This window comes from Anolis sagrei, chromosome 6, assembly GCF_037176765.1.
Source record: "Anolis sagrei isolate rAnoSag1 chromosome 6, rAnoSag1.mat, whole genome shotgun sequence".
In the NCBI taxonomy this organism is placed as follows: Eukaryota; Metazoa; Chordata; class Lepidosauria; order Squamata; family Dactyloidae; genus Anolis; species Anolis sagrei.
In genome coordinates this window covers 21,288,269-21,359,666 of record NC_090026.1, presented here as the reverse complement: position 1 = coordinate 21,359,666, position 71,398 = coordinate 21,288,269, and the positions used below count along the sequence as shown (strand labels likewise).

The 71,398-nt window shown below is 41.1% G+C and overlaps 4 protein-coding genes across 6 annotated transcripts in view; all 4 read left to right on the top strand.

Annotated features, from left to right (window-relative positions):
• LOC132779500 (17-beta-hydroxysteroid dehydrogenase 14-like) overlaps positions 1-12,092 on the top strand; it is a 49,168-nt gene extending 37,076 nt beyond the window's left edge. The window contains exons 2-9 of one of the 3 annotated variants that reach the window (XM_060783186.2): positions 563-607; positions 3,186-3,286; positions 3,815-3,881; positions 4,530-4,621; positions 7,102-7,206; positions 8,944-9,011; positions 10,917-11,013; positions 11,270-12,092. In XM_060783186.2, the coding sequence (XP_060639169.2) occupies positions 563-607; positions 3,186-3,286; positions 3,815-3,881; positions 4,530-4,621; positions 7,102-7,206; positions 8,944-9,011; positions 10,917-11,013; positions 11,270-11,434 (740 nt within the window). In that variant the 3' untranslated portion in view covers positions 11,435-12,092. The remainder of the gene's footprint in view (positions 1-562; positions 608-3,185; positions 3,287-3,814; positions 3,882-4,529; positions 4,622-7,101; positions 7,207-8,943; positions 9,012-10,916; positions 11,014-11,269) is intronic. The other 2 variants (XM_067469886.1, XM_067469887.1) reach the window with 2 other exon arrangements.
• A 5,175-nt stretch (positions 12,093-17,267) lies between these two features.
• On the top strand, positions 17,268-37,406 carry LOC132777922 (17-beta-hydroxysteroid dehydrogenase 14-like). The gene is made up of 9 exons (XM_067469891.1): positions 17,268-17,374; positions 20,400-20,444; positions 21,865-21,965; positions 22,584-22,650; positions 25,810-25,901; positions 29,542-29,646; positions 31,557-31,624; positions 34,789-34,885; positions 36,349-37,406. Exons 1-9 carry the CDS (start codon positions 17,287-17,289, stop codon positions 36,511-36,513), a joined length of 828 nt encoding a protein of 275 aa, XP_067325992.1. The 5' UTR covers positions 17,268-17,286; the 3' UTR covers positions 36,514-37,406.
• A 6,360-nt stretch (positions 37,407-43,766) lies between these two features.
• LOC132777918 (17-beta-hydroxysteroid dehydrogenase 14-like) lies at positions 43,767-57,075 on the top strand. The gene is made up of 9 exons (XM_060780469.2): positions 43,767-43,861; positions 47,134-47,178; positions 48,716-48,816; positions 49,394-49,460; positions 51,402-51,493; positions 52,444-52,548; positions 54,115-54,182; positions 54,929-55,025; positions 55,715-57,075. Exons 1-9 carry the CDS (start codon positions 43,774-43,776, stop codon positions 55,877-55,879), a joined length of 828 nt encoding a protein of 275 aa, XP_060636452.2. The 5' UTR covers positions 43,767-43,773; the 3' UTR covers positions 55,880-57,075.
• Positions 57,076-59,217: 2,142 nt separating this feature from the next.
• Positions 59,218-70,453, top strand: LOC132779499 (17-beta-hydroxysteroid dehydrogenase 14-like). The gene is made up of 9 exons (XM_067470499.1): positions 59,218-59,305; positions 59,511-59,555; positions 60,737-60,837; positions 63,881-63,947; positions 65,340-65,431; positions 67,026-67,130; positions 67,609-67,676; positions 69,426-69,522; positions 70,018-70,453. The coding sequence occupies exons 1-9, from the start codon at positions 59,218-59,220 to the stop codon at positions 70,180-70,182; spliced, it is 828 nt and encodes a 275-aa protein (XP_067326600.1). The 3' UTR covers positions 70,183-70,453.
• The last annotated feature ends 945 nt before the right edge of the window (positions 70,454-71,398 follow it).

The window sequence follows — 71,398 nt, the reverse complement described above, 5'->3', positions numbered from 1 at the left end:
ATCCGAACGTATCTCAGCCTATCAGCCCACCAGGACCCTAAGATCTTCTGGAGAGTCCCTGCTCTCTATCCCGCCGGCTTCACAAGTGCGGCTGGCTGGAACGAGAGACAGGGCCTTTTCTGTGGTGGCCCCTCGGCTTTGGAACACCCTCCCTATAGAGGTACGATCAGCATCCACGCTGATGGTGTTTCGGAAGAGATTGAAGACATGGATGTTTAAACAAGCATTCGGTTAATCCGTTGCAACGAATTTTGATGACTAAAGGACTGGTAATCATGGACGACGAATTTTGGGTTGTGATTTTAGTTACGAGATGCATGGGATTATTATTGGTGGCCCAATAATTTGTATTGTATATGTGTTTTATGTTTTAAATTGAATACTGTTTTTTAATTGTTGTAAACCGCAATGAGTCGCCGACTTAGGCTGAGATATTAGCGGTATACAAGCGTATAAATAAATAAATAAATAAATAAATAAATAAATTAATTAATGTGCATGTGCAAACAGATTTGTTAGATTTTGTCTGGCATTCGTTTACCCTGCTTCTTTTCCTTCCTAGTCCACCAAGGAGCCAAAGTTGTGTTCTGTGCCCGAGAAAGTGAAGGTGAGAATTATTTTTTCATACCTACACATTATGAGAGAGTCCATTGTTTCTATATTTGCATGTTTAAACTACAGGGATGTGAGCATGGAGTTGTAACTATCCCTTCTCTGATCATTGGACATGAATGGGAAGACTGATAGGACCTGGAGTCCAAGAATAGCAAGTCACCAAGCATCATGTAAACAAATGAAAGAATTGGTGCTTTTTCCCTTACATTTCTGCTAAGGGGAGAAATGCAAGAATGGAGAAGGCTGTCCTTTGTATCTGCTTGGCTTTGGTTCAAGAACCCTCAATGGAAGCCAAAATCTGTGAATGCTCATTATATACTATGACATATAAAATAGTGTCCCTTATATAAAATGGGTCCTCCAACACAACTTTATAGTGGAAATTAACCATAGTGTTTCACCGGAGAACCTAGATACTTCTAGAGAGGTGTTTGTCACACAAAAGCGCTGGAAAGGCACCTTTAAACCAATCTCACACTCCAGAGTTTGGTTATAACAAAAGCAGTTTATTAAAATATAAATGTAGCTTCAGCAAAAAATGGTAGAAAGATAAAATGTCAATGCAAAATATAATCCATGTAGAACAAGGCACTTGGAAACAATAATCCATGAGACCAGAATGCAAGGAAGATCTTTAAACTGGAATCTTGACTGAACACAGCAATCCAGAAGATCAAAAATACATGGTAGCAATAACAAAGATTCAAAAATACATGAGTCCATGAAACCACTTGATTCTTGAAGCAATACAGAAAACCAGGAAAACACTTGATACTTAGAACAATGTGCATGAATCCCATACCATGAGAGAAACGAAAGAGAGAGGAACGTAGAACATGTTACTTCTATCCAGATGTTGATTTCTCTAATGGATAGCCCAAGTCAAATCTGCTTTATACCTAAAAAACGATGTCTCTTCCCTTCAGAACTCTCAAGAGGGCCTTTTCTCATTAAGAGGCACTGTGACCAGCGCCTCCCTTCAGCTGCCTGTCTTTGCTCTTCTCCTGTCTAACTCATGGGAGTCAGAAGAATCTACATCTCCAGTAACCACATTCCAATCAGAGTCTGACCTTGGTTCTCTTGAGAAAGCTAACTCAGGCCTGTCAGCCTCTGAGTCTGTCTCCAACTGGAAATCTACTGCTGGCCTAACATTCCCAGAATCCCCAGCCCCATCAGGTACAGAATCAGACTCCTGTGAATCCCGAATCCCATCAGGTACAGAACTAGACTCCTGGGAGCCTACAGTGGCTTGCTCACTGTCCTCTGAAACCTCAGGCAGTGAAACAATCACAGGCTGAACCACAACAGTATTCTCACTTTATTAAAACACTGTTTTTATTCAGTTTCCCACTTTGGCAGGCGTCCAGAGCCCCTAACTCCAGCAAATATAGAAGGTCTCTGTAATTTGAGAATCAGGGGTTCTCAAATTGTGCTCCATGTAGCCCTTGAGGTTCCGCGAATCATAGTGGAGGACTCTGTGGCACCATACCGCTTCAAATCTCCTCTTTCCCCCTCCTCCAAAACAGAAGCAGCATTCTCTTGGGGCAAAGACCCCCTCACCTTACCCTCGCTGTCCAGGCTATTTTTCTCACCATCCAGATATTCCCCCTCTTCCCGCCTTCTTTCCTTCCAAAACCTAATTTCCCTTCCACTGCTCAGGGGATGCTTTAATTGTACTTTTCCTGCATGGCAGAAGGGAATTGAGCTAGATAGACCCTGGGGTTTCTATTACTAATACTACTTCTACTAGTAGTAGTATATAATATATAATATAATATATGTATAATAGAAGATGTAAACATTTCTTGGGGCTCCATGGCTGAAAATGATTAAGAAGCCTTGCTTTAAAGGCCTTTTATTCCTCCTTTGTTCTAATCCAAACCAGTGCTAAAACTCAACACTAGTGGAACTGCTTTCCTGTATTTTTCTGCCCTATAGAGTCTTTTGTTTTGCAGTTGGGAAGGATCTGACAGAAAGTGCCAGTTTGTTTACAGTATAGTACTAGAACTCTCTAGTACAGAATTCTACGTACAATATTTCACCAACTTACAAGTCCCAACATTCCATAGTATAGAGCTATGGTAGTTAAAGTAGTACAAAACTGCCATGACTGTGCAGTGTGGACAAATCTTAGGAGAGAAGTAGGAAGCATGTAGTTCTCTAGTTGTTTTTGAACCAAAACTCCTGACCAGTGGATTTGCAATCAAAGAACAACTGTGATTTCTGCTTCACCCTTGCCTGGCGTGATTCCTGAAAAGTCATCGTAACAATAGGAATATGGGACACTGGATTAATCTTAGCATGAAGAGTAGATATCAATGACTGTTGAATCTATGACCAGCTGAATCTCTGTGCTTCAAAGCCTCATTGGACACCAAGTATGGGCTCAGATAGAGACTTGCATCCTGTTGGTAAGTCTCAACTAAAGGAGACCCATTGGCTCATGGTTGAATAGTAAGTCAACCCAGAAATAAAGCCCAAGGAGGCAGTATTATCTTACTCTTTCATCAACTGGAGCTAGAACTACTCTCCAAACTCTTCATGAACTTTGTTTGCGACTTTCTTTGCAGAAGAACAGGGGAAGAAAATTGTGCAGGAACTGGAGTTTTGTGGGGGTCCTGGGGAAATTTACTTCCAGATCTGCGATGTTCGCTGTGAAAAAGCTATTCAGGTAGGCCTATGGGGAAAGATGTTGGTTTGGGGGAACCTCTTTGTTGCTATGTACCTTTATGTTACCTCTGACTTATGACAATCCCAAAGTGATGCTATCATAGGGCTTTCTGGGGCTGAGAATGTGTGACTCACCCAATGGGTTTCCATGACCAAGATGGAATTGAACCCTGGTCTCCAGAGTCATTATCCAGTGCTACTACACTATGCTTCTTTAATGGCTTCAAAATCAGTTTTCCTTTGCCACAAATCCATTCTTAAAGTCCGGACTTGAACATGTAGTTCTTTACATAACATACCAAGATCCTCCAATGATTGTGGATGGATTTTGGAAGATGAAGTCTAAAATTGTGGGAATGATGACTATCCCAGTTTAGTTGTAGCGCCTTCCCCATTACACCTCTTCCCTGATTATACCTATCTTGGTTGGGGATGGTGGGAGTTGTAATTAGCATATGTGTTTTATCTTTTGCTAACCACCTCCCATACTCCATTTCTTCCCTTTTGCTAACCATGTCCCTTTCCATAGAATTTGGTTGCTGTGACCATTGAACTTTATGGAAAACTTGACTGCCTGGTAAACAATGCTGGAATTGGTAAGTCAATCCTGAAAACCTGCCCAGGAAACAGGCATGTAGCCGGGGGGGGGGGGGGGGGGGGCTTGAGGGGTTTCAGCCCCCCCCCCCAATATTCTCATGGTGGTCCACGAGAAGGCCTTACTGGTACATTATTTAAACTATTATGTTTATTCATATCATGATCTGATCACCATGCTCAATATATCCCATATGCATGGGGTTAGTGGGTTAACGATACAAAAAGCAACCCCCCCCCCCGGAATCAAACTCAGCCCCCCCCCCCCCCCGAATCAAAATGGCTACGGGTCTGCTGGGAAATATCTGGGTTCCTTTGTTTTTTGTGCCTGGGGCTTTTCAGTATGTGTACAAGGACAGGTCTAGTGGTCGTGGATGAAATGCGACTTTGCGGTCTGATGTTCACCGGCATACATAGCCATCATTTATATTTATTAGACAATTTGTTAACATTTTCCTGTATAGCATCAGCTATAGGGGTGAGTGAAATTATTTGCACTCTGACTGTCAAATTTATTTCAATCATCTTTCAGAAAAGACAAATACAACACAATCACCCTGCTTTTTTCCATACCACCCTGCTTGTCTTCTTGTCTTCTTTGGTATTTTATGGTGTACATGAAGTTCTTTTTTATATCTACCTTCCCACAGCTTCCAAACTCAAACCAATCGATAATATCACTATGGAAGAATTCCACAATGTCATGGACACCAATGCTGTCGGCTCCTTCTTAACATCTAAGGTGAGTATCCATTTATCCATTTATGTAGGATAAGCAAGACTCTACTATATTGCCAGAATGAATAAATCATATCCACTACCACTGGTTAACCACCCATATAGATTGTTGTTTGCCTTGAGACAATTCTTTAGCCGACTATTTGTAGAATCCCTATACAACCATTGCCACATGACTTGTAGTCCAGCAAACCACTTACTAGCTTTTTCCAGAGATGTAAGGCAAGGGATAGGATGGGAAATTAAATGTTCAGCCTGGAGTTTGGAGGTGGCAATATTTTTACCAGTAACTACCAATTCTCTGTTTAATAAGGAGAATTGGCATTCCATAAAGTGCCATTTTAACCCCCCAATGCTTTTTAACATTTGAAGTCACTTGGAGAGATCATCTGGAGGCGTAGGGCTGGGTGCTATCAGAATGTCTCAGACACCCAAATGTGTTTTCTTATGCTTTCAAAACAGCCTTAACTAAGGACATTGTGCCTTTTTGAATAAATACCTCGAGAATCTAATGGGCTGGATGAATGAAAACAATTTGAAGCTGAATTCAGACAAGACACATGCTTATAATTAATGGTCCTAAAATGGGATTGGAGGTATGACAGTCAGTTCTGGAGAGGATTACGCTCACCCTGAAAGATTTTCATCTCAGTTTAGGAATGCTTCTGGATCTGTCTTTCAAAATGTTTGTCTAGGTCAGTGGTTCCCAACCTGTGGTCCACAAAAACGAAAATATGGTCCGTGACCTCACCATTACTACACCGTTGCCTTGAAACCACACGGCAACAGGAGTGACTGGTCTCTTAAAACCTCTCATAGAGTCGAGGCAATGGGGATGTTGGGAGGGGAGAGGCTGACTACCCACAAAAGATTACTGCTACCACAGCAGCTCTAGATTATTAAATATGGTTTTCTGTGGGTGAACAGATGGTGACTACTGGATGGCATATGTTCTGTATCAGAAACTAGAGTTGATGTGGTCTATCCAATGCAATTTTCTCAATCAGCACCCCAAATAACCAAACCAAAACTAAAGTTGACCAAAAACTGATTTGTAAGCCTTTTGGTACTAATGTTGGAGAATGGTCCCTGGTCAAAGTGGTCCTTGGTCAAGTGGTCCCTGATCAAGTGGTCACTGGTCAAAAAAGGTTGAGAACTCCTGATCTAGACATCTAAAAAAGTGCAGCTAAACATCCCTGCACTTTTTAAAGCTGTTGCATCCCATTGTTGGCTCATGTTCAACTTGTTGTCAATTAAGATTCCAAGATCTCTTTCGTATGTACTGTTGACATTTCACTGTTGTCGAAATAGGTGTCATCCATCCTATATCTGTGTCTTTTTTTTTCTGCCTTACTATCTAACATTTCTCCTTGTTGAAATTCATTTTGTTAGTTTTAGGTCAATCCTAATCTGTTAAAGTCATTTTGGATTCTGATCCTGTCTTCTGGAGTATTAGCTATCCACTCATTTGGTGTCATCTGCATGCCCTCTAAACCTTCATTCAAGTCATTAAATAGAGATGTTGAACAGCACTAGACTTAGGACAAAACCTCACTGCAGCACCCCACTAGTCACTTCTTTCCAGGATGAAGAGGAACCATTGGTGAGCACCCTTTGGGTTTGGTTGCTTAACCAATTACAAATCCACCTAACAGTAGTATTGTCCAGCTATTCTCAAAGTGTGTTCAGTGGAGCCCTTGGGGCTCCATGAAACATACTGAGTGGCTCCACAGATGATGATGATAATGATGATGATGACGACGATAATCTTTATGTCCTCCTCCTCCTCCTCCTCCTCCTCCTCCTCCTCCTCCTCCTCCTCCTTTAGTATTGTCTATACCAGCTGTTCTCAAAGTGTGCTCCGTGGAGCCCTTGGGGTTCCACTAAACATACTGAGTGGCTCCACAGAAAATGACGATGTAGATGAAGATGAAGATGATGATGATGATGATGATGATGATGATGATCTTTACTTATTATCCTTCTCCCCTCCAAGCTCTCCCTCTTTTCTTTTCCTCCTCCTCCTCTCCCCATCTTCCTTGCTCCCAGAAGCCTTTTTTTCCTCACATCCCTCACTCTCTAAAGCCTTTTCCCTTAATGTCCTTGCTTCCAAAACCAAACTCTATTTCTCTCCCACTGATCAAGTGGTGCTTTGATTGAGATTTTCCTGCATGGCTCCATATTGCTCAAGTTGAACACTGATTTCCTTTTGGGAGAAGACTGAGGCATAGAAGGCAAACCGTTGTTCTATGTTTTAATATATGTATGTAATGGTCTTGTGGTTTATCTGTATATTTTAATTGTGTTGTACTCAGTCTGGAATCACACAGAGAGGCAAAAAACAAACACAATTGATGTTCTTGTTGTTATTGTTGTTGTTACCTGGGTGATTTCCCCCCTCCTCAAATACAATGATAGAGGTTACTTAGTTATATGTTGGTATATTCTTCTTCCATCTCAACTTATTACTCTTCTTAATTGCAGTATGCTCTGCCTTATCTCCGAAAAACAAAAGGGAACATCATCAATATCTCCAGTGTTTCACATATCATTGGAGCCAAGCACGCAGTGCCCTACATCTCAAGCAAGGTAGGCTGGAGCAATAGGACCTGAAATTATCCCCACCTCCCCTATTGTTCTAATGCAAGGGTTACCAACATTTCTTAAAAGCTACTGCTGCAGTGACTTTTAGCAGTAAGGAATGAGGCTTATCTCCAAGCCTCTGTTAAAGAGCACAAGAACAGGCCAGGTTGTTATTATTTCCTTCTAGTCAAAGTTTATCCAGTAGTCAGAAAAGTTACTTTTGGAGACTACACATGTTATCCCTTGTACTACATTTGGAACAGCCAAAGAATGAGGAAAGCAGGGCTTCCCTTTGGTAGCCCCATCCTTATTTAAAAAAACGGTTTTCTTCACTCCCTTGGCATGTGTCCCAGTGTGGAACACATCTCACCACGCTAAAACAGTGGATGTGGCTCTTAATGAGACATGCCGCATTATCACGGGGTGTCTGTGCCCTAAACCACTGGAGAAATTGTTTAGCCGGTATTGCACCACCTGACATCCGCTGGAAAGTAGCAACCAATAGTGAAAGGACCAGGGCAGTGACAACTCCAGCTCATCCCCTGTTTGGATATCAGCCATCACACCAATGACTTAAATCAAGAAACAGTCTTCTAAGGTCTACAGAGACACTCGCTGGAACACCTCAGCAAGTGTCCGAACGCATCCACCCCTATCCCCCACCTTGAAACCTATGATCATCCAGGGAGGCCCTGCTCTCGCTCCTGTCAACAGCACAAATGCACAAATGTGGTGGTCCCCCGCCTATGGAACACACTCCCAACTGAGGTAAGATCAGCCACCTCCCTCCTAGTTTTTCGAAAGAAATTAAAGGCATGGTTTTGGGACCAGGCTTTTGGGTAATAGATGAAAGCAGCACTTTAAGGAAATGTGACTGGAATGACGATATGGCTGATGAGACTGTTTTACTGTTTTAACGATGGCTTATGTATTGTTAATTATGCTTTTATGTCTAACTGTGGTTTTAATTTTGTAATTTGTTATGTAATGGCTTCGGAATGGGGCCCATTGTAAGCCATCCTGAGTCCCCCTTCGGGGGCTGAGAAGGATGGGATAGAAATGCGAGAAATAAATAAATAAATAATAAAAGTGTCAGACTCAAACCCAGAACCTCAATCAATGGCTGATACCAACTGAGAGACTCCCCCCTGGGCACACAGAAAACTGGGTGACTGGGAAGGCACTGAACAGACTGCGCTTTGGCACCACGAGATGCAAAGCCAACCTTAAGAAATGGGGCTACAAAGTGGAATCCATGACATGCGAGTGTGGAGAAGAGCAAACCACCGACCACCTACTACAATGCAACCCGAGCCCTGCCACATACACAATGGAGGATCTCCTTATAGCAACACCAGAGGCACTCCAAGTGGCCAGCTACTGGTTAAAGGACATTTAATAGAATGCTAAGTTTGCAAACTTTGTTTTGTTTTGTTTTTTGTTTTGTTGTTTTTGGTTCGCTCCTGACACAATAAATAAATTCACTCCCTTCTTGATTATGGTCAGGGGCCAAATGGTTTTTCAATTCACTTTGACTGAACTGTAGGCCTTTGTTTTACATTGTGATTTTTAGTGTTTTGGCTGTTTTTAATTTTTTTTATGTAGCCTTTCATCAACAGAATTTCATATTGCATTGTTTCAATGCTTTGCCTAATTGACTGCTTCATATGAGGTTCTGCCTCCAAAGATCGTATAGAAAAAATTCAAATCTAAGTATAATAAAATAAATCTTTCAACTTGTAGGGTGCTATTAGTGCGATGACAAAAGCCCTGGCCATCGATGAGAGCAAATATTGTGTCCGGGTCAACAGGTAAGACTGTTGTTAGCAGAGGGTTATCAACAATCAAGTATTCAGTTTTTGGGATCAATGAGGTTTTGAAAACCGAAACAAATAGGTCATTTTCTTTTCTCTGAAAATTACCAGGACACTGTAATAGCTCACACATTTTGGTCTTCCACATGTTTTGATCATCTGCTCCCAGTGTCCCTCCCTATTGTCCACACTAGCTGGTCCTTTGCTGGTTGGGGTGACCACTCCTATTGGCCACATTATAATTCAAAATATCCAGAGTGACAAGTGCGTCCAAGAAATCCTGGCAGCAAATCTGAAGTATTTCAGAAAACATGATTGGGAATTTATTATATTGGAATGTTGGGGGAGGGTTAAAAAAATTAAAAACAAGCAGCAGCAACAATAAGCAGTTTAGCAGGACAGAAGCTTCCGAGAATGGCAGGAAAGCAAATGAGCTTCATCAGTTAAGGGAATTGAGTCAGGCTTTAAAAGTTACAAAAACTTTACTGGAAAAAACTACATTTCTGTATTGTCAAAGGTTTACATGGCCAGAATAACTGGGTTATTGTAGGTTTTTCGGTCTGTGTGGCTATGTTCTAGAAGCATTATCTCCAGATGTTTCGCCTGCATCTATGGCTGGCATCCTCAGAGGTTGTGAATCTGTTGGAAACTAGGAAAACTGGGCTTATATCTCTGTGGAAAGTCCAGGGTGGGAGAAAGAATTCTTGTCTGTTGGAGCTGGGTGAGAACCTTTCAATTGGCCACCTTGATTAGCATTTGATGCTAAATGCAAATCGTTGCCCAACTTTCCTACTTAGAAATGTAGTTGGGTTATTGTAAGTTTTTTGGGCTGTATGGCCATGTTCTACAAGCATTTTCTCCTGATGTTTTGCCCAAATCTAACGGTTTTTAGGTGCACCTTGTTACTGCCTGAGGGAATTCTTTGTTGAGAGGTGATTAGCTGTTCCTGATTGTTTCTTTTCTGGAGTTTGCCTGTGTTTGAGTTTTGTTCTTTGCTGTTATAATTTATAAACTCTAAAATTATAACAGTAAATAAAAAACAAAACTAAAAACAAAACTTATTTGTTCAACAATAAATGTGAATATTCTCCTTCATGGAAAAATAAGACATCCCCTGAAAATAAGACCTAGCACATCTTTGGGAGCAAAAATTAATATTATTTATTTATTTACAGTATTTATATTCTGCCTTACTCACCCCGCAGAGGACTCAGGGCGGATTACAATGTACATATCCATGGCAAACATTCAATGCCATAGACACACAACATATATAGACAGACATGCAGAGACCATTTAACATTCCAGCTTCATGAGGGTATTCTGGCCAACAGGGGAGCTGTTGCTTCACTGTCCATTTGTGACACTGATGGAGTGCTTCCTCATTCTTTGCAGGCTTGCTGGAGATTTTATGGCATTGTAAATTAGTTAAATTAGCCTCCCTGCATAAGCAGTGCCTACATTTCCTACTTCACAGTTGCAACTGTCCTTTGGGCTGCAAAGGTCAACAGCAAGCTACACAATAGTCAGAAGCTCACTCCGACCCGGGCTGGCTTCAGACTCATGACCTTTTGATCAGTAGTGATCTAATGAAGCTGACTCCCAGCCAGCTGCGCCACAGTCCCAGCGCTGCCTTATTTTTGGGGAAACAGGGTATTTCCTTGTTGAAGACTATAAATATGCGCAGGATATGGTTGACTGAAATGTAGAAGTAAAATACACAGGTAACATATGGAAACTCTGGTGTGTGTGTGTGGGGTGGGGGGTGGGGGAGGCACTATTATACTTCTAGGAATATTAACATAGCTCACCATGTGGGAACTGATTTGCTTACCTTTCTGTCCTGCACATTCCAAGCCTGCCTTCCCTCCTTTAAAAAAATCCAAACAATTTGAATTCTAGCATTTCGCCTGGCATTATCTGGACTCCACTGCAAGAAGAGATTGTGAATCAACAACCTGATCCAAAGGCAGCAATCCAGGAAAGCAAAGATTCTCAGGCAAGTGAAGGGAAAAAGTATTTCAGATGGAAATATAACTACTGAAAGCCTTTGGAGTTTGTCTTTCTAATGCTTGAGACCTCTTATAGGCTTAAAGACCAGAAACCTTTGATTTATTTTGACAGAAGACAATGACTCTTATTTTGACAGAAGACAATGACAATGGAATAGAGATGTGTGTATGTTTGTGTCTACCCATGAGATTATCCTTAAGCACTAATTTTGCACTACCCTTTTTTCTCCATTGGGTCTATAGCTTTTGGGACGGATGGGGACCCCTGCAGAGATTGCGAAGGCTGCCCTGTTCCTTGCTGCCGATGCCACATTCTGCACAGGATTTGACCTTGTGGCCAGCGGTGGAGCAGAGCTTGGATTTGCCCATAAGAGTCAAGTTACTTCTGGATGTGGCTCTAAAGACTAGTGGAGTCAACCAATATGGGAGGATTGCAGTGGTTACAAAGTAGAATGCCAATCTATTTGATTTCCATTTAGGTCGAGGACTATCTCACAAGGTAGTTGTATCTGCATTACCCATATAAGAAAAGACCAAAAAGCTTTTAGAATTCTAGATCTGTGGTTTCCAGCATTTGGTCCTCCAGTTGTTTTGGTGCCCCATTCCAACCACATCCTCCAACCCAGAGCTCTGTCAAGGAATAGGTCCCTTTCCATATTATTCCCAGATGTGAACTCAGAAATTGCCCCCAAATTTGGACTGTAAAATCCACTTCCAAAAGACCTGCCTCCCAGATGAAAAAAGGTCAAGAGACCCAGAGTGGTGCAGATTGGATGAACTAGCCCTGTTGGAACATCTGCCTGCATGGCAAAGGGAAATGCTGCTTTATATTGGGGGCATCACAAAAATGTGGGGGCTGTTCAATCCCTGGATGAATACTTTTTCCCACCCAAGGAAATGATGGCAATCTCCCTTTGATATTGTAACACTAACCACAAACATGTCTCATATATGAACATTTCTAATTTTTGGGTTTTCATAGGTTTTTTGGGCTACATGACCATGTTCTAGAAGCATTCTCTCCTGATGTTTTGCCTGCATCTATGGTAGGCATCCTCGGAGGTTGTAAGGACCTTACAACCTCAGAGGATGCCTGCCATAGATGCAGGCGAAACGTCAAGAGGGAATGCTTCTAGAACATGGCCATATATAGTCCAAAAAACCTACAAGTGACCCCAGCCACGAAAACCTTTGACAATACAATTCTAATTTGTATACTCAATAAACATTTGATGCTATACATCTCAAAGAGTTTGGGCTGTTTTATTTCAGAGCCCTTTTTTGTTTCTGCTTTTTTCTTTTGCATTTCTTGGATCTCAATTAGGCTTCATACCTCAGAGTAAATGGAACGGGAAGAAAAGAGCAGTTGTAAGGCTTAATTCTTATCTTTTAAAATTTGTGTTTAAAGGACTTAGAGTGACATACACTATTATTGTCCTTCTCACCCACCTTGCCTCTTTACACACTATGAGGAATGTTGAGGCTGAAGGAAACTAGCCAAAGTCATCCAAGGCGCTCTATAGCTGAAGAAGAGTTTGAAACTACATCTCTCAAACCATAGGCCAACAGTATTTTTCTGTCCATATGTTCTGGAATTCAATCCCTATCACTTTTAGACACCATAACTATGCTCTTGGGCCTTTCCACACAGCCATATAACCCAGAATATCAAGGCTGAAAATCCCATAATATCTGCTTTGAACTGGGTTATCTAAGTCCACACTGCCATATATTCCAGTTCAAAGCAGATAATGTGGGATTTTATTCAGTGGCATGGAAGGGGCCTCCATATACCATAGTAGGTAGGTCTTGTTATGTGTCTTCAAGTTGTTTCTGATTTATGGAGATCCTACGATGATCCTAGGCTGGGATTTTCTGAATAGGATTGGCTCAGACACAGTTTGTAATTGCCAACTACAAGGCTGAAAGAGTGTGACTTGCTCAAGGTCACTATGAAGATTTCCGTGATCAAGTAGATTCAAACCTTGGTTTCCTGGAATACTAGTCCAACCTCAAAGCACTACATCATGCTGGCTGTCAGCGGTGCCAAAATTTGAAAATGTATGCAAACTCCTGAAAGAGTGTTAAGATCTTTTTATAATTATTCTTTTATTAGTTTTATTGCAGGCAATCTAATATACATTGAAAAGAAAAAGAGGTACCAGAAACAAAGGGGGTGGGGTCAGAGTGGAAGCAAAGTCGACAACTAAGCACTAAGTAAAGCCCCATCTACACTGCCATATAAAATCCAGTGTAGATTCATATAATCCAGTTCAAAGCAGATAATCTAGATAAAATATAAACAAATAAGGCAAATGACCTTTTCCATCTTACACTCAGCAATGGTGAGACCGTTACTCTTCATCCCCTCTTCCTCCTCTATAAACCTATAGAAAGCATCACACAAACTCTCTTATATCTTTTTAGATTATTATTTGAAACACAAGAATAGTCCACAGCAAACAAGATCACTATGCTGATTGTTGTATTGGATCACATGTCAGACACTTCTCAAGTGTCTAGGACTATGTGATATATTGGCAAATAATGAGTGCAGATCCCAGTAGGGTGGCCTTTTGCAGCTGGCAGATGGTAATTTTGTCAGCGCCAATTGTGTTTAAATGCAGGCCAAGGTCTTTAGGCACTGCACCCAGTGTGCTAATCACTACTGGGACCACCTTGACTGGCTTGTGCCAGGGTCATCATCATCATCATCATCATCATCATCATCATCATCTATAAAATGAAGGTAAATGTACATGAACATATGAACTCCATTAACTTCTCTTGAGCAATTCTAGATACCCATTCCACTCCCTGTGTGAGAACCAGAGATGGGACATAAGCTATGGGACAAAGGACCTTCCTGGATCTCAGTGGGAACCCATCTGCCCGTTGCCCAGAACTTCCTATTCGGAGATCTCAGCTATCCGTGGAACAAAGATCCAGGATGTAACCTTGATTGCAATCGCATCAATAATATACATCTTTATATGTCTCCCCAGAATGGAAAGATGTCTGGGACAACAACCCTTGTTGTCTTCTCTGGCAGGGTCCACTATCTGCATAATTCTGGCAAATCATATTTTGGACTTTTCTTTATCTCCAGCTAGACACCTAGGGGTTGATTTGACCCCTAAGGACCTCACTGCCCCCAAGACCACCTCTGCCAGCCCATTGGAAGCCCCGGAGTCTCCCTGCCCAGCTGGGAGGAGATCCCCAGCTATGTCATCACCATCTCCTCCAATCATGGCACTTACTGTCTAAGACTCGCTTCCTGACCAATCAGAGGCCTGGGGGACACAGGCCGGCTTCTTGCTGCTAGCTAATCAGGAGAAAGGGAGGGAGTTTCAAAACATAGCAATGTTAATGCAAGAGAATTCTTGTGTATAAAAATGTCTGCTTATGATTATGCTTTTGCACTTGTACCCTTTGAGTATCCATGCTATATAAGTGTCCCTTTTGCATACATTGAATAAAGCCTTCAACCTGGTGAGATTCCTGATTCCTGATTCGTGACATCCAGAGTTAGCGAAGCTTGCCAGGCATCCCTAGGTATCCATGGGACTTATAAAAACTCCAAATTTCTGGCACCATAAGGACACTTCTAGTACTGCAACATAAAGAAAAATGAATATTGAGCATTTGGACATAAATACTGCTTTTCTTCATGGAGTTCTAACAGAAGGTAATTGAGCAACTCTCAGGATTTGAAGACAATAACAAAAATATTGCATGTAAACTGCAAAAGAGCATCTATAGACTAAAGAAAGGAGCTAGGGAATGGAATGAAAAATTGAATGAAAAGTGGTTTATTCAAGGAAAGACTCCCAATACAAAGGTAACAAGTGAACATATATTCTGGCTTGCTGATGATGTAATGATTAGTTATGACGTTATGAGGAAAATGGCAAGGGATGTTGTTTTAGAAGATGTTTCTGATCTTAGTGAAACTTCCCAGGTGCAGGTGGCTCCGTCTGAGAGCTCTCTCCCTGCCGATTCTCAGGCTGCTGATTCTCAGTCCCAGGATAATGAGTTATTTGATCTTGAAGACTCTGCAGATTTAGATAGTTAGGATCGCTTGCAATTCAGGGTACACCACAGTGCTCGGCTTGCTAACAAGCGAGAGTTTAGAGGTCAACTGAATGCTTTCATGCTAGGAAAGTATATTTAACGAACTGATTGAAGTCAACCCTTTGTCAGTGCAACTTTTGCGAACACCCTGTTAACTTCTCTGGATTGCCTCAGCTCATGCTGCCATGGACTCTTGTTTGATCAATGCCTATGGATTATGCTTCATGTTATTTGCCTTTGGACTTTGGGAACTCTGCCTTTGCATTTAGGACTCTGTTTTGCTATTGAACTTTTACAAACTTACCTTTGTGTTTATGACTTTGCTTTTTCTTCAATAAACTACAAAACCTACAACCTTGGTGTGGTGTGGTGTTCTGATCAAGGTGAATCTATCCTGAGTTGCGACAGTTCCCTCTCTATGAGACAGAAAACTGGTTTCCTGCAGCGCTAGTCCAACACTCAAACCACTACAATATTCTGATGTCAGTTGAGTCTAAGCTGTGCTGAAGCTTCAAGATTTCTGCATATGTCTGAGTATTAAGAACTTCTTTTAATAACTATTCTTTAATGTAGACAATTCAATCAACATTCAAAAACAAAAAAATGAGAGAAACAAAGAAAGGGCAAAAATAAACAATGACTATGGCTAAATTAAGCCAAAAACTCTAAAAAAAAAAAAAAATTTAAACCGCTAGTACTAAAAACGTAAATCTTTGTATAAAATATAAGTAAAACTATGGATGGATGTATCCATTTTCTAGGATGTCTCCCATTTCCAGAAAACCATGTCAATCCCATGGACAATGGATCTGAACCAAACTTGGCACACATGCCCATCAGGACCTGCTGAAAATACTTGCAACATGTCTTTTTGAGGGGGGCGGGGAGGGTTCACAGAGTATAATGTTAGATGTAGCCAATCCGTATCCAAAGACTTATGTGTTTCCTAGAATCAGAGAACCATTTGTATTTCCAATGGGACCATTAATAAAAATCAAAACCATCATCATACATCACAGATGGTCACTCATGGTCGAGAGTGATTGTCATCCAGAGGTCTCTTCACAGTGGGTCTGTAAGTGACTGGGGAGACCTGTTTTGCATCCGCATGGTCTGTCACAGTGAGAACATAGGTTTCAGGTGGACAAGGGTTCAATTGACATGCCTTCCCCTTGGCACATTTCTCCCTTTCACCCTCCTCTTCATGCCTCTTCAAAATCCATAGCACTGTTGGTAACAGCTGACCTCTAGTACGTTCATATTATTCAATGTCTTATCCTTCAGACTCAGAAAAACATTTCTGGTCTCACTGCAAAATCTACCTTTAAAATGTGCTGAATGTCCATACGCATTGTCTTACAAATTCACCTATTGCTCTGTATTTGTGACTCTTCAAAATCCACAGCACTGTTGGTAACAGCTGACCTCCAGTTAGAAGGCTTGAGTGCCAGGGCTTCCCAGTTCTTGGTGTTTATTCCACATTTTTGTTAGCTTTAAACTCATCTTCAAATCTCTTTTGCTGTCCACCAACATTTTGTTTTCCATTCTTGAACTGAGAATAAAGTGCTTCCATTTATTTCCAAGTTTGAGGAAACAGAATTAACATGAATCAAAGAACTGGTCCATATTTATTATCCAATGCCATATCCTTTATGCTCAGCAAAACATTTCTGGTAACCCTGCAAAACCTACCTTTCAAATGTGCTGAATTACAATATGCATTTTTCTTACACCCACTAGATCCCTCTGATCCTGATTAAACCTCTCTCTTTAATCTCAAGCAGTTTTGAGATCTTCTCCATTTCTGAAGCAAAGTTTTTAGAGGCATTTGGACAAAACCGCTTATTCAGATGCTTGGATTGTGGGTTTGCTGACTGGAAGAGATCTTGATCTTTGTGTGCTTTGGAGTGGCTTCCTCAGGCAGTTCTGTGTACAAGGTGTAAACACAACATAAACTAATTTCTTGTGCATACTCGAGATATTACAAGATATTTTATTCTGTACGTGCAAATATATCCAAAGCCAAAACGCATCTATTCCCAAGAATTCCAGATAAGGGATGCTCATCCTCTCAGGGCATCTTGTGGGGTGTGCATGCTCAGTGGAAGAAACCACATGGTGCTGTGTGTATTTAAAAGGTTGGCTGGGTGCGGGCAACATCGGGCAGAACTGTAAGAGGAGCTGCGATGGCAACTGGGCTGCGGTATCCCAACAAGGTGGTGATAGTAACCGGGGGCACCCGGGGCATCGGTGAAGCCATTGTCAGAGAATTTGGTAAGTTGAGAGAGAGAGAAAGAGAGAGAAACTGGGGTGGGAATTAAAATAATATATTATACGTATATTATATTTGAAAAAACCAAGCAGAAAGGTTTGAGGGTTTAGCTACTCTGCAGAATTAATGCAGTTTGGCCCGACTTTAACTGCCATGGCTTAATGCTATGGAATCCTGGGGTTTGCAGTTTAGTAAGTCACTAGCTGTCTTTGATTCACAGTAGTTAAAGCAGTTTCAAACTGCGCCAATTCTACAGTATAATTATTATGAGAAGGTAAATACTGTATTTAATTGCATATTAGGCACACTTTTAATCCCATTTTTTTCAGTGAAAAAAGGAGGGGTGAAGCTATCATGAGTTGGCGACAGGCATGTAGCCGGGGGGGGGGGGGGGGGGGGGGCTTGAGAGGCTTCAGCCCCCCCCCCCCAATTCTCATGGTAGTTCGCGAAAAGGCCTTACTGGTGCATTATTTAAACTGTTATGTTTATTCATATCATGATCTGATCACCATGCTCAATATATCCCATATGCATGGGGGTATTGGGGTAATGATACAAAAGGTTTGCTAGGGTAGACCCTCTTTCACTCAGACTCAGCCCCCCCCCCCCGAAACTCAGCCCCCCCCCGAAAAAAACTCAGCCCCCCCCCCCCCCCAAATCGAAATCCTGGCTACGGGCCTGGTCGGCGACTAGTATGGAATGAAATACAATATTACTAGATAACTTATAGTTATAACCTGGCAAGTGTGAAATCATTCATACACACATACACACACAGAGTAATTTTAACTTAATTATAATCTATATAAATAAAAATGTAATGTTCGTTTGTGGGATTATCATAACTCAAAAACCACTGGACGAATTGACAGCATATTTGGGCACAATACACCCATCAGGCCAACGAGTGACCACCACTCATAAAAACACAGCAGAAGGGACTTAAAAATGACCTCTACCTCTGAGGATGCTTGCCATAGATGTAGGCGAAACGTCAGGAGAAAATGCCTCTAGAACATGGCCATATAGCCCGAAAAAAACCTACAACAACCCATTGATTCCGACCATGAAAGCCTTCGACAATACATTGGGACTTAAAAAGCCTAAAAAGCACAAAGATGCTACAGCGCATGCACAAAAACGACTCCCCCAACAAACTGACTACAGCTCCCAGCATCCCCTAGACCAAATTGGGAGGGATAGCCAATACTCAAGAAGATAGCAGCAGAATTCAAAATGATCCTAATAGATTAGAGAGATGGGCCAAAACTAATAAAATGAAGTTCAACAGAGACAAATACAAGATACTACACTTAGGCAGAAAAAATGAAATGCAAAGATACAGAATGGGGGGTGATGCCTTGCTCAACAGCAGTACACGTGAAAAAGATCTTGGAGTACTTGTGGACAACAAATTAAACATGAGCCAACAATGTGATGCTGCAGCTAAAAAAGCCAATGGGATTTTGGCCTGCATCAATAGGAGTATAGTGCCTAGATCCAGGGAAGTCATGCTACCCCTCTATTCTGCTTTGGTCAGACCACACCTGGAATACTCTGCCCAATTCTGGGCACCACAATTGAATGGAGATGTTGACAAGGTGGAATGTGTCCAGAGGAGGGCAACTAAAATGATCAAGGGTCTGGAGAACAAGCCCTATGAGGAGCGGCTTAAAGAGCTGGGCATGTTTAGCCTGCAGAAGAGAAGACTGAGAGGAAACATGACAAGAGCCATGTATAAATATGTGAAAAGAAGTCACAGGGAGGAGGGAGCAAGCTTGTTTTCTGCTGCTCTTGAGACTAGGACGCGGAACAATGGCTTGAAACTACATGAAAGGAGATTCCACCTGAACATTAGGAAGAACTTCCTGACTGTGAGAGCCGTTCAGCAGTGGAACTCTCTACCTTGAAGTGTGGTGGAGGCTCCTTCTATGGAGACTTTTAAACAGAGGCTGGATGGCCATCTGTTGGGGGTGCTTTGAACGTGATTGTCTTGCTCTTGGCAGGGGGTTGCACTGGATGTCCCACGAGGTCTCTCTCTTCCAACTCTATGATTCTATAAATCTATAATTCTATGAAAATAGATCGGGCTGGAGAGGAATTCAATTCTCCCTGTGGGACCTTAAGGGAGTCAAGCTATCCCCTCCCTTCACTAAACCACCCCAATATTTAAGCAAAAATGCCCTTTCACAGCCCCCTTACCAAAATGCACCCCCCCCCCACACACACACACACTTCCCTAGTGAAATAGTAAAAAGAAGGACTGAAAGATATGAAACTAAGAAAATTTAATTGGAATTGGGTCCAACAGCAGGCGATCTCAAGAGCAGCGATGGCACTGAGATAGAACACAAAGCTAGCTAGCACACAATCTCTGTATCTCAGAAGCCAGGAGGCCACAGGAAGATGGAGCTGCTCGTCCTGATATATATAGACCAGTTTGGCAAAAATACACATGATCCACTTTCTTGCTCTGATAGGCTCAGGCAAGGTTAAGGGGGGAAATCCCTGTTCCTGGTTGGGGCTATGGCACAGCTAAAAGTAGCTGTTTTTGGTGCCCACATGATCCATTTTGGCCAAGTAAATTTGGGCCCCACCATCTGGACATTCAGTTGCTGGATCTGCCAAATGTACCAAATCCCGTTTTGAAAAACAGTACCGTGCACAGCCCTAATAAGTAGTTTGGATTTCCCCCCAAGTTTTTGGAATACCAGCATTTACTGCTGCAGCAGCTGCTGCTGATCATCATCATCGTCATTTTGTACAATATTTTAAATAATTTTGATATTGGAATGTGTACACTGAACCACAAGAAAGTAAAGATGTCAATGTCTCATCCACTTATGTAGACGGTTTTGGATTTTTGAGTATTTCAGATTTTCAAATAAGGGATGCTTTATCAGTAATGGAATAGTAAGTGTGTGTGTGTGTGTGTGTGTGTGTATAATTTTATTCCATTAATGTGCATGTGTGAACAGAGATGATAGATTTTGTCTGGCATTCATTTATCCCCTTCTACCTTCCCAGTCCACCAAGGAGCCAAAGTGGTGTTCTGTGCCCCAGAATGTGAAGGTGAGATTTCCTCCCACCCCTCATACTTAAACATTATGAGAAAGTCTATTGTTTCCATATTAGTGTGTTTAAACTACAGGGATGTGAGCATGGAGCTGTAACCATCCCTTCTCTGATCATTGGTCATGAATGGGAAGGCTGATAGGACCTGGAGTCCAGGAATAGCAAGTCACCAATCATCATGTAGACAAATAAAAGACAGAATCAGTGTTTTTTAAAATCCTATTTTTATCCTATTTGAGGCAGAAAGAGGTTCTGCTAAGGGGAAGAAATGCAAGAATGAGAACAATGTCATTTGTATCTGCTTGGATTTGGTACAAGAATTTTCCATGGAGATCAAAATATGTGGATGCAGAAGTGACAATCCAATTCTTTGCAAATGTACCAACTGCAAGTATGTTTGGTCCACATTAAAACATGACCTGGTATTGAGTCATTGAAGGTCATACCATGTGTACTTCATAATTGATTAATATGATGTCTTAGGTGATCTCTAGGTCCACCAACACAACTTTATACATAGAGTTTCACTGGAGGACCTAGATACTTAAAGAGAGGTGATCCCACTTTTTTAAAAAAACCCAATGTTTTTTAATCCACAGTTTCCCCACTTCTGCAGGGGCCCAGAGCCCCTTACTCCAGCAAATGTAGAAGGTCTACTGCAATTCCTTACAGACATTTTTCTCCTTTGCTCCAGTCTAGACCAATGCTAATTTCCAGCACTAGGCGGAACTGCTTCCCTGTATTTTCTGCCCTATAGAATATTGTTATTTGCAGTTGGGAAAGATAGTGTTCTCTGATAGAAAGTGTCTGTTTGTTCACTATAGAACTCTCTAGTACAGAATTCTACGTACAATATTTCACCAACTTACAAATCCCAACATTCCACATTATAGAACTATGGTAGTTAAAGTGGTTCAAAACTGCTATGATTGTTCTGTGTGTACAAATAGTAGGGGGGAAGTAGGAAGCATGTGGTTCTCTAGTTGTTGCTTAACTGAGACTCCCAGCTTTCCTGACCAGTGGCTATACTGGCTAGGGATGCTGGGATTTGCAATCAAAGAACAACTGTGTGATTTCTGCTTCGTGCTTGCCTGGTGTGTTTTCTGAAAACCCACTGTAACAGTAGGAATGTGGGACCTTGGATTAATCTTAGTACGAAGAGTAGATATCAGTGACCGTTGGATCTGTGTCCAGTTGAGTCTCTGTGTCTCAAATTCTCATTGGACACCAAGTATGGGTTCCGATAGAGGCTTGCATTCTGTTGGTTAGTCTCAACTAAAGGTGACCCATTGTCTCATGGCTGAATGGCAAGTCAATCCAGAGACAAGGAGGCAGTATTGTCTTACTCCTTCATCAACTGGAACTGGAACTGCCCTCCAAACTCCTCATGGACTCTTGTTTGCAACTGTCTTTGCAGAAGAACAAGGGAAGAAGATTGTGCAGGAATCGGAGTTTTGTGGGGGCCCTGGGGAAGTTTACTTTCAGATCTGCGATGTTCGTTGTGAGAAAGCTATTCAGGTAGGCCTATGGGGAAAGATGTTGGTTTGGGAGAGCCTCTTTGTTGTTATGTGCCTTTATGCTATCTCTGACTTATGACAACCCCAAAGCGACGCTATCATAGAGCTTTCTGGGACTGAAAATATGTGACTCGCCCAAGGTCACCCACTGGGTTTCCATGAGCAAGGGGGAATTGAAACCTGGTCTTTAGTGTCATTGTCCAGTGCTACCACACTATGCTTCATTAGTGGCTTCGAAACCAGTTTTCCCTTAGCACAAATCCATTCTTAAACCTGGACTTGAAAATGTAGTTATTTAGATAACATCCCAGGATCCTCCAATGATTGTGGATGGATTTTGGAAGATGAAGTCTAAAATGGTGGGAATGATGACTGTCCCAGTTTAGTTGTAGCGCCTTCCCCAATACAATGTTTTTCATATGGGTTGCATCTTACCTCTTTCCTGATTATACCTATCTTGGCTGGGGATGGTGGGAGTTGTAATCAGCATATGTGAAATTATGGAAGGCTGCCTGGGGCAGCTTTCAAATGTAAACATAAAAGAATTGTGTTTCATCTTTTGCTAACCACCTCCCATGCTTCATTTCTTCACTTTTGCTAACCTTGTCCATTTCCATAGAATCTGGTTGCTGTGACTATTGAACTTTATGGACAACTTGACTGCCTGGTGAACAATGCTGCAGTGTGTAAGTCAATCCCCAATGCCTGCCCGGGAAAAATTGGGGTGGTCCCTTTTTTTGTGCCTGGGGCTTTTTAGTATGTGTTAAAGGACAGGTCTAGGGGCTGTGGATGAAATGCAACAATGCAGTCTGGTGTTTACTGGCATACATAGCCAATGTCTATATTCCTTTGATAGTTAGTTGACAGTGGGTTGTTGTAGGTTTTTCAGACTATATAGCCATGTTTTAGAAGCATTCTCTCCTGAAGTTTCACCTGCATCTATGGCAGGTATCCTCAGAGGATGTGAGGTCTGACATCCTGCTCTCGCCTTTTATTTGTATAGCATCATGTACAGATGTGAGTCAGTTATTTGCACTCTGGCTGTGGAATTTATTTTAATCATCTTTCAGAAAAGACAAATACAACACAATCGCCTGCTTTTTTCCATATACTTTGTCAATTGGTCAACAAGTTTTTGCATTCCATTATTTAAACTGTTTTAGGCTGAGCTACGAGTGCTTATTTATTTATTTCGTATCAAAAGCATTGTATAAATTAGTATAAAACTGATAAAAATAGAAGGTGTGCAGGCGCCTAAATATCTTTTGACCAAAAATGGGCAACGGCATTGTGTGTAGCCTCCAACAATTCCTCCTCTGTATATGAGGCAGGGCACAATGGATAAGCATACATATGCAGAGTTGTCTGTTCTGCTCCACAGTCACACAAAGTATGGGATTCTTTTAGGCAGAGCCATTTTGCCAGGTTGTCTTTTGATCTGCCCACTCCACTTCTGAGTCTATTCAGGGATTTTCAAGTTGCCCATTCTTGGTTTGCCCCTGGAGGAAGACCCTCGGGGGGGGGGGGGCATCCAGTTAGGATTTCCTGATTTAGCTGCCCAGGAGGATACCCTTGCTGTTGCTGGGGGGACGCCAAGAGGAGTGGTAGTTCTCATAAAGCTTTTCCTTGATTTGAGTCTACTGGGAGGAGGCTGGTAGCCATGTAGTGGATGGCTTTCAGTGTTCAACCTTATTTCTCTCACATTTCGCACCAACTTCCTGTCACACATTAGGGGGTGCAATGCCAGCTACCTTGTAGAGTTTATCAACAGGTGTAGGTTTAAGACACCCCGTGATTATTCTGCATGTTTCATTCAATGCTATGTTCACCTGCTTTGCATGGGCAGACCTATGCCAAACAGAGCAGGCAAACTCAGCAGTTGAGTAAGACAAGGCCAGGGCTGATGTTCTTATTAATTTTGGGTCTGCACCCCATGTGCTGCCAGTAAGTTTTCGCAGGATGTTATTGCGTGCAGCTACTTTGTGCTTGGTGTTCAAGCAGTGTTTCCTATATGCTAGTGTTCGATCTAAGGTGACACCGAGATATTTAGGATGGAAACAATGTTCAAGTTCTTGACCTTCCCAGGTGACTGTCAATTTCCTGCTGGCTTCACGGTTGCGTAAATGGAAAGCACATACTTGTGTTTTGGCAGGGTTAGGCTTCAGGTGGTTATCTTTGTAATAGCTGGCGAGATTAGAGTGCACTGCTGTCTTCCCCTCTATCAAACATGAATCTTGTAGGGCTTCCTTCAGTGGACCGAACAGGTGAAAATCCTATGGGGCAAGAGCAGGACTCTAGGGAGGATGTTTTAACATTTAAGAACAATTTTTGAGGGTGCTGACAGTATGGAGGTGGTGTCTGGATGTTCATTATCATGCAACAACACAATGCCCTTGGATAATAGTCCTTGCAACTAAACACTTCTCCATACGGTGTCCAAAGTCTAAATATTGGCACCAAACACACCCTCGAACCACAAAAAAAATGGGTCACTGATCTGCTTTCTTGCAAAGCACAAGGTGATAGCCATTTTTTCTTTCACCGCAATCGCAAATTAATTGACGGAATACTTTCAAAACTGCACAGCAGCGACTTGGGAGACAGCAGCCTCATACGTATATTACCGATAAGAAATTAAATTTTGAGAGAAGATGTTAGTGCTTTTTGGAGTTTACACTCCAAAGACAGGCAACAGAGGGAAGGAAATGTGCTACCAAAAGAACATTCCATTATTTCAATTAGGTGCCTTAGGCTTAGTGAGATACCAGTGAGATACCACTGAAATGTAAACAGAAGCACAGAGGTAGAGTGTTTTGCCCAAGACCACTGTCGAACCCAGGTAGGAAGGCAGAAAGTGAGACTTGATGGTTCTCAACTCAAATTCTTAGTCACTTAATGCCAGTTGTGTTGTCTATTCCTTCTGAGTGTGCCTTTGGACTCAAGCAAGAGGCACATCCTTGCTAGTACAGGATCTAATATGACATGTCAAGATATGAACTCTAAATAATTATGTATTTGAAATAAGTTCTATTTCAAAGGAAGAAACTGGCAAAGTCACTTCTGAGGAAAGCATTCATAGGGTGATCCTGACAGGGGACATGAATGCAGTCTCTTCCTTTTTCTACTGCTTCCCACTTTACCAAGCATTATTACATTTTCTAATCTATATAAATAAAAATGTTATGTTCGTTTGTGGGATTAACATAACTCAATAACCACTGGATGAACTGGCACCAAATTTGGACACAAGACACCTATCGGGCCAACAAGTGACCATCACTCATGAAAACACTGAAAAACACAGCAGAAGAGACTTAAAAAGCCAAAAAACAAAAATACATTACAACGCATGTGCAAAACCACATGTATACGCAAACAACCATATATACACATATACACAAATATATATACACACATATACACAGATGGCCAGTGAATCATATCATCTCACAATATGTCCAAAGTATAATGCCTCTGTTAGTGATTTTGGCTTCCAGTGAGAGTTCAAACTTGTTTTGCTCGCAGGCCAGCTTATCGTTTTTGGTGTATACATGAAGCTCTCATGTAGTGTCATATTTCAAATAACATGATCCCTTTCCTATCAGTTTGCTCTGCTGTATAGCTTTCTCAATAATGCAATAGATAATTCTGACTTTGGTATCTAATAATGTATTTTTACATTTGTGGAGCCTTTCAATGGCAGTTCCTTCATAGTGACCCTTACAAATAAATCACAGTGACGGGAATAAGTACATTTTTATGAAAATGGTATAATAAACAAAGAGACGGAATTATTCTGGCTCTCCTGTGAAATTCTCTTCTTTTTTATATCTACCTGCCCACAGATCCCAGCACCAAACCAATTGATAACGTCACTACAGAAGAATTCCACTGTGTCATGGACATCAATGTTGTCGGCACCTTCTTAGCATCTAAGGTGATTAATATCAAAAAAAATTCACAGGAAGCTGCTTTATATAACATCAGACCCTCATTCCCTTGAGTTTAGTGATGGAGCCATGCAGCTGCTCAGGAAATATTGGACTGTGCATCCCAGCATCTCTAGCCAGTGTAGGCAGTGGAAAGAAATTCTCAGAACTGCAGTCCAACAAACTGACCCAGCTGAGTATTATCATCAGCCCCAATCAAGCAAGATGGGTTCATCACTGCTATGTAGGTGAGAGGATGGGAATTGTAGTCTAGCACTCCAAGATGACCCCAGGTCTGGGGAAGACTGGTAGTAGCTCTGCAGGGATTCAGATGTTTCCCAGATGTACCTAGAAATGCAGTGGGGTGAACCTAAGCCTTTTGCATGCACTTTCTTATCATTGATTGACAGTTACTACCAGAGTGAATAAATCATGATCTCTACCACTGGGTAACCACTCATATAGGTTGTTGTTTGCCTTGAGACAATTATTTAGCCAAAAGTTTGTAGAATACCTTCACCCATATCCATGATCAGAACTCAGATTATCTGCTTTGAACTGGATTATAGAGGGCCCTTCCACACAGCCATATAACCCAGGTTCCTTCCACACAGTATAAAAAATCCACATTTTTTTCAATTTTATTTACTGGTGTTTAATTTATTGTTTTACCATCTTCCCACCCTCCACCCTTCCTGTTGGATGTACAGTTTGTACAAATGTACAGAAATTACATTTGAAAAATTCGTCTTATTCTCAGCTTTTCCACTCCACATCTTAATATATTCTCTAAGCAATTCCTAACAGGATCTCACATATTTTTAATGATCATATCATTTTCTATTTTATCTATATTATTCAATTTACAATTTGATATTTCCACATTTAACATATTAACTATACAATTATACTAATTTGTCAGAGTCCATTTTGTTTTATCTTTCCAATCCTTTGCAAAAACAATTTGAGCACGTGCTATTCATGTGTCAACCACTCTTTCCTTTTGCACATTATACACTCCTGGTATCCTTGCATGTAATACGTTTTTATTGATTATTATTTGAAGATTTAACATTCTATTAATTTATCTCCAGTATGCCTGTACTTTATCACATTCCCATATCATGCAATTAAACACACAACCATGCCAACACCTGTCTTTTACCCCTCGTAAAAAACGTAAAAGTTGTGCAGGAATCCTGTACCATTTTTGTAGCATTTTCCTTCTTACTTCCCTTAGTACAGCATATTTTTCCTTTACTATAATACTTTTTCCCCTTTGGATATTTTCCTCAGAATTTCAATACCCATTTTCCATGTTTGCAATATTTCCTCTATTATTTCCTGTTTTACCCTTATAATTTGTTTGTATACAAGTCTCCTGTCACTTTTTTCTCATCTCTCAGACATTTCCTAATTACCTTCTCAAATGGACCGTCTTGTTCCCTAAGTTTCTCCCTCTGTCTATAAATATTTTGTCTTATAGCCCAACTTTGGATCCAATTTCCTGGTCCTATCTAGTTCTGAATTTCTTTTTGCTCTACAGGATTTCCATCTTCTGTATACAAGTCCTTAACTAGTCTTCTCCCTTAACTTTGGATTAATCTCAATGTTCTGCCTATATTTATATCATTGTTGTGATTAATTTGCCATATTGCTGCCAGCTTATTCTCATTGTATGAAGAAATTATTCTAATTTCTTCTTTCTTTTTTCCACACTTTTTTGTTCCTTTAAACAGTTCTTTACATTCTGTTGCTTCTCTCCTATTCCATTCCTTAAATATATTCTTTTTCTTTAATATTATTTATTATTTTTCCATATTTTTCCCTAGTATACTGTATTTTTAACCATCTTAATTTGAAATGCATCATGATATGCTTCTAAACTTGGTATTCCCCGGCCTCATTCTTCCTCTTTTGCATTTAACCATTTATCTCTTATTCTGGGCCTTTTTCCTTTAACTGTCCATTTTTCAATTCTTCTATCTCATATCTTTAACACCTCCATTTCCACTGTATTTGGTAATGTTTGGAATACATATAACATTCAGTTCTTGTGGGTTTTTTCGGGCTATATGGCCATGTTCTAGAGGCATTTCTCCTGACGTTTCGCCTGCATCTATGGCAAGCATCCTCAGATGCTTGCCATAGATGCAGGCGAAACGTCAGGAGAAATGCCTCTAGAACATGGCCATATAGCCCGAAAAAACCCACAAGAACTGAGTGATTCCGGCCATGAAAGCCTTCGACAATACATAGATATAACATTTTTGGTATTATAAGCATTTTTAAGGCCCTTATTTTACCCACTCTTGTTAATGTTTTCACTTCCTATTTCTTGAATTGTTTCTCTACTGCTTTCCATATTTTCTTATAATTCCCCTTAACTATACTCTTCGGGTTTTTGTTCTTGATCTCCAATTGTTCCCTTGGTGGGGTATTAAGGCACAGTATCTCTGATTTGTTGATGTTATCATATAATCCTCATAAATTCTTAAATCCCTCCATTTTTAAAATCATATCTTTCACCATAAATAATTGTTGAGTTGTAATAAGCATTGTATCATCCACAAAAAGATTCAGTCTTATTTTTTCCTTCTCTATTCCGTCCTTCTCTACTTCATAAACTATCCAGTTAGGGCTATCACTGATACTATTAGCTAATATTTCTATAGTTATTACAAATAGAGTTGGGCATAGTGGTCAACATTGTTTGTATCATTTAAGATTGGTATTTCTCCTGTTCTTCCATCATTCACCCATGTTCTTGCTTTACAGTTACTATACTATCGTTGCAGTGTTTTTCAAAAAAATTCTCCCATGATTCACTTTATCAAAAGCTTTATAGACATCCAATTTAAGAATTCCATTTTTTTCTTATTTGAATTTGCATGATCCATTGCAATTACCACATTTTTAATGTGATCCCCAATTCTTTTTCCCTCCACAACTCCATATTGACCTTTTGAAAATTATTTTTGGCATTATTGTTTCCAGTCTATTCGCCAGAATCTTAGTAAATATTTTATAGTCCTCATTGCATAGATTAATAGGTCTATACAACCCTAGCTGTGCTAAGTCTCTTCCCTCCTTCAGTCTGCTGGGATTTCTCTTTGTCTCTAAAATTCTCAGATACTAATGGCAGTGGTTCTGAAATTACTTCTAGTTGTTTCTTCAATACTCTTGGATGTAGTTCATCTTGCCCTGGAGACTTGAATTCATTTAGAGTAGCCGGGCATTGATAGACTACTCTTATCAGGTTGCATTTCCTCTATTGCCTCATCTGCTCCATACTGCTCATGTTGAACACTGATTTCCTTTTGGGAGGAGACTGAGACATAGAAGGCAAATCGTTGTTCTGTGTTTTAATATATGTATTCAATGATTTTGTGGTTTATCTGTGTATTTTAATTGTGTTGTACTCTGTCTGGAGTCACAAGGAAAGGCAGGTAACAAATAAAGTCATTGTTTTGTTGTTGTTGTTACCTTGGTGAGGGTCCACTCAAAATATAAAGTAAACAAATAATTAAAAACATCTGACTCCAAACCTGAGAGAGTTGTCTCAGTCTGCCTAATGATAAGAGGTTGTTCAGTTATATGGTTGGTATATTCTTCTTTCACCTCAATTTCTCTCTTTTTTATTTGCAGTATGCTCTGCCTTACCTTCGAAAAACAAAAGGGAACATCATCAATCTCTGCAGTATAGTCCATATTACTGGGCAAAAGCACTGTGTACCCTATACCTCAAGCAAGGTAGGCTGGAGCAATAGGACTTGAAATTATCCCCACATCCACAAGGGTTGCCAACATTTCTTAAAAGCTACTGCTGCAGTGACTTTTAGCCGTAAGGAATGAAGCTTGTCTCCAAGCCTGTTAAAGACAGGCCAGGTTGTTATTGTTTCCTTCTAATCAGATACTGCCCAATGGTCAGAAAGTTACTTTTGGAGACCACGGATGTTACCCCTTGTACCACAGTTGGAACAGCTGAGATATGAGGAAGGCAGGGCTTTTCTTTGGTAGCCCATCCTTATTAAAACCAGTTTTCTTGACTCCCTTCCTGATTATGGACAGGGGCCAAATGGTTTTTCAACTCACTTTGATTGAATTGTACGCCTTTCTTTTACATTGTGATATTTAGTGTTTGATAATCTATATAAATAAAAATGAAATGTTTGTTTGTGGGATTAACATAACTCAAAAACCACTAGACAAATTGACACCAAATTTGGACACAATTCACCTATCAGGCCAAAGAATGACCATCACTCATAAAAACACTGAAAAACACAGCCAAAGAGACTTAAAAAGCAAAAAAAAAACCCCACAAAAATTAATTACAACATATGCACAAAACCACACACATACACAAACACACATATACAAATATATACACACACAAATACACATACAAAACACATATACTAAGACTGGGCCACAGCAACACGTGGTGCGCAAAACCACACACACACCCACACACACACACATATATATATATACGCAAACACACACATACACAAATATATGCACACACATACAGACACAAAACACATATACACAGTCTGGGTCACAGCAATGCATGGTAGGGAATGGCTAGTCTATATAAATAAAAATGTAATGTTCGTTTGTGGGATTAGCATAACTCAAAAACCACTGGATGAATTGACACCAAATTTGGACACAAGACACCTCTCAGGCCAACTAGTGACCATCACTCATAAAAACACTGAAAAACAGCAGAAGAGACTTAAAACGCCAAAAAACAAAAATTACAATACAATGTATGCGCAAAACCACATATATACATATATACACAAATATATATACACACATATACACACACAGAACACATATACACAGACTGGGCCACAGCAATGTATGGCAGGGGATGGCTAGTAGTAGTAATAATAATAATTTATTTATATTCCACTCTATCTCCCTGGAGGGTCTTAGGGCAGATTCCAAACATAAAAGGCAAACATTCAATGCCTGAATACAATAACAATACATCCATGCTAACCAAAATTAATACCCCAACATATAACAACAAATTATGACTTAACAACTAAAATTAAATTAAAAAAAACACAGTCTGTTATAACAGACATAAGACAAAACATTAAACATCGGACAAAAGCAGCAAATAGATTCATCATTGCTCAAGATATCTATTGAGCTGGTGGGGTGAGCAGGGCACAGATACGGATCATAGCTATTAATCAGAGGTATAATGGTAGTATTACCAACTCCAACTCCTCCTCCTCATAAGCCAGTGAGCAAAGGCACGTCTTCAGTTTTATCTTGAAAGCAGGGAGGGAGGGGACCATCTTTAACTCCTTAGGTAAGGGGTTCCAGAGGTGGGGCGCAGCCATGGAGAAAACCCTTTCTCTCGTTCCCACCAGCTGTGCTTGGGGCAGGGGTGGGGCTGAGAGGGGGGGGGGGCTCCACCAATGACCGCAGTGTCCAAGTTGGTCTGTAGTGGGAGATGTGGTTGGTCAAATAGTCTGGCTATTTTTTTTTAATGTAGTCTTTCATCAATTCTTATTTTATATTGCATTGTTTCAATGTTTTGCTCAATGGACTGCTTTATGAGAGGTTCTGCCTCTAAAGACGGTATAGAAACATTTCAAATACAAGTATAATAAATCAACTCTTTTAACTTGTAGGGTGCTATTAGTGCAATGACAAAAGCCCTGGCCATCGATGAGAGCAAATATTGTGTCCGAGTCAACAGGTAAGACTGTTGTTAGTAGAGGACTATCAACAAGTAAGGATTCGGTTTCTTGGATCAATGAGTTTTTGAGAACTGAAACAAATTGTCCTTTTCTTTTCTCTGAAAATTACCAGGACATCGTAATGGCTCACACATTTTGGTCTTCCACATGTTTTGATCATCTGCTCCCAGTGTCCTTCCCAATTGTCCACTCTAGCCAATCATTTACTGGTTGAGGTGGAGATTTGCCCAGTGACCTCTCCTCACCCTGTCCATTCTCATCTTGGCAGCAAATTCGAGGTATTTTGAAAAACATTCTTAGGATTTCAATATACCTTAAATCTAGAGATTTCAAAAATAAAAAGCATTTTAAAATAAGCAGCAACAACAATAGCAGAGCGGAGCAAAGCAGAAGCTTCTGAGCAGGTTGGGAGAGTGCCGTATAAAAGCCGACCCAAATATAAGCCTAGGCACCTAATTTTACCACAGAAAACTGGGGAAATGTATTGACTCGAGTATAAGCCAGAGGTGAGAAATACAGCAGTTACTGGTACATTTCAAAATAAAAATAGATAGAAATAAAAATAAAAAAATACATTAATTGAGGCATCAGTAAGTTAAATGTTTGTGAATATTTACATAAAACTGTAATTTAAGATAAAACAGTCCAACTCTGATTAAACCATTATCCTAACCTTTTTAAATGTAAATGTGCTTACATATCCTTCCAATAATAATAAAGAGAGTAAAATAATAAATGTAAAAAATAATAGAGTAAAATAATGGAAAGGTAATAATTACAGTAATAATAGAGTAAAATAATAAATAATTTTATCATAATAAAGTTAAATTAGAAATGTAATAATAATAAAAATAGCGTAAAATAATAAATTTTGTAACAACAACAACAACAAAGTAAAATAATAAATAACCTTGACTCGAGTATAAGCTTTTTCAGACTTAAACTCAAGTATATACTGTAAATGAGCTTAAGCAATTAAAGCAATTAAACGTTAGAAAAACGTTTACTGGAAAGAACTAAATTTCTAAAATAGGAAAGTTAGGGAAACATATGTATTTCACTATGTCTGTTACAAGCTGCTATTACGTCTCCCTCAACTCTACGGAGAACAAAAGAGAAGAGAGATAAAACACCCATGAAGTCTCTAATTTAGGAAAGTAGAGGTTATCCTGAGAATATCAGCCTAAGGGCCTCTCCAGACAGGCCCTATAACCCAGGATATGATTCCAGCTTTTCTGGTTTAAACTGGATTATATGAGTCCGCACTGCCAGATAATCTGGGATAAACAGAAAACCTGGAATCAGATCCTGGGATATAGGGCCGGTCTGAAAGGGCACTTACTCAAGAAATTGGAGGAGACAAGGAGGGACAGACAAAGAGAGCAATAGAGGAGGAGCTTTCCCTATAAGCTAACATCAGCTGCCTATCTATTTCCCTGTTGAGAACTAGAAACTTGTGAAACGTAGAAATAAAATTCACAGATAACATATTGAAGCTGTGTGTGTGTGTGTGTGTGTGCAGAGGCGGCCCTAGATAATTTGCAACGGTAAGCAAACAGTATTTTGCCCCCCCCCCCCCCAACCAATCACTGATATATATATTTTCTGTTCATTGTGGGAGTTCTATGTGCCATATTTGGTTCAATTCCATCATTGGTGGAGTTCAGAATGCTCTTTGATTGTAGGTGAAATATACATCCCAGTAACTACAACTCGCATATGTCAAGGTCTATTTCCCCCCAAGAGCGCCTCAAGAGCACCCCTGGGCAAAATCAATTATACTGCAAATGCTTACTTTGCGTAATGGGTTGAGCCGCCCCTGTGTGTGTGTGTGGGGGGGGGGGGGGGGTAGGGTATTATACTTCAAGGAATCTTGACACAGCTCACCAAGTGGAAACAGATTTGCTTACTCTTCTGTGATGCCCCATCCAAACTTGGCTTCCTTCCTTTAAATATTGGAAAATGCGAATCTCTATAACCATTTGGGAAATAGGATTTGTAACCTTTTCTGGAAATATATACAGCAGAGTTTCAGAAGTGTTCCTTTAGTTGCCCCAAAAACATCTCTCCCTTAAAATATATCTTCCTTTAAAACATGCTCTCAAGAGAGAAATTAAGCAGTCTTCTTTAAAAGCAAAATAGTTGGTTTACTCACAAACTTCATGTGTACAGCATACAGGCACTTTGCATATGAATCCAATTACAATAGAATTTTAAGTAGTTTCTCTGTGTAGGCAACACAGGACATCTTCCTTAGAATAAAGGCATCTCTTTGTTTTGAAAGTCTAATACAGGGGCCCTCAAACTTTTTAAACAGATGGCCAGGTCACAGTTCCTCAAACTATTGGAGAGCCGGATTATAATTTGAAAAAAAAATGAATTAATTCCTATGCACACTGCACATACCTTATTTGTAGTGCAAAAAACACTTTAAAACAATACAATAATTAAAATAAAGATTTTTTTTAACAAATATAAACTTATTAGTATTTCAATGGGAAGTGTGGGCTTACTTTTGCCTGATGAGAGGATTGTTGTTGTGTGCTTTCAAGTACCGTTGTTTCAGACTCAGGTTGACCCTGAGTGAGGGCCATGTTAATGACCCTGGAGGGCCGCATCTGGCCCTTGGGCCTTAGTTTGAGGACCCCTGGTCTAATAAGTCTAGAAGCATACTGTTCCTGCATTGAAGTCTGAAAGCAAACTTCTCTACTGGCTTCTCAAAGCAAACACCTCCACTGAAGTCTACGGGTCCTTCCACACAGCCCTATATCCCAGAATATCAAGGTAGAAAATCCCACAATATCTGCTTTGAACTGGGTTATCTGAGTCTGCACCCAGATAATGTGAGTTTTTCTGCCTTGATATTCTGGGATATAGCGCTGTGTGGAAGGGCCCTAAGAGTCTAATGGCTTCTAAAAACAAACTGTTCTTACTGAAGTCTAAAGGCACCTGCCGATCTAAAATTGAGTCCTGAACATGCCCAATTCTGATTACATGGTCTGCAGCCCCTCCCACAACAAAGAAGTTAAGTAAACTGCATACCAACACACCACATATACAATACAGTAAGAAATCTGAATTATATACACAATAAATAACTAGTAGGGGCTTGAGATGGTTGCTATTGCCAACATTTAAAAAATCCTAATGATTTGAATTCTAGCATTTCACCTGGCAATATCTGGACTCCAGCATGGGCAAGGGTGGCAAGCGAAGCACCCGATCCAGAGGAAGTAATCCAGAAAGCAAAAGGTCATCAGGCAAGTGCATGAGGGACCTGGGGCTACGGGATAGGATGGATTTCTAGTTTGTACAAAGAACTGCAGGTACAACACTCTGTAAAAACACCATTACAATTCTGCGGACATGAAGAAAAGCCAGAAATTGCATCCTCCACCTGATGTGCAATTTTGCAGATATACATAATTTAGCTGGGGTTTTTTTTAAGTTGGTTTGTTACATTTGCCAGTTTAACTTTGTGTATTTGATTATTCACGGATTGGATTAACATGTCTGTTGGGTTCTCCAGTGCGAATTCATGACGAAGTTCTCAAGAAAATTGGTAAGGTTTGTGCTGGGTGGTTTAGTAGTATTTTTTCATTTGTGGCTTTTCTAGTTTTGCAAGGGTCCTGTGTCCTAATCCCAGCAAATGTGGAGGTTTAACTATGAATGTTTTTACTGAAAGGGAAAAGGTATTTCAGATGGTCATTTGAAATGTAAGCACTGGAAATCTTTTGGAATATGAGCTTCTAATTTCTGAGACTTCATAAGATTCTCTTATGTGTTCAGAGAAGGGTGACTAAAATGATAAAGGGTCTGGAGAACATGCCCTATGAGGAGCGGCTTAAAGAGCTGGGCATGTTTAGCCTGAAGAAGAGAAGGCTGAGAGGAGACATGATAGACATGTATAAATATGTGAGAGGAAGTTATAGGGAGGAGGGAGCAAGCTTGTTTTCTGCTACCGTGAAGACTAGGACGCGGAGCAATGGCTTCAAACTACAGGAAAGGAGATTCCACCTGAACATTAGGAAGGACTTCCTAACTGTGAGAGCTGCCCAGCAGTGGAACTCTCTACACCAGGGGTCCTCAAACTTTTTAAACAGAGGGCCAAGTCACAGTCCCTCAAACTGTTGGAGGGCCAGATTATAATTTGAAAAAAACATGAATGAATTCCTATGCACACTGCATGTATCTTATTTGTAGTACAAAAACACTTAAAAACAATACAATGATTAAAATGAAGAACAATTTCAACAAATATAAAATTATTAGTATTTCAGTGAGAAGTGTGGGCCTACTTTTGGCTGCGATAGGATTGTTGTTGTTGTGTGCTTTCAAGTAATTTCAGACTTAGGTTGACCCTGAGTAAGGGCCGGGTAAATGACCTTGGAGGGCCGCATCCGGCCCCCGGGCCATAGTTTGAGGACCCCTGCTCTACACCAAAGTGTGGTGGAGGCTCCTTCTATGGAGGCTTTTAAACAGAGGCTGGATGGCCATCTGTTGGGGCTGCTTTGAACGCGATTGTCCTGCTTCTTGGCAGGAGGTTGGACTGGATGGCCCACGAGGTTTCATCCAACTCTATAATTCTAAACATTTGAGGTACTATTTGTTGTAAAGACAATGAAGGAAACAAATGGAATAGAGATGTGTTTGTGTCTACCCATCAGATTATCCTCAAGCACTAATTTTGCATCACCTTTTGTCTTCTCCATTGTGTCCATAGCTTATGGGACGGTTGGGGAACCCTGAAGAGATTGCGAAGGCTGCCCTGTTCCTTGCTGCCGATGCCACGTTCTGCACAGGATTTGACCTTGTGGCCAGCGGCGGAGCTGAGCTTGGCTTTGGCCCTAAGAGTCAAGTTACTTCCGGTTGTGGCTCTAAAAACTAGTGGAGTAGAGTGCCAATCTATGTGATTTCCATTCAGGTAGAGGGCTACCTCACAAGGTCGTTGTATGCATGCATTGCAGCTCATGCAGAAAAGTTTGTGGGAGGATTTCATTCCTCCTTTTAAATGTTTGCTTGACTATAACTCCCAGCAGCCATCAGCTAATACAGCATACGAGAAGAAAGCACTGGATGTTGTAGTCCAGCAACATCTGGAGGTCCATATGATTCTTGAGTAATCATGAGGTTCTTTAGACAGAGATATAATAAATTCAGATATGATAAGGATGAAGAAGGTGCTTTTCCCCAGGACTCTCTTCTTGTTTGGAAAGCAGAATGGCAACAGGTACAGCTCTTCCTATATCTGCATTATCCATATAAGAAAAGACTAAAAAGCTTTTGGAATTCTAGATCTGTGGATTCCAGCATTTAGTCCTCCAGTTGTTTCCAGTACTTACTCTTCCAGTGTCCCATTCCAACCACATCCTTCAATCCAGAGCTCTGCCAAGGAATAGTTCCCTTCCCATATTATTCCCAGATGGGAATGCAAGCATGAGAATTTGCAAATTGCCCCCAAATCAGGACTATAAAATCCACTTCCAAAAGACCTTCCAAAAAAGGTCAAGAGACCCAGGGTGGATCTAGACACCCCCTTTATGCAGAAACTTCCTGGTTTGTGGAGAATTAATTTCCAGGAAAACTTCCAGAAAAACCCTGGTTTGTGGAGAATTCATTTGATAGTGGGTTTATTCCATGCCTTCTTGGAAGGTGTGGGATAAACCTACTACTTCTGGTGTCTGGACTGCAGTCCAGACACCATTCCCACAGTTTTCCGGCCTAAATTAGCCTGGAAAACTGTGGGAATACCCACCCCTCCTCCAAAGTCCTAACCCCCCCCCCCTTTAGAAAATAAAAGTACTTACCGACCTCCATAAGAGAGCTGTGGCAGCTCCCCTGGTATGTAGAAATGACATACCAGGCGAAGGGAGCGGGGAGGAAAATTGTTTCTCCCCTCTCCTTTCGCCTGGCGCATCATTTCTACATGCCAGGAGAGCTGCTACATGCCAGGAGAGCTGCTATGGAGGCCGGGTAAGTACTTTTATTTTTAAAAGGGGGATTTAAGGCTTTTGGGGAGGCGAGTAGATTCTCCAGGTATACTCCAGGGCTAGTCTCGGAAGAACATCTGGACACCCACCCCAGAAAGCATTTGCTTTCTGGGGTATGTGTGGACAGGGCCCCACGTACATCCACATTTTTTAAACACGGATGCTGCTGGGATAACGGCCTGTCTAGAAAGGCCCCCAGAGTGGTGCACATTGGATGAACTTTCCTGTTGGAACAGCTGCCCGCATGTCAAAGGGAAATCCTGCTTAATATTGGGGGCATAGGGAAAGTGTGGGGGGCATTCAATACCTGGATGAATACTTTTTCCCATCCAAGGGAGTGATGGCAATCTCCCCTTGATATTGTAACATCTTCTCATATATGAACAATTCCAATCTGTATACTCAGTAAACATTTAATGCTACACATCTCAGAGTCTTGGCTGTTTTATTTCATAGAACTGTCTTTTTGTTTCTTCTTTCTTTTTGCATTTCTTGGATCTCAGACTTTGTACCTCAGAGACTCTCATCTAAATGGCATGGAAAGAAAAGAGTAGGCTTAATTCATACCTTTTCAGTTTGCATTTAAAAAACTCAGAGCAACATATGCTATGATTGCACACCAACCCTATGAGGAAGTTTGAGGCCCAAGATCATCCAAGGAGCTCTATAGCTGAGGAAGAATTTGAAACTACATCTCTCCAATTAACAGCCATCTGTACTTTTTATCTCCAGATGTTCTGGACTATAATCCCTATTACTTTTAGGCACCATAACTATGCAATCCATATCTTATCGACATTGGGAAGAAAAAGAAGTAACAAAAACAAAGGGGGGGCAGGGAAGACTACAACTAACCACTAAATATAAAACACAAAGGAACTATAAGTCTCCAATCTAAACTGTAGTGAAAAAAGAACAAGAAATAAGGGGAAAGGGTGGGGGAGAAGAAAGATAAAGGTTAAGGGTAAAGGTTTTCCCCTGACATTAAGTCCAGCTGTGTCCGACTCTAGGGGTTGGTGCTCATGTCCATTTCTAAGCCGAAGAGCTGGAGTTGTCCGTAGACATTAGGGCTGGGCGGTTTCATTTCGTTAATTCGTAATTCGTTAATAATTCGTTAATTTTTTCAATTACAAAACGATAACGAACCATTCTGGAGCAATTTTTTTTAAAAAACGAATTTTTAAATAGTTTTGTAAATGCTTCGTATTTCGTTATTGTATTCGTTTCGTTATTGTTCTGAGGTCGTTTCGTTATTATTTCCGCATGTCTGGGGCAAGTTTTTTGTTTAATTAGTGAAAAAAAATTATAATATCACACCAACAGAGGGAGAGGGAAGCTTCAGAAGTTTTTGGAGGTTTTTTAGCGTATTTCGCGGTCGCGTCCGCCACTAACGAATCGATTCGTTATTGTTTCGGAAATCTATTCGTTAATGTTTTGTAATTTTTTTCACATTTACGAAATTTCGTAAATATCAAACTTTTTAAAAGGAAAATTTTGTAATTATTTTAAATAACGAAACGCAAAAAACCCCAAAAAACGAATCGATTTTAGAAACAAATTTTTCCGTTGTTACCCAGGCCTAGTAGACATCTCCAAGGTCATGTGTCTTACTTTGTCAAAGAGGAGGAATTGCAGGAATCATTCTCATAGGCTAAGCTACAAAGGTTGTCAGTGAGCAAAAAAGAAAAACTGAGAAATGCAGCATTAGAGAAACTTGACTTTTTGCACAAAAACCAAACATGGACACTTTCAGAACTTCCAAGAGGAAGTAATGTTATTGGCTGTTAAACAGTTCTCAAGATCAAGATTAAAAGTTAGATTTGTTGGAAAGGGATATTCACAGGACTTTGGACAAGACTTTGACCAGATTTTTGCAGTGGTCGTGAAACATAGTACACTAAGGACACTTCTAAAAATTGCAGCATCAATATTTAGACATAAAGAGGGCTTTTCTTCATAGAGATCTAACAGAAGGTATTTACACAGAGTAACCCCTAGGATCTGAGGACAAGAATAACAAAAAAAGCTTGTATGTAAACTGCTAAAGAGCATCTATGGACTAAAGCACGGAGCTAGAGCATGGAGTGAAAAAAATTGTCTCCTGCTTCTTGAAAAGGGGTTTATTCAAGAAGAGACTGACAGTTACCCTTACTACAGATACAAAGATAACAAATGAATATATACTCTTGACTGGTTGATGACATAATGATTAGTTATGAAAAAAAATGTGAAATTAATAAAATTGTGGAACATCTGAATAAACACATTGAAGCCAAGGAACTGGGGAACATATCCTATTATCTAGGAATACAAATTGAGAGATTTTTCCACCAGTTGTGAAAGTACACTAAGGACACTTCTAAGTAGTGCAGGATCAAGGAACTGGGGAACATCTCATATTACCTAGGAATACAAATTAAGAGAGAAGTAGTTTTATTCTCAACCAAAATCAGAAAATAATAGACTTAATGGACTAACTGAAACACACCTAATTGGGACTGGCATAGGGAACAGTTATTAGAAACATACATGAGAGATTGAACCTGATTTATTAACTTAGGTGATCCCTCGTAGCCTGAGGATGATAGCCCTCCAAGTGTAGTGTCTTGGAGGTGGGTCCATAGGTGGCTGTGGAGCCCTATTCCTGATCCATGTGTTCTCCCACAGTGAGGACATCGGTTTCTGGGTGGAAGGCGGTCCCAGTCATACCCCTTCCTCTTAGCATGTTTCTCCCTTTCACCCTCCATTCTTGCCTCTTCAAATCCTGCAGCACTGCTGATCACAGCTGACCTCCAGTTAGAGCGCTCAAGGGCCAGGGCTTCCCAGTTCTTGGTGTCCCTGCCTCAGTTTTGAGCCAATCTTTAAATCTCTTTTCCTGTCCACCAACATTACATTTCCCGTTCTTGAGTTGGGAGTTTAGTAACTGCTTTGGGAGACAGTTATCGGGTATTCAGACAATGTGGCTAGTCCTATGGAGTTGATGTAGGAGCATCGCTTCAATGCTGGAGGTTTTTGCTTCTTCCAGTATGCTGACATTTGTCCACCTGTCTTCCCAAGAGATTTGCAGGATTTTTCAGAGGCAACGTTGATGGAGTCGTTCCAGGAGTTGAGTGTGATGTCTGTAGACAGCCCACGCTTCGCATGCGTATAGCAGGGTTGGGAGGACAAAGTGACAAGACCAGCCATATCAGCAGTTGTTGCAATTTTGTGTAGAAAAGCAGCTCTCAAAATAAATATGATTGAAATGCAGCGAAAAGTGTGGTAATAAATTTAAAAGGAACCATACATCTGAAACTTAGCATACAAGCCACCAGCAATCCTATATTGAAGGGATTGGCTGATTTGGCCAATGATGTGGAAGACTGAAAATCAACAAGTGAATACTTGTTCTTCTATAGAAATGTACTAATCGATTGGGTCATACCGAAGCAGACGGCTGTTTCATCCACAGAAACTGAATATGCCTCAGCCTCTGAAGCATGCAAAGAGCTGAAATGGCGATACATGCTACAACTGGATTTTGGAATAGAAGAACCAACATGATCACCCTCAACTCAAGCATGTTGACACAAAGTATCACCTCATAAAGAATGCACGCAACTGAGGACTTGTTAGACTTAAATATTGGCCAGCAAATATTGTCAAATAATTTGATCAAAATCAACAATGTTGGTGCTTCGGTTCATTTCCAATTTGAGCAAATAGTACGATTGCCATGTGTACTGAAATGTATAATTAAAATGTAAGTTTTGGGTATGTTTATTATTGTCAGCTGATGGGAGTTGTAGTTCACCTACATCCAGAGAGCACTGTGGACTCAAACAATGATGGATCTGGACCAAACTTGGCCCAAATATTCCATATACCCAAATATGAACTCGGAGTTTTGGGGAAAATAGACCTTGACATTTGGGAGTTGTAGTTACTGGGATTTATAGTTCTCCTACAATCCAAGAGCATGCTGATCCCTACCAACAACACAATTGGGGCGAACTTCCCACACAGAAGCCCATGACCAACAGAAAATACTTAAGGCCATCCAGTCCAATTCCTTTCACCAGGACAAGAAAACTTAATCAAAGCCCTCCTGACAAAAAGCCATCCAGCCATAGATATAGATAGATAGATATGATTCACACACACACACAGATATAGTATCATAGATTTGAAAGGGACCCCTAAAGAGGGACAATTATATGTTGTACTAGCCGCCCCCTGCCACACATTGCTGTGGCCCAGTCTATGTATATGTGTTTTGTGTGTGTATAATATATATGTGTGTATATATATTTGTGCATATGTGTATATATGTGGTTTTGCACATGCATTGTAATGTAAATTTTTTGGCTTTTAAAGTCTCTTCCACTGTGTTTTTCAGTGTTTTTATGAGTGATGGTCATTCATTGGTCAGATAGATGTATTGTGTCCAAATTTGGTGTCAATTCACCCAGTGGTTTTTGAGTTATGTTAATCCCACAAACGGACATTACATTTTTATTTATATAGATGTTCCAGATTGGGCAGACCAGACAATCTCCACATCAACACTCACAAAGAAACAACAAGAAATACTGTTTACCCACAAGCAGAAAGAAATGACATATATTAGAAACGAACACTTTCTCAATATTTTATTTTTCAGATCACCAGACTGGCAGGGGACGGCTAGTGTCTTCATAAAAGAATATTCACATCTTTGTAACCAACAAGCAGGCATGTAGCCGGGGGGGGGGGGGGGGGGGGGCTTGAGGGGCTTCAGGCCCCCTCCCCCCCGAAATTTTCATGGTGGTTCGCGAAAAGGCCTTATTGGTGCATTATTTAAACTGTTATGTTTATTCATATCATGATCTGATCGCCATACTCAATATATCCCATATGCATGGGGGTATTGGGGTAATGATACAAAAGGTTTGCTAGGCTAGACCCTCTTTCACTCAGACTCAGCCCCCCCTGAAACTCAGCCCCCCCCGAAACCCCCCCTGAAAAAAAATCAGCCCCCCCCCCCCCCCCCGAAACGAAATCCTGGCTTCGGGCCTGCCAACAAGCATTTATACTTTTGAAAACATTACACTTTTGTCACAAGAATGATGCAAATAACTGTTACTGTTTCCCTTTAAGCAATGTCTCTCAATTTCATCCCTTACATAATTAGTGGCAGCTTCATTGAGTTAAAGACGTACTTTCGTTTCACCATGCTAGTATGCACTGAAGAAGTAGTGCTTATTTATTATCCATTTTTCACATCCTAAATACACAGCAAAACATTTATGATGGCATGGCAAAATTTACCTTTAGAATTTATTAAGTTATCATAAAAAAAATCACTATCCACGTGTGGATAAAAACTATGTTGATACCTTAGTAATGGCAACATCGACTTAAACCTTTTTAAAACGACATTTATTTTAGAGATAACTTATTTGGCACTAAATCATTTTATACACTTATAAAACATATTTTCTTTTAAATTGCAGCATAAGGTAAACTTTATGCCTTTAATTCAGATGTTTTCCTCCATTAACCCATTTGAACACCATGTCCCAAATTTTGGGCACACCTTATCCTGTAATTTATACTGGTTCATCTTCCTTTGCCAATTTCTTAATGGTATTTACACTTTCCAAAAAATATTAATGACTCTAATTTTTACACAATTGTGGGCAAAGCTCATTTTCTCCAGCGTCACTAATTAGATCTCTTGATTAAATCTCTGATTTAAATCTTAAGTAGTATGAGGAGCTTTTGAGGAGATCTCCACCTCTAAAGGCGAGATACGTGTTTGTCTATTTTTGATGTCGAGTGGATAAAACTGCTTGTTCAGATGCTTTAATTTTGATTTTGCTGACTAGAAGAGATGTGATTATTCTTTGCAAAATTTGAGATATGTTCTGGGCCTTTAGTTGGTTTCCTCAGGAAATATGTGTACAAGGTTTACAGGAAACAATTAATTTCTTGCTTAGACTTGAGATATTTCCAAGATACCTCAATACACCAAAATCCAAAAACTCCCCAAAGCCCAAACATATCTCTTCCCAACCATTCCAAAAAAGAGAGGCTTCATTTTGGTGAGTGTGCATGCGCAGTGAGGGAAACCACATATGTATTTAAAAGATCAGCTGGATGTGGAGCCATCAGTCAGAACCGTGAGAGGCACTGCGATGGCAACTGAGCTGCGATATCTGGGGAAGGTGGTCATAGTAACGGGGGGCACGAAGGGCATCGGCAAAGGCATCGTCAGAGAATTTGGTGAGAGACAACTGGGGGACAGAGGAAGATATATATAACTTAAACATCTTATAATTCTGGATTTTTTTTATTTGCTTCCCATCACTATGGACTTAACCCCAAATGCGTGTATCCTTAAACAAGGTGCATCTACACTGGAGAATGAATGCAGTTTGGCACCATTTGAACTCTCTTGGCTCAAAGCAATTAAACATTGGGATTTGTAGAGTGATGACACACCAGCATTGTTTTGGAAGAGAAGAGTAAAGCCCTCATAAAATTACAACTCTCTGATTTCCATAGCACTGGGCCATGGCAATGAAAGTGGTGCCAAACTGCATTCATTCTACAGTGTAGCTGCACCCTTAAGTGATGTATATATGGGGAAAAGTTGGGGAATAGAAGTTGTTTTATGCTTCTGTAGTTAATTAAAATAATATTAAAGTAATGTTAAAACAGTAGATAAGTTAAATATTTATCCATAAAGGTAAAGGTTTTCCCTGACATTAAGTGAAGTCGTGTTGGACTCTGGGGGGTGGTGCTCATCTCCATTCCTAAACCAAAGAGCCGGCATTGTCTGTCTCCAAGGCCATGTGGCCATCATGACTGAATGGAGTGCTGTTATCTCCCTGCAGAGGCAGTACCTATTGATCTACTCACGTTTGCATGTTTTTGAACTGCTAGGTTGGCAGAAGCTGGGGCTAACAGTGGGAACTCACTCAATATCTATCCATATTAATCAATACTGAGGAAAGAAATATAATAGATAACCTATCATTACAGTTTTTTCCCATCCCACCCCCTAATGTACCCTTAACAGAATCAAAGATTCCCAAAGAAACTACATTATACTGGGATAACAATTTGAACAAATTGAACATCTTGCCTAAAACTGAAAGGTGTAACTCTGTATAAATCATTATAATTGTATCTATTCTTAAATAGGTATTGTTACAGTTACTTAGACTTCATTGTAGTTAGGCTGGATCTACACTGCAGTATAATGCAGTTTCAGAATTCAGTTTAACCTCATTGAACTAGATTATATGGCAGTGTAGATGCTCAGTTCAATGCAGTTAAATTGCTTTTTGAAACTGCATTATTTGCAAGTGGAGATCCAACCTTTCACTTAGGAGCTCATCACATAGGGAAAATTCCCCCTTGTAGAACACTTCACCTATGGAGTCAGCACGGAGCCTGCCAGATCTCATCACATGACACACATCTACTTCCGGCGGGCTCCATGCCGGCTGCAATGGCGAATTATTATATGAGGGGGAAAGCTCGACATGGAAGGCTACCCAGGTTTAGATAGAAAATTATCAATCAGAATAAAAGAAAAATTACTACAAGATGATATAGAAATGGTACTTGACCCCGATAATATGGATAAGAACCATTCAAAAAAAATGTTGGAGGGGTTGGCAAGAAATGGGAACATTAACTCACAATGTAAATATGTAGAGAGGTTCTAGGGAAAAGTTCTAATAGAGATATAAAGCATTATGAAGAAAAAAGTAATAGAAATCTGGCATCTATATTGTTATCTTTATACGATACAGATGATTGGAAAGAAAACTAAAAGAATTTGATAACAATGTTGTGAATGACTGCAAAGCTATGAATAGCAAAAATTAGAAAGGAAGGGTAGAAATTAAGATAGAAGAATGGTAAAGGAAATATGGCAAGCTATTTAACCTCAGCAGACTGAAAGCCAAAACCAAGGTTCTAACAACATCTGTTATAGAACTCCAATATGCTGATGACAACACCATCTGTGCACATTCAGAAGAAGACCCACAAGGCACTCTAAACACCTTCGCAGAAGCATATGAGAAGCTCGGCCTGTCATTGAACATCGAGAAAACCAAAGTGCTCTTCCAGCAGGCACCAGCCAATCCATCTGCAATGCCAGAAATACAGCTTAATGGTGTAACGTTATAAATGGGAAGAAATAAATATATGAATTATATAATTGTATTTTGTTTTTGTTGTTCATTCGTTCAGTCGTCTCCGACTCTTTGTGACCTCATGGACCAGCCCACACCAGAGCTCCCTGTCGGCCGTCACCACCCCCAGCTCCTTCAAGGTCAGTCCAGTCACTTCAAGGATGCCATCCATCCATCTTGCCCTTGGTCGGCCCCTCTTCCTTTTGCCTTCCACTTTCCCCAGCATAATTGTCTTCTCTAGGCTTTGCTGTCTCCTCATGATGTGGCCAAAGTACTTCAACTTTGTCTCAAATATCCTTCCCTCCAGTGAGCAGTCGGGCTTTATTTCCTGGAGGATGGACTGGTTGGATCTTCTCGCAGTCCAAGGCATTCTCAGAACCTTCCTCCAACACCACAGCTCAAAAGTATCTATCTTCCTTCGCTCAGCCTTCCCTAAGGTCCAGCTCTCACATCCGTAGGTTACTACAGGGAATACCATGGCTTTGACTAGGCGGATCTTTGTTGCCAGTCTGATGTCTCTACTCTTTACTATTTTATCGAGACTGGACATTGCTCTCCTCCCAAGAAGTAAGTGTCTTCTGATTTCCTGGCTACAGTCTGCATCTGCAGTGATCTTTGCACCTAGAAATACAAAGTCTGTCACAGCTTCCACATTTTCTCCCTCTATTTTCCAGTTGTCAGTCATTCTTGTTGCCATAATCTTGGTTTTTTTTATGTTTAGCTGCAACCCAGCTTTTGCGCTTTCTTCTTTCACCTTGATTAGAAGGCTCCTCAGCTCCTCCTCGCTTTTGGCCATCAGAGTGGTGTCATCTGCATATCTGAGGTTGTTAATGTTTCTTCCAGCAATTTTTACCCCAGCTTTGCATTCATCAAGCCCCGCACATCGCATGATGTATTCTGCATACAAGTTAATGAAATGAAATGGAATTAAAATGTGATAAAATTATAATAATAATTTTAATAATAAAATTTTAATGATAATTAAAAAAATAATGGGGCACTCCTTGGAAAGGGACACTTTCCAGTGTGTGATAGGCAAGTCGGTGATGGGGGTGATGCGGAGCACTTGGTGACAAATTCGCCCTGCTACTCCATGATTTGTCCCGCTGCTCTACAGATCCTCCTGCTGTTCCCCATAACACATGGAGGTCCGTAGTGGTGCGAAGTGCCAGCTCAGTAGGCTGATATATAGAAACAAGATGAAATACAAGTTGAGTATCCCTTATCCAAAATGCTTGAAGTGTTAGGGATTTTGGGGGGATTTTGGAATACACGTAATAACGTGTGACTGTAGTTAGTAGATTTTGTTTGCCATTCATTTGCTCTCTTTGTTTTCCTTCCCAGTTCTCCAAGGAGCCAGCGTGGTTTTCTGTGCACCAGAATCTGGTGGTAAGCATCTCCAAGTAGGAATGTTCCTCTTGTGAACTCAAGCTATAGTCCTTGTAGTGGAAGAACTACATTTTAAATGCATTTTCAAAGAAATGTAGGGTGAATAGAGAAACCCAGGAACCCAAGGAAAGCACTGGTTGGTTCCACTTGCCCAGCATCCATGACCCAAAGAGAGATGACTGCCAAAATTTAATAGAACAGCCTTCCCCAACATAGCACTCTCTACTATCTCTGAGTGTACTTCCCCTGGCTGAGTATGATGGGAGTTTAAGTTCAATATATCTGCAAAGAGTGAAGTTGTGGAAAGCTTTTCTGTCAGCCTTCAGATGCAACGTCACAGGAATTGTCCTTTGCCTCCTTTCTCACCACTTTTCCTGATTCAGATCCCTTATTCTCCTTTTACAGGTTTTGGTTTCAGTGTCCTCACCTAGCTTTCTTGAGGTCACAACCCATTGGCAGGCGGGAGGAGGTGTCAGAGCATCCATCCATAATTTTGCAGACTCCTTTGAAGTGGATGCACAAATACAGGCCAGAGAAAATGAAAGTGTACAAGGACAGAAATGGAAAGGAGGAAAAGGTCCTATGGCACATGTCTTCTTCAGTGGTAACCCTTCCGAACCTGGAGCTAGTACCTCCAAATTTCCCTACTTTGGCAGGAGTCCCAAGCCCCTAACTCCAGAATAGAGGGCTTACATTAAAACATTGGTTCTTAATCTTTTTCTTCACCATGGACTCGCTTTTAAATCTGTTTTGTGGCTGTGAACTCCCATGTCTTAACTCAAGATTTAGGTACTAGTTTGCACCAAACAATTGTTTCAATTTTCTCCTGGCTGTCCTTTAAATTTAGAGAGAAGGAGATATAAATCATGCACACACTTCTATCTAGCTACATAATAGCCAGTTGGAGGATATTCTGCACTTGGTGGCAACTTTTAAAGAAATGGGACACTCGGTAAATATTGGCATGAAGAGTAAATATCGGTGACTATTACTTTCCAGTTGTTTCATCAAAACATTGAGTGTCTCTGCCTCAAATACTCATTAGACTCCAAGTATGGGGCTCAGATAGAGACCTGCAGCTTGTCAATGAGTCCCACCCAGGCATGTAGCCGGGGGGGGGGGGGGGGGGGGGCTTGGGGAGCTTCAGCCCCCCCCCCTAAATTTTCATGGTGGTCCGTGAGAAGGCCTTCCTGGTACATTATTTAAACTGTTATGTTTATTCATATCATGATCTGATCACCATGCTCAATATATCCCATATGCATGGGGGTATTGGGGTAAAAAAACAGAAGGTTTGCTAGGGTAGACCCTCTTTCACTCAGACTCAGACCCCCCCCAAACCAAACTCAGCCCCCCCCCCAAAAAAAAACAAAATCCTGGCTATGGGCCTGGTCGCACCTAAAGGAGATCCATTGAATCGATGATTAAATGGTAAAGCCCTATGAGGCAGAATTTTCTTGCACTTGTTCCTTCATCACCTGGAGTTGGAACTGCCCTTCAAATTCCTCACAAACTCTGTTTGCGGCTGTCTTTGCAGAAGAACAGGGGAAGGCCATTGAACAGGAACTGCAGAATTGTGGGGCTGCTGGGGAAGCTCACTTTCAGATCTGCGATGTTCGCTATGAAAAAGCAATTCAGGTAGGCAGGGACTGTGGGGAAAGATGTTGGTTTGGGAGACCTTCCTTGTTGATATGTGTCTTCATATGGCAACCACAAAATCAAGCTATCACAGATCTTTCTGGGGCTGAAACCTAAGGTCACCCAATAGGTTTCCATGGCCAAGGGGGAATTGAACCCTTGTCTCTACAATCATAGTCCAGCACCACGACAACATGCTTCTTTGGTGGCTTCAATTTTTTTCCCTTAGCACAATTTTATTCTTAAAGCCTGGACTTGAAAATGTAGTTCTTTAAAGGATATCCCAGAATCCTCCAGTGACAGGGGTGTTTGATGGATTTTGAAGACTTAGTCTAAAATTGTGGGAATGATTAATGTCATAATCCAGTTTAGTAGAAGCACCTTCCTCAATACAATGTTTTTTATATGAGCTGGGTTACACCTTACCTCTTCCCTGATTTTACCTATCCTGGCTGGGGATGGTGGGAGTTGTAATCAGCACATGTACTCTGTGGAAGGCTTTCCAGGCAACTTTCAGATGTAAACCATCTCCCATGCTTCATTTCTCCCCTTTTGCTAACCTTGTCCCTTTCCATAGAATCTGGTTGCTGTGACCATTGAACTTTATGGACGCCTTGACTGCCTGGTGAACAATGTTGGAATCCGTAAGTCATTCCCAAAACACTGGCAGGGAAGGTTCATAAATCAGGTGCCTTGTTTCTTGGACCTGATGGCTTTTTTGTATGTGTTAAAGGCCAGATCAAGGAGCTGCCAATGAACTGCAACTTTTGTTGTTCACTGCTGTAGAAGGCCATCATGTATATTGTGTTTAATTGCATAATAATCCCCACCATGTAACAGTCACATCCCCTTTTTGGGTGGCATAATTAGTATTTTTGTGTTTCTTCATAATAGTCACAAAGCCATTTGGGGCTCACCATCCCTCCCCTCCTTCTCTCTCCAAATGCAAGGCAGTTTTCTAAAAATCTGAAATAGAGGTTTCTAGAAGTCAGGACTGTCTTCCTTCTTCCTTTCTACAAAGCTCTCCATGTCAAATTTTTCGAAGTGCCTTGCCTTTGGAGAAAGAAGGAAGGGAACAGAGAACCACCAAAGGAGAAACAAAGCTATTTGAGGCTGGATCATCGCTCTTCTTTCTGCTGTTTCAGAGGTTAGGGCAGGTTAACAAAAGAAAGAAACCAAAGAATTAAAGGCCTTTTCATCATGTTATAGTCACAACCCAATTTTCAATTAAAAAAGGCATTAAAAGTGCGACTATTATGAGATGAAATGCTGTCTTTATTTGACAATTGGTTGACATGTTCCTTTGTCCTATTATGAGAGGATACACCACTGCTCCTTGGGGCTTACACTCAAGAAATCAAGGCCAGGCAAATGGCAGAGGACAATGCGCCACAGAAAGAATAGCCAATTATTTCAATTAAATGCTTTTTAGCCTTAGGGCCCATCTACACTGCCAGATAAAATCCAGATTATCTGCTTTGAACTGGATTATATGGCAGTGTAGACTAAGGGTGGATCCAGACAGGACTTTATCCCAGGAGAAGTGTGCACTTTCCTGGGGGCCTGTCCACACCTACCCCAAAAAGTGCATGCTTTCTGGAATGAGTGTCTAGATGTTCTCTTGGGACTAGCCAGAGAAAATGTCTGGAGGCCTTACCCCCTGCAAACCCCCAGAACCCATAGAAAATGAATGAAAACATACCTGGCCTCCATTACAGGCTTTGTCCAGCCCTCCTGGCACATAGAAATGATGCGCCAGGAGAGTGTGGGGAGGGGTAGTGATTTTCCTCCCTTCTCCCTCTCCCCTGTTCTCCTGGTGCATCATTTCTACGCGCCCATAATGCCCATAACGCACCCATAAAGCCCATAATGGAGGCCGGGTAAGTTTTCATTCATTTTCTAAGGGGTCTGGGGTCACGGGGCTTAGGACGGTGAGTATTCACACAGTTTACTGGGCTTATTTAGCCTGGTAAAGTGTGGGAATATTGTCTGGACTGCAGTATTCTGCAGTCCAGAACTGGAAATAGCAGGTTTATCCTGTGCCTTCCAAGAAGGCACGGAATAAACCCACTATCTAATTAATTTGCTACAAACCAGGGTTTTCCTGGTTTCTAGTGAATTAATACGGGACTGTCCAGAACGTTGTCTGGACAGCCCCTCCTTTATCTCAGTACTGTCTAATATAATCGAGTTCAAAGCAGATAACCTGGATTGTTTCTGGCAGTGTAGAATGGGACTTAGTGTGATATTAGATTTCTTGATGTAAGCAGAGAGAGGGGGGAATGGTTTGTTCAAGACCACTGCCAAACTCGGGTAGGGTGAAAAGTGGAAGTTGATGGTTCTTGGCTCAAATTCTTAGTGCCAGTTGCCTTGTTTGATCCTTCTGAGTGTGCCTTCTGATTTAGGCAAGAGGAACATCCTTCCATATTTGTGGAACCCAACTAGGATTTCATCATGATTTACTAAAGTTCTGGTTTACTGGAATAAGTGCATTAAAAAAGGTTAAAGAAAGAAAGAAACAGGAAGGTATTCTGGTTCTTACTTCCTGTGAAATTCTTTTCCTTTTCATATCTGCCTGTCCACAGATCCCTCTAATAAAACAATCGATGATTTCACAGCAGAAGATTTCCGCAACCTCATGGCCATCAATGCTGTCAGCTACTTCTTAGCATCTAAGGTGATTAAGATCATGAAATTAACAGGAAGCTGCATTATTTAAACTTATGTCCTTAGTCTCTTGAGTTTAGTGGTGGAGCCAGGCAGCTGCCCAGGGGTTTTGGATTGTGCATCTCAGCAGCCCTAGCCAGTGGAAGTAGTGGAAAGGCATTCTCAGAATTGCAGCCTAACAATCTGACCCAGCTGAGAATGATCATCAAGCAAAATGAGCTAGAGCTGCCATCATTCCTGTATGTGAGCAACATGGAAATTGTAGTCCAGCACAAAGACCAGAGGCCTGAGGAATACTGATAGCACTATGTAACAATTTTTTTTGTTCCTGGGTTATAAATGTATTATTTATTTATTTATTTACAATATTTTTATTCCACCCTTTTCACCCCGCAGGGCACTCAGGGCAGATTACAATGTACATATACATGGCAAACATTCAGTGCCATAGACATACAACATATATAGACAGACACACAGAGGCTGTTTAACATTCCAGCTTCATGAGGGTATTCTGACCACCAGGGGAGCTGTTGCTTCACCATCTATTTGTGACACTGATGGAGTACTTCCTCATTCTTTGCATTCTTGATGGAGATTTTATGGTGATGTAAATTAGTTAAATTAGCCTCCCTGCATAAGCTGTACCTATACTTCCTATTTGACAGATGCAACTGTCTTTTGGGCTGCAAAGGTCGACAGCAAGCTACACAATTGGTCCAAAGCTCTCTGACCCAGGCTGGCTTCAAACACATGACCTTTCAGTCAGTCTCAACCAGTTCAACATTGGGTTGCTATGAGTTTTTTGGGCTGTATGGCCATGTTCCAGTAGCATTCTCTCCTGATGTTTTACCTACATCTGTGGCAGGCATCCTCAGAGGTTTGTTCAGAGGTCTGGAAATGAGGCAAGTGGGGTGTATTTATATCTCCACAGATTTCTCGCATTTCTTCTATTTGCAGTATGCTCTGCCTTACCTCCGAAAAACAAAAGGGAACATCGTAAACATTTCCAGCCTTAGCCATGTTATTGGAAGCAAGCAGTCAGTAACCTATGGTGCAACCAAGGTAGGCTGGGGAAATATGACTTGAAGTTAGGTGTAACCCCCCCCCCCCCCACACACACACACACATTGTTCTAATGCACTGGTTCTCAACCTTCCTAATACTGTGACCACTTAATACAGCTCCTCATGTTGTGGTGACCCCCAACCACAACATTATTTTCGTTGCTACTTCATAACTGTAATTTTGCTACTGTTATGAATTGTAATGTAAATATGCAGGATGTATTTTCATTCACTGGACCAAATTTGGCATAAATACCCGATACACCCAAATTTGAATATGGATGGGTTGGTGGGGGTGGGGGGTGGGGTGGGGTGATTTTGTCATTTGGGAATTGTAGTTGCTGGGATTTATAGTTCACCTATCATCAAAGAACATTCTGAATTCCACCAATGATGAAATTGAACCAATCTTGGCACACAGAACTCCCATGGCCAACAGAAGATACTGGGAGGTTCTGGTGGGCATTGACATTGAGTTTGGAAGTTGTAGCTCACCTACATCCAGAGAGCACTGTGGACTCAAACAATGATGGATCTAGACCAAACTTGGCACAAATACTCAATATACCCAAATGTGAACACTGGTGGAGTTTGGGGAAAATAGACCTTGACATTTGGGAGGTGTAGTTGCTGGGATTTATAGTTCACCTTCAATCCAAGAGCATTCTGAACCCCACCAATGATAAAATTGGGCCAAACTTCTGACACAGAACCCCCAAGAACAACAGAAAATACTGTGTTTTCTGATGGTCTTTGGCAACCTCTCAGATACCTTTTCACAACTCCTGCAGGGGTTCCGACTCCCAGGTGAGGGTTGCCAGCATTTCAAGCTTCTGCTCCACTCACTTTAAGCAGCAAGAAGTGAGGCTTGTCTCCAAGCTACTGTTCAAAGCTACAAGAACATGCTATTAGGCAAACTTTGCCCCCCCCCCCCAGGTGTTCTGGATTTCAATTCCCACAAATCCTGGGAGTTGCAGTCCAAACATCTGGAGGGCCAAAGTTTGCCCATGCCTGTGGTATTGTTATTGTTTCTTTCTAGTCAAATGCTACCCAGTGGTAACTAAAATTACATTTAGAGGCTGCAACTGTTACCCCTTGTGCTACATTTGGAACAACTGAGGACCCTTCCACAAAACCATATAACCCAGAATATCAAGGCAGATAATCCAGAATATCTGCTTTGAACTGGATTATCTAAATCCATGTTGCCATATAATTCAGTTAATTGTGGATTTTATACATCTGTGTGGAAGGGGTTTGAGAGATGAGGAAAGCAGGGTTTTTCTGTAGCAACTCCATCCTTATTTTAAAGATCCCGATTTTCTTGACTCCCTTCTTGATTATGTTTATTCAAACCATTTTGACTGAAATGTAGACCTTTCTTTTGCACTGTTATTTTGATTGATCTGCCTGTTTTAAAATGTTTTATGTATGTTGCTATCAGCTGAATGTTATATTGTGTTGTTTCAATGTTTGGCCTGTTGGACTGCTTCATATAAGGTTCTGCCTCCAAAGGCCATATAGAAACATATACGTATCATAAAATAAATCATTCTACTTGTAGGGTGCGGTTAGTGCAATGACAAAAGCTCTGGCCATTGATGAGAGCAAGAATTGTGTTCGAGTCAACAGGTAAGACTATTGTTAAAAGGGAGCTATCAACAATACCGGGCTTCGGGATACTGGGATCAATGATATTTTGAGAACTGAAACAAGTGCGACTTTATTCTTTTCATTGAAACATGCTAGGATAATGTCAATTGGCCCTAAACATTGGTCTTCCACATGTTTTGACCATCTGCTCCCAATGTCCCTCCTCCCTACTGTCCACACTAGCTAGTTCTTTACTGGATGTGATGGACGTTTGCCCAATACCCTTTCCTATTGGCCACATTATAATTCAAACTATCTGAAGTGCCAAATTCTGGAGTGCCAAACAACCCTAGCTATTCTCATTTTGGCAGCAAATTAAAGTATTTCAGGAAACATGCCTGGAATTCCAACATATCTGAATGCTGGGGGATTTTTAAAAAGCATTTAAAAATAAGCAGCAGCAACAATAGCAGAGCAGAAGCTTCTGAGCATGGAAAGAGAGTGAATGAGGCCAAGCAATTAAAGGAGCGGAGTCAGGCTTTAAAAGTTACAAAAAGGGAACTTTTTGTGGGAAGAACTACATTTCTAAACATGTAACCTGGAGATGTTGGAAATTACAACCTTCTTCAAGCCTCCTCTAGTACTGGTAATTTGTTTATCTATAATCCTGTTGCTTACTTATTGTATGTATGTTCTGATACGCTTACTATTTACTTACTATTTTTGATGCCTCCTCTGAACTTGTCTTCTCTCCTTTAAAAATATCCAAACAATTTGAATTCTAGCATTTCACCTAGCTGTATCTGGACTCCAGCATGGGCAAGGGAGGCAAGCGAAACACCCGATCCAGAGGCAACAATCCAGAAAGGAAAAGATTTTCAGGCAAGTGCATGATGGGCCTGGGGCCACTGGATAGAATAGATTCTAGTTTATACAAGGAATTGTAAGTACAACACTCTGTAAAAAATACCATTAAAATTCAGCATGCATGAGGAAAACCCAGATTCTGCATCTTCTACCTGATTTGCAGTTTCACAATTGTACCTATTTTAGCTGTTATTTGAAAAACAGTTGGTCTTTTATATTTGCAGGTTTAACTTTTGTGTATTTAATTATTTACAGACTGGATTAACATGATCTGTTTGGTTCTCCAGTGTGAATTCATGACCAAATTCTGAAGAAAATTGATAAGGGTTGTGCTGGAGTACCCCAAAATTCCTAAGGTGGTTTAATAGCATTTTTTTTTAATTTGGGGCTTTTCCAGTTTTGCAGGGGTCCTGTATCCTAATTCTAGAAAAGGTGGAGGTTTGACTGTGGATGTTTATTCTATTTTCACTGGAAGAGCAAATGTAGTATGGATGGCATATGAATTCTGAACAATAAGTATTATTTGGAACATGCTTTTCTAATTACTGAGATCTCAGAAACTTGTGGGGTGTTATTTGTTGTGAATCAAGGCAACAACTCTTTGAGGAAGAAAAGAAATGGATGTGTTTGTGTCTGTGTACCCATGAGATTATCCTGAAGCACTAATTTTGCACCACCCTCTTTGTTCTCTATTATGTCCATAGCTTATGGGACGGATGGGGACCCCTGCGGAGATTGCAAAGGCTGCCCTGTTCCTTGCCACCGATGCCACATTCTGCACAGGATGTGACCTTGTGGCCAGTGGTGGAGCTGAGCTTGGCTTTGCCCATAAGAGCCCATTTACTCCTGGATGTGACTCTATAAACTAGTGGAGTTGACAAGAAAGGGAGAATTGCATTAGCTTCAAGATAGAATGCCAATCTATATGCTTTCCATCCAGGTAGAGGGCTATCTCACAAGGTAGTTGCATCCACTATCCATGTATTGCAGCCCATACAAAGAAGTTTGCTGGAAGATTCATGCCTATTTCTATATGGCTATATCTCCCAACACCCAGCAGCTAATTCAGCCTATGTGAAGAAAACACTGGAAACTGCAATCCAGCAACATCTGGAGGGCCACATGATTCCCATGTAACACTTCAGAGGCATAATAATTTCATATATGCTACAAGGATTAAGAAGGTGCTTTGCCCCAGAGCTCCTTTCCTGTTTTTGAAAGCAGAACTGCAGCAGGTACAGTTTTTTCAATCTGTGCATAACCATAACTTAAAAGCCTGTGGTCTTCTAGAATTGTGATTTCTCACATTTAGACCTCCAGGTGTTTTGATGCCCTATTCCAACCACACTTTGTTTCTTCAACATAGACTCACCCTCTTAATGTTTCACAAAAAAGTTAAAACCTGGCTATATGAGCAGGCTTTCCCAAACGCAGTGTAGCTATTAAACTGATCTCGGAACAGCTGGACAACGTGACTGGATAATGACTGGTAATGAAATGTGGAGAACTTATGTTTTTTATTATGATTATCGATGTTAAATGTAATGAATCTTTTATCCATGTTAAATGTTTTTAATGTGGGCATCAAATTGTGCCGCTTTGTAAACCGCCATGAGTCGCCCTTGGGCTGAGAATGGCGGTATAGAAGCATAGTAGCCAAATAAATAAATAAATAGATTCTGCCAAGGAATAGCTCCCTTCCCATATCATTTCCAGATGGGAACTCAGATATGGGATTTAGCAAATTGCCCCCCAAATCTGGGGTGTAAAATTCACTTCCAAAGACCTGACTCCCAGATTTTTTTAAAAGGCCAGGAGACTCCAGAGTGATGCAAACTAGATGAACTATCCCTTTTGGAAGAGATGCCTGCGTGGGAAAGGGAAATGCTGCTTAATATTGAGGACATAGGGAAAGTATGAGGAAGGTTCAATCGCTAGATGAATCCTTGTTCCAATCCAAGGAAATGAGTGTTAAAATTTCTCCTTGATGTTGTAACACTAAAAACAAATATATAGTTTCATATGTAAACAATTCCAATGTGTATACTCAATAAACATTTAATGCTGCACATCTCAGAAAGTAGTTGTTTTATTTCAGTACCCCGTTTTGTTTGTTTGTGTTTTCTTTTGCCCTTCTGGACCCCAATTATACCTTGTATTGCAAAGAGACTTCCATCTAAATTGCATGGGAAGAAAAGAGCAGATGTAAAGCGTAATTCTTATCTTTTCAATTTGCTTTTAAAAGAATTCAGAGTGACATATAATAATAATAATAATAATAATAATAATAATAATAATAATAATACAATAAACTTTATTTATATGCCTCCACCATCTCCCCAAAGGGGACTCAATGTGGCTAACATGAGGCCAAGCCTGAAAATACAATATAGCAAAATAAAATACAAAACAACGGAAAATTATATCACAATAAAATACATAAAGTAACAAGGTAAAATAAACAGTGCAAAATAACATAATGAAAAGTTGAACACAATGGGCAGGCCAAATGCACAAGATGAGATAGAAGTGGGAAAAGTGTATTTGTGAGGGAGGAGCCTAAAAAGGATGAACAGTGGGGTTAGGCCTTCATTAAGGATGGGGAAAGTGCATCATGAGCTGGAACAGACAGAAATGGGATATATGGTCACTCTCCAAAGGCATATGCTATTCTTTTCCTATATGCTATTCTATTGACTACTTTTGCTACTTTGGCAGCCACCTCTCCACAAAAAATTGACATTGATGCAAAAATACAATGCCTTCTGAACTCTGTGAGTACAGCCTTTTTTCAAATGAAGACGAGAGTGTACAAAGATAGAGACATCCATAGAGGTACCAAGATGCTTTTTAATAAAGCTATTGTCCTTCCAGTTTCAAAGCATGTATAATCTACAAACATCACTCTCGACTTCTGGAACTATTCCAACAGCATTACCTCCCAAAATCCTGCAAATCTCCTGGGAGGACAGGCCGACAAACACCAGCATTCTGGAAGAAACAAAGACCATCAGCACTGAAGGATGGTTCTCCACCATCAACCTCACTGGACTGGCCATGTTATCTGAATGCGCGACCACCATCTCCAAAAGCAGTTACGTTATTCCCAAAGTAAGAATGGAAAATGAACTATTACCAATGGTGCTGTGGATATTGAGGAAGCACGAATAGAGGGTGAAAGAGAAAAACATGCTGAGAGGAAGGCACGTCAAGCAAGCCTTTGTCATGACTACCTTCCACCTGGAAACATTAGCCCGCATTGTGACAGGCCCACACAAATCAAGAATAGGTCTCCACAGTCACTTACGAACCCATCGCCAAGACTCTACCATTGGAAAACAATCATTCTTGACCACAAGGGATTGCCTGACATCTTAGACCTGTGGTTATCAACCTGTGGGTCCCCAGATGTTTTGGCCTTCAACTCCCAGAAATTCTAACAGCTGGTAAAGTGACTGGGATTTATGGGAGTTGTAGGCCAAAACACCTGGGGACCCACAGGTTGAGAACCAGCTTTTCACTTTCTTTCAAGTTTATCACATGTGGAAAAATGCTTCATGCCTTGACAACCCCAACATATATCTGTAGAGAGCTTATTTGAAAAAAAAAATCACCTGAACATCATATTATTGTATGTACATTCCCTTTGAAATCACTGTAAAATAAATTTTATGTCTATAATCCAGATTTTGCCCATATACCCATTTGAATACCATATCCCCAATCTTAGGCATACCTTCTCATACACTTTTAGAGGTTTGTTTTTCTAAATTTTAACCAGTAGATTTCTACTTCTGAGGCTGAGGTAAAATGCTGTTTTTTGTATTTTCAGTGGGAATTGTATAAAATTGCTTATTCAGATGATTTAATTTTGGTTTTGCTGACTGGACGAGTATGAGCTATGATGTGGTTGTTGTGTAGCTTCAAGTGGCTTTCTCAGGCTGTTGTGTATACAAGATGTAAATGAAAATACATTAATTTCTTGCTTAGACCTGAAATATCCCCAAGATATCTCATTCTCTACATGCAAAAATATCCAATATCTGAAAAATCCAAAGCTAAAGCACATTCCAGATAAGGGATGCTCAACCCCTCAGGGCATCTTGAGGGGTGTGCACGCGCAGTGGGGGAAATCACATGGTGTTGTGTGTATTTAAAAGACCAGCTGGATGTGGGGTCATCAGGCAGAATTTTAAGAGGAGCTGCGATGGCAACTGGGCTGCGGTATCCGGGGAAGGTGGTCATAGTAACAGGGGGCACCCGGGGCATCGGTGAAGCGATCGTCACAGAATTTGGTGAGTTGAGAGAGAAGACAAACTGATGGTATTATTTAAAATCAGACACTGATACTTTTGCTGTCTGATGTCTCTGACATCTATGTGGACAGTTTTGGTTTCTAATAGAATATTTAGTATAATCCATTTTTCTGTTTTTAATCCATTAAACAGAGTTGTTAGATTTTGTCTGCCATTCATTTACCCTTCATCTTTTTCTTCCCAGTCCACCAAGGAGCCAAAGTGGTTTTCTGTGCCCCAGAATGTGAAGGTAAGCTCTCCCCTCCCCAATACCAAATCATTATGAGAGAGTCCATTCATTATCCAATGTTTCCATATTAATTTCATTAAACTACAGGCAGAGGCGGCCCTAGGTAATTTTCAATGGTAAGCAAACAGTATTTTGGCAACACCCCCCCCCCCCCCGCCCAAACCAATCACTGATATATATTTTCTGTTCGTCATGGGAGTTCTGTGTACCATATTTGGTTCAATTCCATCATTGGTGGAGTTCAGAATGCTCTTTGATTATAGGTGAACTATACATCCCAGTAACTACAACTCACATATGTCAAGATCTATTTTCCCCCAAGAGTGCCTCAAGAGTGCCTCAAGAGTGCCCCTGGGCAAAATCAACTATACTGCAAATGCTTACTTTGCGTAATGGGTTGAGCCGCCCCTGACTATAGGGAATATGAGCATGGGGGTGTAACCATACTTTCTCTGAAGGATTACATTAAATGAGTATGTAAATCAGAGACAAGGAATGGTCCCTAATTTACATGTCTGGAAATCATTTCCCCATTTCTGGATTGATTCTTATCATTGGTTGTGAATGGGAAGGCTGATAGGATCTTCCCATTCACCAATTCAGATGTAAACTGATGAAAGTCAGAGTCAGTGATAGTAAAATGGTAAAATCAAGGTATCTTTTTGGGAATTTTTGGGAGAAGGAATATTTTAAAACTGTAGATGGTTGTTTCTGTGGATACAAAAGATTGACTGTCTTTGCTGAATTTCGTATTTCAAATGCCCTATCATACAGAAGTGACAAATTAATTCCCAGCATATGTTCTCACTGCATCCATATCTGGTCCTGCGGATTATAAATTTGATGTGGGATTGAAACTAAAGTCATACCATGTCTACTATGATAATACAATTGGCCTTCACATTTGCAGTTAACTGTTGTGCATTTGATTATTTGTACATTTGATGAATACAATGCCTCCAGTTCCTCAAGTGCAACTGTTTGGCAGATTTCTAGGGAGGTGTTCTTTGTTCAAAATCGCAGGGCTTTTTTATTTGCAGTTTCCCCACTTTTGCAGATGTTTAGTGATCCATTGAATCAATGATTAAATGGTAAGTCAAGTGAGACTTGCACTTTCATCACCTAGAGCTGGAATTGCTCTCCAAACTTCTCACAAACTCTGTTTGCGACTGTCTTTGCAGAAGAACAGGGGAAGGCGATTGTGCAGGAACTGGAGTACTGTGGGGCCCCTGGGGAAGCTTACTTTCAGATCTGTGATGTTCGCTGTGAAAGAGCTATTCAGGTAGGTGGGAGCTCTGCAAGGAAAAGTGCCGGTTTAATGCTATGTTTAATTTTTATTTATTTATTTGATAAATGTATATCCCGCCTTTCTCTGAGCACAGACCCAAGGTGGTTGAAACAGAACAGAAACATACAATACAAAAGTGAAATCAACCCATTAAAACATAAATATTTGAAACAGCAGACCACGTGAACATTAAAACCAAGATAAAAACCCAGAGATTCTACTATCCTTTGCTTGGCTTTATTAAATGCTTTCTCGAAAAGGAACATCTTCAAACCATTCCGGAATGCCATTAAAGAAGGGGCCAATCTTAATGCTTTAGGCAGTGTGTTTAATAGCGTAGTGGCCACCCAAAAAAACGAGTCCTCCCTGGTCCTCTTAAAGTGCATACTAGAAGGTACCTGGGTCCATACCAAGATCTCCCTGCTGGACGTTAGTTGTCTGCCAGGTTTCTATAAGGGGACATGGTGTCTCAAGTAGGTAAAGGTAAAGGTAGTCCCCTGACATTAAGTCCAGTCATGTCTGACTCTGGGGTGTGGTGCTCATCTCCATTTCTAAGCCGAAGAGCCAGCATTGTCCGTAGACACCTCCAAGGTCATGTGGCCGGCATGACTGCATGGAGCACTGTTACCTTCCCGCTGGAGCGGTACCTATTGATCTACTCACATTTGCATGTTTTCGAACTGCTAGGTTGGCAGAAGCTAGGGCTGACAGCGGAAGCTCACGCCGCTCCCCGGAATCGAACCTGCGACCTTTAGCCTGGACCAAAGCCGTGTAGGACTTTATAGGTTAAGACCAGCACCTTGAATTGGGCCTGGAAACAAACTGGCAACCAGTGGAGCTGTCTCAGTAGAGGGGTGGTATGTTCTCTGAGGGTAGCTCCTAGTAGAAGTCTGGCTGCCATCCTCTGTATGATTTGGAGTTTCCGAAAACTTTTCAAGGGGAAACCCTTGAAAACGCATTACAGTAGTCCAAACAGGATGTCATCAGTACGTGTACCATGGTGGTCATGTTTGATTTCTTCAGAAATTGTTGCAGTTGGTGCACAAGCTATAACTGCAAAGTCAGTCCTAGTCACTACTGCCACCTGGGCATCAAGATTTAAGGCAGAGTCCATAATCACCCCCAGACTGTGGACCTGAGATTTCAGGGGGAGTGTAAACCCATCCAGCTCAAGTTGCTACCTTATTCCTGGATCAGTAGTACTTCCATCTTATCCAGATTGAGTTTTAACTTATTTATCCTCATCCACTCCATTATCACCTCCAGACAGCAGTTAAGGGCGGCTTCCTTGGCATCAGGTGAAAAGGAGTAGCAGAGTTGAGCATCATCTGTGTACAGATGATACCAAACTCCAAAGCTCCAATTGATCTCTCCCAGTGGTTTCATGTAGATGTTGAACAACATCAGGGATAAAGATAATCCCTGCAGGAGCCCACGGTCCAGGGGCCATGGGGTCAAGCAGGACTCTCTCAGAACCACCTTCTGAATACAGTCCATGAGAAAGGACTGGAATCACTGTAGAACAGTGCCTCCCAGTCCCATCCCCACAAGTTGCACCAGAAAGATACTATGGTCGATAGTCATGGCTGAGAGGTCCAGAAGAGCACTTCGCCTGTCCAGCTCTCCACAAAGATCATCCACCAAGGTGACCAAAGCCGTCTCTATCCCATATCCCAGCCTGAAGCCTGATTAAAATCATCCAGAAATCCTTGGAGTTGCCTGCCCATCACCCACTCCAAGATTTTACTAATGAATGGCAAATTTGACACAGGCCTGCAGTTGTCAAGCATGGTAGGATTAAGGGATTGTTTTTTCAGCAGTGGTCTCACCACAGCTTCTTTCAGTGCTGTGAGGACCTTGCCTTGGTGGATCAAGGCATTAATTAACTCCCTTATCCAAAGAATGCTTCCCTTGGCTTGTTTTATTAACCAAGAGGGACAGGGATCAAGAATGCAGGAGGTGGCTCTAACTTCTCCCAGGATTCTGTCGGCATCCTCGGGTAAGTCAAGGTGAAAAGAATCCATAAGAACATGATCAGGTGGTGCCATGGCTACATCCACTGGAGCTGCAACAAAAGTAACATACAAATCAGCATGAATCTGACTAATCTTGGAGGCAAAATTGTGGGCAAAGTCCTCACAGTGTGTAGTGAAGGCAATCTTGGTCAGGGGAATGTCACTCCGATAGACCACCACGACCCCTCCTCTCCATCCCCCTTGTCTTGCCTGCTACTGGGCCACAGAGCTCAGAGGACAGACCATGCCAGATTGGTCTGTCCATCCATGATCAGATTCTGAATGGACGCAGTTTTTCCGTTAACCAATCTGGCATTCACCAGCAGCAAGCAGAGGTATAGAAGTTGGCTATCAGGGGAATCCAGGGTATTTGAGAGAGGGTATCTAGGGGGCATGCTATGTGCTTTCGGGTTGTTTTCCACTTATGCCAACCCTAAAGTGAAGCTATCACAGGACTTTCTGGGGCTGAGAATGTGTGACTCACTCAAGATCACCCAATGGGTTTCCATGACCAGGGGGGAATTGAACCTGGTCTCCAGAATCATCGTCCAGCGCCACTACACTATGCTTTAGTGGCTATGAAACCAGTTTTCCCTTGGCACAAATCCATTCTTAAAGCCTGCGCTTCAAAATGTAGTTCTTTGGATGATTATTCCCAGAATCCTCCAGTGGCTGTGGTGTGTGATGGTTTTTGGAAGATAAAGTCTTTAAAAGTACAGTTTCCTAGCCTTGCTTAAAATGTGTTCTGGGGTTGTTAATTGTGGGAATGATTACTGTTATAACCCAATTTAGTTGTAGTACCTTCCCGAATACAATGTTTCCACATTAGATGAAGATTACACCCTACATCTTTCCTGGTTGTACCTATCCTGACTGGGGTGAGATGAGAATGGGAGTGTGCATTGTGGAAAGCTGTCCTGGGAGCTTTCACATGTAAATATGTAGGATTTGTGTTTCATTTTTTGCCAACCATCTCCCTTGCTTCATCTCTCCCCTTTTGCTAACCTTGTCCCTTTCCCCAGAATCTGGTTGCTGTGACCATTGAACTTTATGGATGCCTTGACTGCCTGGTGAATAATGTTGGAGTCCGTAAGTCATTTCTGAGACACTGGTGGGGAAGGGCATGTTAGAAGAACTGGTGTCTCTTGGTTTTTTTGGGGGGTGGGGGGACTTAGGGTTTTTAAAGATATGTTAAAGGCCAGCTCAAGGGGCTGTGAATGTAATGTAACATTGAGATTTTGATGTTCACTGACAGAGAAGGCCATAATGAGGTATACCATATTTCATTGCATAATAGGTGCACCCCAATTTTTGGGGTGGCAAATTGCTATTTTTTTGTGTTCCTTCATAATCGATGCATAGAGCCATTTCGGGGTAATTCCCTTCCTTCTTAATCTGAAGTCAAGGCAATCTGGATCTTTCCTCTTTTCTCAAAAACGCTCCATTTCAGATCTTCCCTCTTCCTTCCTCCTTTCTCTGAGGCAAGGCAAGACAGTTTAAAAATCAAATAAATGGAAATGTTTAAGGCACTTAATTTAAAAAACAAACAAACCCAAAAACTGGAAAATCAGACACAATTTCTTTAGGCTTAATGTGATATTAGAGTAATTGAATATTCGACCTAAGCAAAAAAAATAAGGAGTGGTTTGCCCAGTCCATTGCCGAATCCGGGCTTTAGCACAGCTGGTTAATCACCAGTAGCAATAAATCACAGCAATTGAAAGGGCTGGGAGTTCGAAGCCCGGGTTGGAGTGAGCACCTGACCTTCAGCCCAGCTCACTGTCCACCTAAGCAGTTTGAAACCAGCTGTGAGCTGTGAGTAGAAAAATTAGGCACTGCTTAAGAAGGGAGGTATTTTATGGCAACCTAAAGAGGAAATACCAGAAAATGTCCGCAATCAAAGAAAGGAGAAAGTCTGTGATCAAGGGCTCTTCCATCATAGAGCATGGGGCAACAGCACTGCCCTCTGATTGAAATTGAGCACAACCTCCAGGACACAGACATTGGGAAAAATGCCAACGTGTTGTCTGTTGTCTGTCTTATATGTTTAAGGGCATTGAATGTTTGCCGTGTATATGTTCTGTGATCTGCCCTGAGTTCCTTTTGAGGTGAGAAGGGCGGAATATAAATACTATAAATACAATAAATAGGAAGGTGGAAAGTGGAAGTTGATAGTTCTCAGCTCAAATTCTCAGTGCCAGTTGCCTTGTCTTATCCTTCTGAATGTGCCCCCAGACACATGCAGGAGGAACATCCTTCTACATTTGTGGAATCTACCTGCAGTAGTTCCCTCATAGTTGCCATCATAAATGAATCATGATAGGAATCACAATTTACTAAAGCCCCATAAATAAGCCCAGGTTAACTGGAATAAATGCATTTTTTTTAAAAAAAAATGTGCTATAAAGAAATAGAGAGGAAGTTATTCTGGTATATACCTTGTTTGAAAATCTCTTCATTTTCATATCCACCTCCCCACAGATCCCCCTTTCCAAAGAATTGATTATTCCACCACAGAAGATTTCCACAACTTCATGGCTATTAATACTGTCAGCTCCTTCTTAGCATCTAAGGTGAGTAATATCAATAAATTTGCAGGAAGATGCCTTAGAATCATAGAATCAAAGAGTTGGAAGAGACCTCATGGGCCATCCAGTCCAACCCCCTGCCAAGAAGCAGGAATATTGCATTCAAATCACCCCTGACAGATGGCCATCCAGCCTCTGTTTAAAGGCTTCCAAAGAAGGAGCCTCCACCACACTCCGGGGCAGAGAGTTCCACTGCTGAACGGCTCTCACAGTCAGGAAGTTCTTCCTCATGTTCAGATGGAATCTCAGATGGAAGCCATTGTTCCGTGTCCTAGTCTCCAGGGAAGGAGAAAACAAGCTTGCTCCCTCCTCCCTGTGGCTTCCTCTCACATATTTATACATGGCTATCATATCCCCTCTCAGCCTTCTCTTCTTCAGGCTAAACATGCCCAGCTCCTTAAGCCACTCCTCATAGGGCTTGTTCTCCAGACCTTTTATCATTTTAGTCGCTCTCCTCTGGACACATTCAAGCTTGTCAATATCTCTCTTGAATAACATCAGTCTCTTGAGCTTAGTGGTGGAGTCATGAAGATGCCCAGGAGGTTTTGAACTGTGCATCCTAGCTTCCCTAGTCAGTGGAAGCAGTGAAAGGGGATTCTCAAAATTGCAGCCCAACAAATTGACCCAACTGAGAATTGTCATCAACTCCATCCAAACAAGATATGCCAGACGGGCCCATAGTTGCCATCACTCATATAGATGAGGAAGATGGGAATTGTAGTCCAGCACTTCACAAAGCCTCCAGGCCTTAGGAAGACTGACAGTAGCTGTGCAAAAGTTCAGATGTTTCCTGTAGGTACCTAGAAATGCAGTGGGATGGACCTAGGCTTTTTGCAATTACTTTGAGTGGCAGATAGTGCAGAATGAATAAATTATGTTCTCTACCACACTATTTAGGTTAATGTCTTCCCTGAGATAACTGATAATTGTCAGGCACTGGGAAAGCTATTCTTTGGGGTCACGGTTTGTAGACACTCTCCACAACCAAAGCCATGGGACTGCTCTTCCGTAAAAGCTACTTTTCTGAGCTCTGAAAAACAACACACACTTTATAGACAAATTGGTCCAGGTTTAATAAGGAGCTGTTGTGTGGCATGAAAACTGTCAGAGAAATCATCTGATAACAAGGAATAGTGCTACTTGTATTCCGATTAAATCCAAATATATTTCTAAGTGCCTTCAAAAACAGCTTTGGTTAAGGATAGTGTGTCTGTGTCTCTTCTGGATGAATACCTAGAAGAGCTTTGTTGGGCTCTGCTGCAAGAGGGACCCTGGGGCCGAGTATTGCCATCCAGCTTTGCTCAGCCCTGGGCCTTCAGCCAGAATCTGAATAGCAACTGTCACCCAGAGGACCTTTCATTCTTATTCTTACTTGGGTGATGTCTTCCCCGCCCTCCAGATTACAAAGTGAATACATAACTGAATAATCAAAAACATGACACCCAAAACCTAAGACAGCAGTCTCTCTCTGTCCAATGATAGAGGTGGTTGAGCTATATATGGACTCAGTGTGGACCAGTTTCAAATATCTGTATATTCTTCTTCCATCTTGATTTCACCTACTTTTTTCCATTTGTAGTATGCTTTGCCTTACCTTCGTAAAACAAAAGGGAACATCATAAATATGTCCAGCATTGTTGGCACTTTTGGAGACGTGGAATCCGTAATTCTTGCCGCAACCAAGGTAGGCTGGAGAAATAGAACCTGAATAGCCCCCCCCCCCCCCACTCCCCCACCCCCACATTGTTTAACGTTTCTTACAAGGTTGTGTTAGAAGCCACAAGAACAGTTCAGGTTATTATTGTTCTCTTCTGTTGTCCAATGGTCAGAAAAAATATTTTTGGATACTACAAATGTCAACCCTTTTATTGGATATTGGAAAGTATGGTCTTTCTGTGGTAACCCCATTCTTATAAGAAAAATCAAATTTCTTGATTATGATTAGGAGGCTGATATTTGAAATGTAAGACTTTCTTTTACATTGTGATTTTTATTAATCTGGCTCCTTTAAATGTTTTATGTGGGTTTTAATCAACTGTCTTTGATATTGCCTTGTTTCAATGTTTTGCCTGACGGACTGCTTTGTATGAGGTTCTGCCTCCAAAGGCCATATAAAAATATTTCAAATATAAGTATAGTAAAACAAATCATTCAACTTATAGGGTGCTGTTACTGCAATGACAAAAGCTCTGGCCATCGATGAGAGCAAATATTGTGTCCGAGTCAACAGGTAAGACTGTTGTTAATAGAGGGCTACAGTATTAACAATATCAAAAAGGAGCAAGATTCTGGGATCAGTGATCTTTTGGGAACAGAAACAAATAGGGCCTTATTCTTTTCATTGAAACTAATATTTTCATTGGGATAATTTTAGTAATGTGGTATTAATGGCTCACAAATATTGGTCTTCCACGTGTTTTGGTCTTCTGCTCCCAGTGTCCCTTCCTCTTGTCCACACTAGCTGATACTTTACTGGTTGAGATGAAAATTTGCCCAATCCCCTTTCCTATTGGCAACATTATAGTTCAAAATATATGGAGGGCAATGGGGCGAGGTGGGAGGGAGGACTTAGCCTTTAAACCAGCATTTCCCAAGGGTTCAGGACCTCAGGGGGGCAAGGTCGCAAGGGGGTTTCAGAGGGGTTGCCAAAGACCATCAGAAAACATATATTTCTGGTGGTCTTAGGAACCCCTTTGTCACAGAAAGCTGAAGATCTCTTCACCTGCCCTTCTCTTCCTTTTTGGAACAGATGGCAAATCTTCCCACCAAAAGCCCTCCTCCACTGTGATTGACTGGTCTCTCGGCTGGCCTCTCAGCCAAGGGAAGGGTTGTTTCTGAGACTCCAAGGACCTCATCGCACTAGAGAATGAATCCACTTTAAATCTGGTTGCTGCCTCCTGCAGAATTCTGGGGTTTGTAGTTTAGGGAGGAGCCTTTAACAGCCTCACTAAACTACAAACTCCAGAATTATGCAGGAGGCAGAAAGCAGATTTAAAGTAGATTCATTTTCTAGTGTGATGAAGTAGCAAGAGGAGAGGGGAGAGCAGGTGTGCTCTGTGCATGGCAGCATAGTGCGCGTCTGCAGGCGAGCAAAAGTGTGCAGGTTGGAGGGAGGCTCATGCCAGTGAGTCCCTTCAAAGCATGGGGGTTCTGTGTGGGAAGTTTGGCCCAATTCTATCACTGGTGGGGTTCAGAAGTGAACTATAAATCTCAATGACTAAAACTCTCAATGTCAAGATCTATTTTCCCCAAACTCCACCAGTGTTCATATTTGGGCATATTGAGTATTCGTGCCAAGTTTAGCCCAGATCTAACATTGTTTAAGTCCACAGTGCTCTCTAGATGTAGATGAACTACAACTTCAAAACTCAAGGTCAATGCCCAACAAACCCTTCCAGTATTTTTTGTTGGTCACGGGAGTTTTCTGCACCAAGTTTGGTTCAATTCCATCATTGGTGGAGTTCAGAATGCTCTTTGATTGTATGTGAACTACAAATCCCAGCAACTACAACTCCCAAATGACAAAATCAAATTTACACGTATCGTGTATTTGTGCCAAATTTGGTCCAGTGAATGAAAATACATCCTGCATGTCAGATATTCACATGACGATTCATAACAGCAGCAAAATTACAGTTATGAAGTAGAAACACAAATAATTTTATGGCTGGGCATTACCACAACATGAGGAACTGTATTAAGAGGTCGTGGCATTAGGAAGGTTGAGAAACACTGCTTTAAACTAACCTCAGCTGCCTATCTATCTCATTGTTGAGGACTATAAAAGTGTGCAGGATATGGTTGACTTCCAACATTGAAATGTAAATGTAAGAATCACAGGAGACATGGAAACACTGGGAAGGGAGGTGTTATACTTCTAGGAATCTTGACACATAGTTCACCATATGGTAATAGATTTGCTTATTGTTCAGTGGTGCTTCCTCCAAACCTGTCTTCCCGCCTTTTTAAAAAAATCTAGCATCTCACCTTCCAATATCTGGACTCCAGCATGGCCAAAGTTTGCAAATGAACAACCAGATCCAGAGGCAGTGATCCAGAAATATAAAGATGCTCAGGCAAGTGCATGATGGGCCCAGGGCTACTGGATAAGGTCGTTTTCTAGTTTATGCAAGGAACTTGTGAGGAGGAGTGAGGATTTGATTATTCACTGATTGGATTAACACGGTTTTTCTAGGGCCTTTAGTGTGAATCTATAGTCAACTTCTGATGGAAATGACATGAGTTGTGCTTGAGGTCCTCAAAATACCTAGAATGGCTTAATAGGGGTTTTTTTTTAATGTAGCTTTTCCAGTTCTGCAGGATTCTTGTGCCTTAATCCTAACAAAAGTGGAGGTTTGACTGCAGATTTCTTTTTTCCACTGAAACGTCAAATTTCCGAGACCTTATAAACTTGTCTTATAGGTTTTCAGGCCAGAAACTTGGGAGGTGTCATTTTTTTTTAAATTGAAAGCAATAACTTACAGAGGTGTGTGTGTATCTGTGCTCACTCATGGAGGTATCCTGAAGCACTAATTTTGCACCATCCTCTTTCTTCTCCATTGTGTCCATAGCTTATGGGACGGATGGGGACTCCTGTGGAGATTGCGAAGGCTGCCCTGTTCCTTGCTGCCGATGCCACGTTCTGCACAGGATTTGACCTTGTGACCAGCGGTGGAGCTGAGCTTGGCTTTGCACATAAGAGTCAAGTTACTCCTGGATGTGGCTCTAAAAACTAGTGGAGTTGACCAGGATGGGAGGATTGCGGTGGCTACAAGGCAGAATGTCAATCTATCTGATTTCCATCCAGTTAGAGGGCTACCTCACAAGGTAGTTGTATTGTAGCCCATACAGAGAAGTGTGCAGGAAGATTCATACCCCTTTCTAAATGTTCATATAACTCCCAACACCTAGCAGAAAACACTGTAAATTTCAGTCCAGCAATATCTGGAAGGCTACATGATTCCCATGTAATCATAGGGCACTTCAGAGGCATCATAATTTCATATATGCTACAAGGATTAAGGAGGTGTTTTGCCTCAGGGCTCCTTTCCTGTTTTTGAAAACAGAACTGCAGCAAGTATAGTTTTACAATCTCTGCATTATCATATAGGATAAGGCTAAAAAGCCTGTGGTCTTCAAGAGTTGTGATTTCTAGCATTTAGTCCTTTAGTAAGCAAAGTTTATTGATTAGTCCACTGACTGTATCAACATTAAAAACATAAACAGAAACGTACAGAAACGTCCTTTAGATATTTTGGTGCTCCATTCCAACCACACTTTACTTCTTCAACATAGACTCTGCCAAGGAATAGCCCCCTTCTCATATCATTTCCAGATGGGAACTCAGATATGGAATTCAGCAAATTGCCCGCCCGCCCCCCCCCCCCCCCACCCCAATCTGGGCTGTAAAATCCACTTCCAAAAGACCAGACTTCCAGCTCAAAAAAGGTCAGGAGACTCCAGAGTGATGTAACCTGGATAAACTATCCCTGTTGGAAGAGATGCCTGCATGGGAAAGGGAAATGCTGCTTAATATTGGGGACTTAGGGAAAGTGTGAAGAAGGTTCAATCCCTGGATGAATCCTGGTTCCCATCCAAGGAAATGAGTGCTAAAATTTCTCCTTGATATTGTAACACTAAAAACAAATATGTCTTTTCATATGTAAACAATTGCAATGTATATACTCAATAAACATTTAATGCTGCACATCTCAAAGACTAGCTGTTTTATTTCAGTGCCCCATCTTGTTTGTTTGTGTTTTCTTTTGCCCTTCTGGACCCCAATTGCACCTACATCTAAATGGCATGGGAAGAAAAAGAGCAGGTGTAAGGCTTAATTCTTATCTTTTCAATTTGCATTTAGAAGAACTCAGAGCGACATGTGCTATTCTTTTCCTTCCCACCCACCTCTCCTTTGAACTCCAATCGTATATGGAAAGTTGAGGCTAGGAG

Bases quoted from the DNA above. Each gene is read 5' to 3' on its own strand.
- LOC132777922 (XM_067469891.1), top strand. From the start codon at position 17,287: ATGGCAACTGGGCTGCGGTATCCCAACAAGGTGGTGATAGTAACCGGG. The intron at 21,966-22,583 runs GTAGGCCTATGG...CCATTTCCATAG, and splicing joins GTTGTGAGAAAGCTATTCAG to AATCTGGTTGCTGTGACTAT. The intron at 29,647-31,556 runs GTAGGCTGGAGC...TTTAACTTGTAG, and splicing joins TACCCTATACCTCAAGCAAG to GGTGCTATTAGTGCAATGAC.
- LOC132777918 (XM_060780469.2), top strand. From the start codon at position 43,774: ATGGCAACTGAGCTGCGATATCTGGGGAAGGTGGTCATAGTAACGGGG. The intron at 43,862-47,133 runs GTGAGAGACAAC...TTTCCTTCCCAG, and splicing joins AGGCATCGTCAGAGAATTTG to TTCTCCAAGGAGCCAGCGTG. The intron at 51,494-52,443 runs GTGATTAAGATC...TTCTATTTGCAG, and splicing joins GCTACTTCTTAGCATCTAAG to TATGCTCTGCCTTACCTCCG.
- LOC132779499 (XM_067470499.1), top strand. From the start codon at position 59,218: ATGGCAACTGGGCTGCGGTATCCGGGGAAGGTGGTCATAGTAACAGGG. The intron at 60,838-63,880 runs GTAGGTGGGAGC...CCCTTTCCCCAG, and splicing joins GCTGTGAAAGAGCTATTCAG to AATCTGGTTGCTGTGACCAT. The intron at 65,432-67,025 runs GTGAGTAATATC...TTCCATTTGTAG, and splicing joins GCTCCTTCTTAGCATCTAAG to TATGCTTTGCCTTACCTTCG.